A 70,028-nucleotide genomic window follows, 5' to 3' on the forward strand; every position below is an offset into this window, starting at 1 on the left:
GCTGTAGCTGACGACAGGGGTACTGCTGGTGAGTGCCAGTGTGCTCTGCCCGGCGATCAGTACCGGTATGTTGTCAGGAAGTTCATGCTCGATCATCTCGAGCCTGAGTTTCCTGAATCCCACCAGACCGTGTACGATGCCCCCCGTGGCAAGATCGGGGTTATGCTGCATTTTTTGTCTATGGGAATCTTAGATTCCCATTGACAAAATTTGTTTACCGTGTCCTTGAGAGGCACGGTGTCCATTTGACCGAGCTGCACCCCATGGCGATCGCCAAGATTCGCCATTTTGAGTGGGTGTGTCGGATTTTGGGCATCGAGCCCCATGTGGACCACCTGATGACCTTCTATACCTGGAGGTGCATCCAAGGGTGGTACACCCTGACGACCCGTATTAAGGGTCTGAAGATTTGCGACACCGAGCGCAGTCTTCGCGCGTGGAAGCAGGAATTCTTCTACATTTCTGCCCGCGCCATCCCCCTTGCCATGAAGTTTAAAAATGGCCAAGCGATACCGAGCCTTCACGCACCCAACTACCAGGAGGCGGAATGGTTTTCGAAGATATCCCGGATCCAATCTCCGGTTTACCGGTTTGCGGAGTCCGGGATGGTCATGTTAGGGATGAGCCGGGTGTGGAAAGATGCGTCTCTGGTTCCCATCCTCCTCGAATACGGTTTGAACTCTATTCCCTATGGTATGTCTTGTTTTTCTTTTTTGATACAAGTTTGTCTTCTAACTGTTTCTTTTCTTTCAGAGGGAAATGATTTGGAGTCGCTTCTGTTTCCGCGGGAAGCCGACGGTCCCGCGCGGATGGGTACTCGTGCTTTGGACGAGGGCGAGTTGCCCATCCTGGAGCAAACAGCGGATCGGTTTGTGGAGGTCTATCCGCTGGGCCACGAGATCCTGAGCCACCGGCGGCCAGGTAAGGCGATATTCTTTCCTCAACCCCTTAATGCTGTACCCGCTGTTGGAATTCTTGACCTGTCTTCTTCTGAGGAATCCTCAGATGCTCCTCCATTGGTGCGGAAGAAGAAAGCTGCTGCCGGCGGGAAAGGGAAGGAGAAGGCCTCCACGGCTGGTCCGGTGGTTCTATCTGACTCGGAGTCAGATAGTGAAGAGGTGGCGGGGAAGCCCGGTGGTGAGAAGACCACTGTTCCGGAGGCTACGACCGTTACCTCCGGAGAACCAACGAAGACGACGGTGACCGGTACCAAGAGGCCGGCTCCATCGGGTTCCTCCCCGCCCGTCCGTACGTTCAGGGTCAAGAAAACCCGTAAGTACAATCATAATGTCTTTGCAGATTTATTACTTCTTTAATTTATCTAACACTTTCTTCTTTGTGCAGGCGTGAATGTTGACGCATTCCGGGGTGAAGCGCAGGGGAGTACCTCCCCGCCAATGACGGTAGGCTCGGTCAGCCTTCCTGAGGCGTCGACCCAGGCGCCTGCGCCTGCATCCGCTGGTCCAGTCGCTCGTTCCTTTGAGCCAACTGTTCCGGCCGAGATGACATCACCGCCGGCCGTGAGTGCGATTTTTACAGCATCCTTCACGGAGCCGGCGGTTACTGCTGCTGCTGAGGAGGCGGCGACCGCAGCGGCGACCACAACGGCGACCACGGCGGCTGCCACCATGCCCGCGCCACCGGCACCTAAGGCCGGACCATCAGGTACGCGCAGGGCTTCCCGCCGATCTTTGCCCCCTTCCCGTCTGCCTGACCTGTTGGATGGATTTCCTTTAGGTTCAGGTGATGGGTTTGGCGGCTATCGGCCTGTCATTGACCCTACAGGTGCGTAGGGTTCCTTTCTTTTTCCCTTATGTTTTTTATCATCTTTTCCTTACTGCCTTTGTTTCTTTTGCAGTGTCGGATTCCAATGAAGTGTATGTTCCGCGATGGAACATACGCCGAGGAACAACCCTTCGTACCCCTGTGGAGTGCGTGGACTGGGCTCGCCACGCTGCTCCTCATGGTGCGTTGGGGGAAGCCATGGCTAGCTACCAGGAGGGTAGGCTAACCAATGAGCTTCGGGTTCTCCAAGCCCGGATGCAGCCGCGCGTCGAGCTGCTTTGTCGTGAAAACGACAAGTTGAAAGCAGCTCGCGCCAAGGACGTATCTGAGGCGCGTGCTCTCCGGGAGGAGAACCAACAGCTGGCGGCAGCTGCCGCCGACAAGGAGAAGGCCTTCAAGGCCCTCGAGGTTGAAGTTCAGGCGCGACTCGAGGCCCGCTCCAAGGCTGCCCAAGCTGTGAATGAACAGCTTCGGCTGGCCAGGGAGAATGCGCGAAACGCAACCGAGAGGGCTGCCAAGGCTGAAGCCATTGCTGAGCCTTTGCGTGTGGAGAATGAGGAGCTCAAGGCCAAATTAGAGGCTCTCCAACGCGCTCATGATGCCTTGGCAATGGAAGATGCCAAGAAACTCCAGGAAATCTTGGACCAAAGAGGGGTGCTTGACCACACCGAGCGGAAGCTTAAGGGCGTCGAAGAGGCTGCCGCAAAGGAAGTTTTACTTGCCAACCTTAACAAGAGCGAAGCCGAACGCGCCCATAACGAAGCTCAAGCTGCCCTCCAATGGCTTCTTCGAGAAGCGTTGCCTCAGGTATGTTTAGCTTTATCTTCTCGCTTTTCTTTTGTAAGAAAAGGTTCTAATACTTGTATTTTTTCTTTGTAGGTTGTGCGTCGGGTCTTTTCAGAGACCTCTTACGATGATGCTATGACCGCAGCCCTCAACGCTTCTCATGAGGATGGGGAAAAGGCAAGCTTCCTGCTTGGTCTAGGGTTTGTTGAGAAAGGCGTCCCGCCTTCCAACTTCCCTTTGTTCGATGTGGATACCGAAGCCATTTATGACCAAGCATTGAACCAATACGCCGCCTTCCCGCATCCAGTGGTGGAAAAGGTGGACGAAGTAGCTGCTGCTGATGATGGGTTAGCTGTCCTCAAAGCGTTCCTCGAACCACCCCGTTCTTCTGACGGAGCGGGTCCAAGTGGAAGCGGCCCTGAAGCTTGATCCTGAAGATCCCTTTCCATTGCTAAGATAGACTTGTATAGATTTACTCTTTCAGGCGGGTAGTAACCCGGCCATTCTTGTAATATATCATTGAAATATAAATCTTTTTGCGGATAAGATTGTTATTTCCTTTGGATTCCTTGCTTTATAAGCTCATGACTTAGTTTAAGTTAGCAATTTTCCAAGTTTTTTAGAATAAGTTAACCTGTTGAACGTGGTTGATGATGGATTAAAGTTTCGCTTCCTCCTTCGTGATTGTGCGGGTAGAACCGTCACTTGCACTTGGTAGGATGGCTAAACTTTAACCGTCATCTGACCTGCGTGTAGGTTTTCCTCATTTTTCCTTGAAATTTCTAAGTATTCAGGATAAGTTAACCTTTGAACGTGGTTGATAGTGGGTTAAAGTTTTGCTTCCTCTTTCGTGATTGTGCGGGTTGAACCGTCACTTGCACTTGGTAGGATGGCTAAACTTTACCCATACCTGACCTGCGTGTAGGTTTTCTTTATCCTTATTTCTAAGTATTTTTTTTTTTTTTTTTTTTTTTTTTTTTTTAGGATAACCTTTGAACGTGGTAGATGATAGTTTGAAGTTTTGCTTCCTTATTTGTGATTGTGCGGATAAGACCGTCACTTGCACTTACAAAGATGGCTAAACTTTACTTACATCATACCTGCGTGTAGGTTTCCCTTATTTTTAACGTTGTGTTTATGCGGGTTTTGCCGCCTTCCACACGCAACGACTTACTTCTCCTCATTTATGCGGTAAATACCGGCACCAGTGGGGAGTTCATAAGGATAAAGGTAAACACATTATGAAAGGAGAATCATTTCCATTAGAAGTGGCTCTTGGCCTTTTCTTTACAAGTTTTGGAATTGATCTACATATAACATTTGCGTAATTGAGCTCCATTCCATGTTCTTGGGATGGGAGTGCCATCGAGCCTTTCGAGCCGGTATGCGCCCTTTTCCCAGAACCTGTTTGATAACGTATGGCCCTTCCCAGATCGGGGCCAACTTTCCTGGGCGTTCTTGGTTCGAAGCCTCGTTGTTACGCAGTATGTAGTCTCCTTCCTTGAAGTTGCAGAGTTTTACCCGCGTGTTGTAGTACTTTTGCATTTGTCGTTTGTAGTTCTCTTCACGCACTGCGGCTAAGTCTCTGCGTTCCTCGGTTAGCATAAGATCCAACCGTCTTTCCGCATCATTGTCTTCTGGCTGACTCATGACCCTTGGTGAGGGTAGACCAATTTCGACCGGGACCATGGCTTCAGTGCCATAAGTGAGGCTGAACGGGGTTTCTCCCGTGCTGGCCTTCTTCAACGTTCTGTTTGCCCAAAGGACGTGCGGAAGCTCGTCCACCCAGCCGGATCTGTGTTTCAAGAGTCTTTTCTTTATGCCTTCGACGATGCTTTTATTTGCTCTTTCCACCTCACCATTTCCTTGCGGGTGTGCTACTGAGGTAAAGGTGTGGGTGATTTGAAGTTCTTTTAGCCACTGTTGTAGCTTTTTGTCAGCAAAGTTGGTGCCGTTATCGCTCACCAAATTCTGTGGAAGTCCAAAACGACAAATTATAAATTCCCAAATAAATTTTTTGATATGCTTTGCGGTTGTTTGGGCTAAAGGTTTTGCTTCTATCCACTTGGTGAAGTAGTCGATGGCTACCACTAGGAACTGAACATTTCCTGCTGCTGTAGGAAATGGGCCTGTCACATCGATGGCCCACTTCTGAAATGGCCACGAAGAAGTGACTGGAACCAGTTCGTTTTTCGGGCGATGCGTGTTAGGTGCGTAAAGCTGGCAAGACCTGCATTTTCTGATGTATGCCAGTGCATCCGTATGCATCCCTGGCCAAAAGTATCCCGCGTTGTTTAGCTTGGCTACAACAGCGCGGGGACCTGCGTGTACCCCACAGATGCCTTCGTGTACTTCCCTTAGGAGGTAGTTGGCATCTTGGTTGTCCACGCATCTCAAGAGTGGGCCAAGAAAGTTACGTCTGTAAAGGATGTTATTGACGAGTTGATAATTCAGTGCTTTACAGCGTAGTTTTCTTGCCTGTGTTTTTGACTCTGGTAGTATTCCTGCTGCAAGGTAATTTATTATTGGTGTCATCCACGTTTCTGTACTTGTTTGGATGACACAAATTTCCTTGTGCGGGACTGATGGCGCTTCGAGGAGTTCAATGCGGATGTCCTTTCCCAGGTTGGTGAAGGCTAGTGATCCAAGCTTGCTTAACGCATCCGCAGATTTGTTTTCGCTGCGCTTGACATGTATGACTTTACAATCACTAAAATCACGCATAAGGGTTTTTGCCTGGGCGAGGTACAGGGCCATGGTGTCGTTCACAGCCGTGTATGTTCCATTTATTTGGTTGGCCACCAGCATGGAATCCACGTGGGCTTCCAAGTTTTTCACTCCCATCTTACGCGCAATTCTCAAACCGGCCAAGAATGCTTCATATTCGGCTTCGTTATTCGTACTTGGAAAGTCCAGCCGAATAGCGTAAGTATATTCTTGGCCCGCTGGGTTGGTTAATTTTAACCCTGCGCCCGAACCATCGTTACTGGCTGCTCCATCAGTATAGAGTCGCCAGACATCATTGACGTCCTGTGCTGGGGAGGGTTGAGCCTCCTCCTGGCACTCTTTCTCCCGCGAAGCGGGGACTTCTGCAATAAAATCGGCCAGGACCTGGCCTTTTATGGCTGGTCTTGGCTTGTACTTAATTGCATATTCTCCCAATTCAATTGCCCATTTGGCTAGACGTCCCGATAATTCGGGTTTGCCTAGAACGTTTGAGAGTTTGAAGTTGGTGAGAATGGTGATTGGGTGGCCCTGGAAATATCGTCTTAACCTGCGTGAAGCATGTATAAGTGCTAAGACTAATTTTTCGAGGGTAGAGTACCGGGTTTCTACGTCTGTTAGTACACGGCTAACCTAATAGATTGGCATCTGGATGCCCTTTCGTTCTACTAGCAGGACTGCCCCGGTTGCTCTATCTGTTGCGGAAAGGTATAGGATTAACTCCTCTCCCGCTTGTGCTGCTGTAAGTGTTGGGAGTTCGATCAGGCGTGACCGAATCTCCTGAAAAGCTGCTTCCGCTTCTGGTGTCCAGCGGAAGTGCGTTTTCTTCAAGCAGTTTCTCAATGTTGACACGAAAGGAAACGACTTATCTGCATGGTTTGCCAAGAAGCGATTAAGTGCGACTAGTCGTCCATTCAGTGTCTGAGCCTGTTTGATGGTGGTAGGTGATTCCATTTTAACAATGGCTTCGACCTTTTCAGGGTTCGCTCTAAAGCCGTCTTTAGTGACGATGACTCCCAAGAACTTCCCTTCTTCCATCCCAAATGAACACTTGCTCGGGTTGAGCTTCATGTTTATCTTTCGGAGCGTGTTGAAAGTTTCTTCAATGTCTTTCAACATCGCCTCAGGCTCGAGGCTTTTGATGACCAAATCATCCATATAGACTTCCAAGTTTCTCCCGATTTGGGCATGAAACTCTTTGTCCATTAGTCGTTGGTACGTGGACCCTGCATTCTTAAGTCCGAATGGCATCATTTTATAACAAAATGTACCATCGGGCGTCCGAAATGCGGTTTTGTCCTGGTCATCAATGGCCATGTGGATTTGGTGGTACCCCTTTATACGCATCCAAGAAGCATTTAAGGCGGAATGGTGCCAACGAATCCACTTTGAGATCAATTTCTGGTAACGGATAACAATCTTTGGGGCATGCTTTGTTCAAATCTTTGAAATCTATGCACATGCGCCATTGTTTGTCATTCTTCGGTACCATTACGGGATTTGCAACCCATGTTTGATATCTACTAACGCGTACGATGCCTGCGTCAAGGAGTTCCTTGACTTGGGTTCTACACGCGTTAGTTTGTTCAGGCCCCATTACTCTGCGCTTTTGTACGATTGGCGTAACAGCCGGATCGCATTTGAGCTTATGCTCCGCCTTACTTCGGGGTACACCAGTCATGTCAGCTGGTGCCCACGCAAAGATGTCAGTGTTTTTCTGCAGTAAGCGTTTGAGTAAGGTGCGGGTGGGATCAACGATTGTTGGTCCAATGGTAACGGCCTGGTCGGGGTATTTGCCATTGAAGGCCCATTTTTCTGGTTCAGTGATGGTTGGTTTAGCCTTTTTCGGTTTGGGTTTAGATGAAACAGATGCAATGCATACCTGGGGAATGCCAGAGATCATTGCTACACCCTCAGCTGTTGGCCATCCCATCATGCCATGGACTGAAGATACCACGGCGTTGAATCTTGCCATCCCGTCTCTTCCGAATAGGATGTCGTACGTATGATGTGGCTTTTTCATTACGACAAAATCCACGTCTTCTGTGCGTGAATGATTCCCATCAGTAAGAGTAACGGGGAAAGATAGGATACCCAGGGGTGTTTCTGTTCTTCCGTCAAACCCTTCCATTGAAGCGTAGACCGTTTCCAAGCGTTCTTTGTCTTCATCATCCAGCTTATCAAAGAACTGTCTGTACATCACTGTCGACGAAGCGCCGTTGTCAGCAAGAGTGCGTGAAGTGATGTAGTGCCCCAGCTGGCTTCTGATGACGATGGGGCCTTCTTTGCTGGGGCCTCCTGGCACTCGCGGGAAGCGCACCTCAGCTTCTTTCCACGCGCATGGTTCTGCCACCCGTCTTTTTCTTCCTCTGACCTTGCCATGAACCATGTTGATGCTGATATCGACGGGCTTTCGTCCGTTACCTCTGTACCGGTTGTCATTCCTTCCTCCCTTCCTGATCGATGCCACAAGATGTGCAAGCCTTCCGTCCTTGACAAATGTCTCAATAATATCCTTCAAGGATGTGCACTCTTCAGTACCATGATCCTTTGTCCCTTGGAAATCACAGGATTTGCTTTGATCCGCATTAGGTTTCTGCCGGATCAATGGGGCTTTAGGCCATGGCAATTTTTCCGTGGCAAATATCTCCGTGACGCTCTTCGTGAGTGGCGTCCACCGGTGTTTTCGGTTTGAAGGGTGTGTGTTGTCCCTTCCGCCAACAAGAGGGCGAGAGCTGGATGAGGTGTCAAAGTTTACCCTTGACTGCCAAATACCTAGCCTCCTCTTTTTGTTCTGCCGGGTGATCCGGACATTGTTCTCTCTGGTCCTCTGCGTGTAGAGGTGTGTACTCTGGGGAAGATCTCTTCCCAGTTGCTTTTCCGTCTCGGCAAAGCGCTTTGCCGCCGTCATGATGGCATCCCAAGTTGATGGCATGCCATCCTTACCCGTCAATGTGCGGATAAGTTCTGGGTATTCGGCGCCTTGGATGAAGGCGGCGCGGACCAGATCTTCACTTATGTTGCCGAGACTAAGCTTTTTGGAGTTGAAGCGAGTGATGAAGTCTAGTAGAGATTCATCCTCCTCTCTCACGCAGTTAAGGATCGTCCACTGCTCTTCAGTGTACTTCCTCTGTTGGCTGAAATGCTGGCTGAACTTGTTCTGAAAGTCCGCCCAGTCATATATGTGGTGGATCGGTAAACGATCGAACCATGCCCTGGCCGCATCCGACCAGAGTCATCTGGAACATGTAGCACCACGTGGGTTCCGTCCAGTTGCTGACGGTAGCCCCCGCAATGAACCTGTTCAAATGGTCGTCTGGGTCGGATAGACCATCGTAAGTGCCAATGTTGGACATTTGTTTGGCACTTCTCGGGGCGATTGCTTCCGCAATGTCCCTTGCGAACTTTGACTTCCCTGCATTTGTAGCAGTTGGTCTAAAGGTTTTGGAAAAGTCACGCGGGTTTCTTTCCACGATTGGTTTTAAAGGCTTCCCCAAAATTCCTTTTTGGTTGGACGTCCGTTTCCTTACGCTTCCCTTTCGCCTTATGGCGAGGGTTCGCGTCGGTGTCGGATTCCAATTCGTCGTCTGAGTACTCGCAGTCACTGCTCATATTGAGGTGTTGGCGAGTACTGGCGAATTCGTCAGCCTGTTGGACTGAACGCAAGCGTTCGTCCAATTCGGCTCGGAATTCTCTTTGCCGTGCTTCGGCCCACGCCTTCACTTGATCTAGTGTTTGGCGAGGAACCTTCGTTCGTTTTTCCAGTTGGGTATCGGAGAACCCCAATGGAATATTTACTCCACTTGCCCCGGCTTGGGTAGACGGGGTAGTGTTCGTAAGTATTGTATAACCGCCGGTGTTCCCCCCAGTTGCTGGGGTTGTTACCGGGGTTTCTTGGTCGGTTACTGGCTTTTGAACCGGAGTAACGTTAACCATTTCTTTAGAAATTGTGAAAAAACTAAAGTAGTTCTAGCTTTTATACACGGATGGCGCCAATGAAGAAACACTAAGTGACCCTGTACAGATTATAGATAATCTGGGGGTTAAGTAATGTTTCCCACGGATGAGGTCTAGCTGAGAAGGCTGTTCTTCAGGAGACCTGCAAAACAAACACCGTAAGCTCGTCACTGAGAAGGGGGGGGTTCCTCCTTGTGACCACCCTCCGGCGTGAGAATCAGACTAGGTTGCTCTGAATATAAGGGTATATTAAGAGATTGCTAGATAACTGGATAGCAGATGATCTTACCATTCCAAGATATTGGAGTATTTATAGCCGAAGGTAGGTTTCCTAGAAGGTACAGCCGGCTGAATAGTATTCCTGTTCAACCAACAGTGGACTATGCACAGGCCATACTGGTTGGTGGGTAGGTTACGGCCAACAGTAACAAAGTCGGCTGCACTATTCCACCAACTGTAGATTATGCACGTCCCACTTACTGTGGATTGTACGCAGGCCATGCTGGTTGGTGAATAGGTTACGGCCAACAGTAACACTATTCCACCAACTGTAGGCCGCGCATGCTCCTCAGTAAGGGTTGGTGAGTAGGCAGCGGCTAATAGTGACAAACAGTACTAGAGGGTGCTCCTCCTCGCCCTGTTGTCGATGAGCTGTCACCCTGTGATTGGCTCATGGGCTGTTCTGGTCAGATCGTCTGTCCTATCCATACCTTGGTAGGTATGGTACAAAAGATCTTTCAGAATCAGACTGGCTCATTTAGGCGGGATTGTTCCCGCCTTGCTCATTCCTTCATGTGACTACTGAAGTAGCTAGTGTCTTGTGCGTGTAGCCCTGCTGTCTGCGGGTAGCCTTCCCTGATGGCTTGTATCCGCAACTGCGGGAACAGGCGGGGTACTTCACCATTGGGAGGCTTTCCCTGCGTGTTCAGCTTGTGTACTGCGCGTAAGATCCTATGAGCATGGTGGGTCCTGCGGGAGCAGATGGCCTTTGCGCAGACGTCCCTGTTCAAGGTGAGTCTTGCGGGACCAACTGGTCTCTGCTGGGACCTACCTCTTCAAAGACCCTGAGGAGCCTAAGAATTTTCGAAAGACGATACAGGTCAGGATCATTCAAAATATTAGTCTTCTTTTGCAATTTTTATGGTATTTTAACAAGGTCACAAGCACTCATACGTCCCGTTTGCAATTATTTGACTCAAATTGATTAGCTTATTTTTGCAGAGGATTCTCAATGTTCAGTACTCGATTCCGTCCTATGTTCATATATCCACCGGGTGCCGCCAATTGATGGCCAAAATCTTTGTAGCCGATCCCGCAAAGGTCTGTATACTATATGTGTTACATTTTCATATATTTATGCATACTCGATGAGGTGTCAATAGCCTGTAAACAAACCAAACTTTCAATGTACCGTTTGGCGGGAAGGTCATTTATTTAATAAACAAACGGACACGAACCAAAATTTTGGTTTATTTAGTTAAACGAATGAACATGAACACATCTTGTTCGTGCGTTTGCAGTCATTTATGTTTGTTATTTTACGTTTGTTTTGGTTCGTTCGTTTATGTTCGTTAATATATTCATTTGAAAATTTTAGGCCCATTACAATTTTTCTAGCTTTAATAACTTTTTTGGCCCAAATTTGTTGTTAACATTTACTTTTAATTGGTTTTAGCTCAGTTATGTTCGTATGTTTTCGTTCATGAACAGTTTGTTTATATTGTGAATGAATGAGCATAGGCGAACACGAACACAAACGCTTGCATTTTTGTTAATATATTCATTGAAATTTTTAGGCCATTACATTTTATTCTAGTTTAAATAACTTTTTAGGCCCAATAGGTGTTTACATTTACTTTAATTGGTTTTAGATCAGTTATGTTCATTCATTTACGTCCGTGAACAGTTCATTTACATGAATGAACAAATATATAACACAAATACAAGCGCGTTCATTTTCTTAACGAACGAAGACAAACAGCAAAACCCTGTTTGTTTAGTTGTTCGTGTATATGGTCGTTTTTTTTGCTTAAAGTTAACGAATGAACATGCTCCGTTCGTGTTCGGTCGGTTAGTTTACAAGCCTAGGTCCGTTTACTTATAAAAAGACAAAAAAGAAACGGGTTAATTGATAGAAATAGTCAAATTGGTCAAAACTCACCTAAAGTGTATTTTCAACTAATTAAAAAGTTAGATTATATAACTTTTGTTGTCATATTTGCCCAAAGCCCGTTTTGACCCGTAACCCAACCCACATGTTCGTGGCTGACTTTGTAAATGCCATTACTTTTTGTTTGTTTAAACATCATCACTTTGTAACTAACTGATATTATGGGGTATAATTCCCTGCAACGTGGAACAGCGGATTACCATGGAAGAGATTAGGAACCACGAGTGGTTTATGAGGAACCTTCCCGGAGGCCTAGTTAATGAGAATGCAATGGATCAGTTTGGGGGACCTGACCTACCGGCCTAAAGTGTTGATGAGATCATGCAGATAATTGCTGAAGCAACTATCCCTGCGGCCGGGGCCAACAACCTCAACCAGTACCTCACGGGCAGCCTGGACATTGATGATGACATGGACGAGGATCTGGAAAGTGATCCAGACCTCGATATTGACAGCAGTGGGGAGATTATATACGCGATGTGAGTTTTACATACACGTCTTTGTAACTGATCATCATATGCCACGAAACGCCAACTTGTGTTTATACTTGTATTGTACTCATAAGTCATAAAATGATAGTTAGTTGTTGTATAAGTGACTGAGGTGTTATGGTTCTATGAACTCTAGCTCTTTGCTTCTTTGTTTTTCTGCCTTTCGTTTTGCCATTGCAAGCGGCCCGACTCGACCCTGCTCATTAGGCTTATGGAAGTGTTGTGTTAAAGCTTATGGATTTATAAAAAAATGTTATTGCTCCAAAATGTATTTTTAAGTTTTCCTTTTATGAAGTTTATGGTATTCTGCTTATAGAAAAAATGCTATTTTGTAAAGAACAAAAAATATATATATAAATAATATTTTACTAAATTCTGTTAAAGTGCTAATTGACAAATTAGAAAGGTATAAAACTAATATTTCCAAATGACAAATAATAAAATTTAAATATCTCATTGTGTTATATTTGTATGATTATGCTATGATTTCATGCCTTGACAATATGGTCGTGTTCGTGTATTAACTTGTAATCATGTCATCATCATCATCATCATCATCATCATCATCATCGTACTCAGTATATACCACCAATAGCAAAGCTATGGTAGGGTCTGAGGAGGGTAAGATGTAACTTGTAATCATGTATAATCTCATATGTGAATACCATCTTGTATCTATTTTGTAGCTCGTATATTGTCATTAACGCCAGTTATAGCCGCAACTGTATCTTTTGAAGCCAATCATTTTGAATGTTAACATTTATACCGCTTAAATCCATCACGTTGATTTAGAGAGACAATACAAATGAAATGATACACACGATTCATGTCATTGGTTGTTCGACTGTGTCAAGTTATTACAATCTATGAAAGATAACTCAGACTAGTTAATTTTGACATTGGGTTATTTATTTTGATAAATTGACGATCCCATGAAGGGGCGGATCTATATAAGGCTTAGGGGTAGCTCGGGTTACCCCTTAACTTTGTCGGTGAAGTGTAAAATTAGTGTAATTTTTTTCCTTTTTTATCTTATTTATGTATAGGTTACCCCTGAGTAACTATTAGGATACCCTTAGAGACAAAGCAGACCTAAAACGAACTTGGGCTCAGAAAACTTCCGATGTATTTCCGGTGAATTTGAGAAGATGATGGGAGCTTAAAGTGGAGGACTAGAGGTTGAAGAAGATGTTTAAAAAGTGTGAATTAAATATAGAAAATGGGTAAATGATAAGTTTAGTGAGTGTAGGTGTAAAAGTAAAGTCAGATATAGGCTAGTATTATCAATAGTCAACTTTTTGCCTTTTTTTATTATTTAATATTTTCTTTTTCAGTACTAGTTAAACTATTTCCTTTCAACAAGTAATTTTAATCACTACCCCCACTACTAGATTGTTTTCATTCTAATTTTAAGAGGAAACTCACCTATAGCCTATAGGTGAAAAATCGAAGTATTTGGATGACTCATCATAATCATTTGGACTAGAAATAATTAACTAGTCAAATAAGATACATATTGATAAACCAAATTTTGGCTTCTTTTTGGGTTGAATATATATATATATATATTTTACTTTACTGATTATCGTTTTTTAGTTGATGTTTTTAGTTGATGATTTATGAATATTCAATGATGTTTTCCTAATGCTTACTATGTATAGAAATAATGTTTATAATATATAAACATATTCTTTCTATGAAATAAAAAGCTAGATGAATAGATGATTATATGAGATACAAATATGATTCGACCCATTCACGGTCGGTCAATGATCCAAATAGCCATTTGAAAGATAAAATATGATAGGTCAATGATCCAAATAGTCATTCAAAAAATAAAATATGAGCAGGTGGTTTATGGGCCCTCAATGATACAAATGAAAATATGATTCGACCCGAACCAATTAGTTTATTAGGCATGCATCTGGTGTTAAAATCTAATCCCTATGAAAAAATTTATGGATCCGCTATCGCCCCTCCGTTCAAGACAAAATTCTAGGTTACCCCTGAGATTTTTTTCTAGATCCGCCACTTATTCCCATGAGACCTATTTTGAAAATTATACCTAAATTCTTAACGTAATAAAAGCCATATTTGAAGTTATTAGAAAACATAAGAAACGTGGTGTGTCACTGCTATATGGTTGCTTAAAACATATCACACCGTCTAGTGTTTCTTGGCAAACTAACGAGACGACTGTGAGTGTTACATATTAATTTGGTTATAGTTAAGAGTTTAGTTAACTATGTCTTAAGATTATATGAGTATAAATTGTAAAATTTTAATAGTCAGAGTACGTCCATAAGATGTCTATAATCAGGGTAACATAATTACATTTTGTTAAATAACTATACATTCAAATCAAATGTAAGATATGGCGTCAATTGTGATGGCCTAAATTGCTCTTTAGTTTGACATCATTTAGACACCAATGATTGTTTAATATGAGAGCACGGCATTTTATGTCGAGTGTATCCCCTTTCATTCACCTTGTGACACTTGACAGGGGCGGAATCGCGGGGGGGAGGGGGGGAAGGGGTGTTGGTAATTTTCATGTTAGGGTTTCCCTATATATACATAGCCATGTTGGGGTTATTGTATAAGTGAGAGGGATTATTGTATTCAAGTTTTGTGTTGGTTTCTTGATTATAATAATACGGGAGTTTACCCTAAATATTGTGTGCTCGTTTGTGTTTCCGTTATCAATTTGTTCTTGAAGGGGGTCTATAAGCACTCCGACCATTAGAATTGGTTAGAACTTTATGCATCAAACTGAGACTTTTCTATATAAAAACATAATTTGGACCCTCTAGTTGTAGCCATTAAAGAAGAGAGCCTTATGATGAGTTGATGACCCCCGATAAAGAAGTCATGGTTTCACCACTGCCTTGTGATAGTATATTATCATCATCTATTGTGTATGTGATGTTGTCGTCTCTCCATTAGTTGTAAGACCATGCGTGGTCAAAACTAGGCACACCCGGACATTTTACGTCATATGGCGCTTAGTCAGCGTTTGGACATTTTGCAAAAAGTGGGTGTAGTGGGAAAAAGACCCCAAAACGCTTCTCTCTCTCTCTCTCTCTCTCTCTCTCTCACACACAAAACCCTCAAAATTTATGCCATGTATGTGTTTTGTAGGAAACGCTTGGCCCAATACGCCAAGCCAAAAAGTCGGGGGGGGGGGGGGGGAGGTTGCCCCTGCGTTTTGGAAGGAAGACGCCACAAAATGCCATGAGTGCGCATAGTCTAATAAGACGAATATTTGGATGCATTTGTAGCCTTAACATGTGTGCATATCTTTGAAAGTCCAACTTGAACTATCTCAATGTTTTGAAGTTTCATGAACATATACGCTATTTGTAATCTTTAGAAACACATTGTACCTCAAACCGAGTATTAATGATTTATTTAATTTGTATTCAAAACAATTTTCTATACATTTCACCTCTAACTTCACTTGCAACTCAACCTTGTCAATAATGTACAGACCTAGAACAACATAAATATGTGAAGAACACTAGTAAGGTTTGGTTTTAAGGTTGAGGTCTCCAAAATAAACATTAAGCAAAACTTGTTGATGTCATGTTCCATTAACTTCCAATACCACACAATATTATTATCAACCACAATCAAATGGTTCAAAATTCAACTTGACAACTTTTGTTTTTGAGAACAGCCAAATTTAGAAACATTTTTGGAAACAAGCATAAAGTCAGAAAAGTTTTAAAACTTAAAAACATGAAGGAACATTGCTATAAACATGTAGAAAGATGAAAATAGTCTCAGGAATTTCTAGAATGACACGAGCATTCTGAAAAACATGAAGAAATATGTAAGCATGATAATTATTTCATACCATGGGGTGTTTGTAAACCGTGTTATATGAATTCGTCAATCCTTAAATTTACATCAATTTTTAGTACACAAGTATGGTTTACATCAGCGTGTCGAACAACAAAGTAAACCAAAGAAAAATCAGTCATCATCAAGTATATTTATCTAGGTAGTTAACTAGACACTAGTTATACTTGGTAATTTTGTAAGATAACCAGGTCTTCAAATTTGGATCTACACACCTTTGTGAAACAAATTTTTAACTATCAGCATGGTTTTTTTTATTCAAATGAAAGTACAAAATCGCTACAAATGAATAGACGTATACTCAAAAGTCAAAACACTCAGTTATTTAACTATCAATCAATGACTTCGAGAAAGCCTATGATAATGGGAGTTCTTGTTGTCGGTTCTTTCTCAGATGGGTTTTCCTTCGGTCTGGTGCGATTGGATTAGTGGTATTTTGTTGGCGACCAGATCATCTGTTCTTGTTAATGGATCTCCTACATTCGAATTTGGGTGTCATAAAGGCATTCGTCAAGGTGACCCGCTATCGCCTTTTCTTTTTATTATTCTGATGGAGGCTTTTTCAGGTATGTTGAAACAAGCCTGTGATATAGGTGCGTTTCATGGTATTACTCTTCCTAATGAAGATCCTACTTTATCCCATCTTTTTTATGCGGATAATTATGATTATGGGAGAGTGGTCTTCTTTTAATTTTGATAACTTGAAACGTATTCTTCGCATATTTTACTTGTGTTCGGGGCTAAAGTTAATCTCCATAAATCAGTGTTATTTGGAGTAGGTGTAGAAAATGGTGAGATCGATATCCAAGCTGGTTTCATGGGTTGTAAGCCGGGTAGAATCCCGTTTTCTTATCTAGGGATTATGGTTGGCGCTAACATGAATAGGGTGGTTAATTGGGAACCGGTTGTGTCCAAGTTCAAGAAGAGGCTTTCTAAATGGAAAGTTAATTCGTTATCTATTGCCGGTCGGTTAACCCTTATTAAATCGGTGCTGGATAGTCTTCCCACTTTTTATTTTTCGCTTTTTAAGGCACCCAAGAAGGTTACCAATGATTTAGAAGCTTTGATGAGAAGGTTCTTATGGGGTGGTTCGGATGAAGTGAGGAAGATGTCATGGGTGGCTTGGGAGGTAGTCACCAAACCTATAAAAGAAGGGGGTTTAGGTATCGCTCGTTTAGAGGTTAATAATCAAGCGCTGATTACTAAATGGCTTGGGAGATTTCTTAATGATCATCACGCGATGTGGAGAAGAGTAGTGTTGTCTATTCACGGGTCCTCGCGCTGTTGGGGGCTTGCTCCAGTTAATAATGGGGTTTCTGGGGTTTGGAAGAATTGTGTTATGTTTTAGAACAAATTTAAGGTTGATGGTGTGGGTTTTAATAGAGTGATCCGGGCCACAGTTGGGAATGGTCGCCAAGTTCGGTTTTGGATGGATTTGTGGTTGGGTTCGGCGCCGATTATGGACAAGTATCCGTCCTTATATGCGGTAGAAAAACATAAAAATGTCTTGTTAGCAGATCGGTTGGTGGTCACTGGATCCTCTCGTCGCATTGTGTGGGATTGGCTTAGAGCTCCTTGCTCCCAACAGGAGGTGATCGAGAAGCAAGAGTTGGAAGATCTCCTTCAAGGGGTGGTGATGGTTGACCGTGAAGATTCATGGTCTTGGGCGGTTGGTAGCTGCAAAGAGTTCGATGTTTCGTCGATTAAAAGATGGATGGTGCGGTCCGTTGTGGATGCTGGGAGTTTCGGTTTTCAATGGAGCGATTGGGTTCCGAAAAAATGTAATATTTTTATGTGGAGGGCCGTTCTGGATAGTCTTCCAACCAAGGAGGCTTTAGCTAGACGTCATTTGCATTGTGATGATCATAGTTGCGCTTTATGTGAGAGTAATGAGGAATCGCTCGAGCACTTGTTAACCGGGTGTTTCATTTCTATGGCCGTTTGGAATGCGATTGGTTCATGGTGCAACATCCCTAGATCTTTTGTTTTCCATGTCAATGATTTGGTGGAAGTGCATAAGGTTTATGGTGCGACGGGGAACAAGAGATTGATTATTCATGGCATTGTCATCATTACTTGTTGGAGGATTTGGCGGGCTAGGAATGAAAAGATTTTTTCGGGCAAGAACACTAAGGTGGTAGAAATGGTTGCGGATATAAAATCTTTGGGTTTTCTTTGGTACAAAAATAGATCTAAGATAGGGGTAGTGGATCGGAAAAGATGGTGTTTATTTGATGTAACGTGATTGTTGTTTTTGGTTTTTGGATTTCGGCGTCTTTCTCCGTCTTGGGGAGAGTCGTTGGTTGTGTTTGTTTTTAATGAAAGTCAATTTTCAAAAAAAAAAATTTAACTATCAATCTAACTTATTACCTTATGCACTTTATTCACGTTCTCAATTCAATTTTTTACCATACTAATATTAATAATTAATAATGTAAGATTTATGAGGCTTTCCACTATTTTTTTAGGGTGGGGTGGTCAAGTCCTTCCACAATGTTACATTATCATCATATTAGCACTAAAGGTTTTAATGTCCCCAAGAGGCATTAAAGCTTTTATTTATTTAACAAGTACAATAGAATATAAACTAAATAATAATACTAAAAAATATTTAAATAAAAATAAAAAACACACAAATAAAAAACATAAATAAAAACTTAGTATCAGTCAATAAAAAAATAAAACATGAAATATATATAAATATTTTTTTTATAATTTACCTTGAACAGTCTCTCCAGATGAGTGAATCCATGCACGTGCCAACGTCATCTCCTCATTCGTACCCCGCTTTAATCTTTCACCCTTTTCCCTAGTTGTTTGACCGTCAGGTTTCTTTTTATGATTTTGTTTACGACGAACTTGCGGTTCGGATACTTCGATTTGTGGTATTTGGGTTTCAGGTGTTTAGGTTTCGCGTACTTGAGAAGACATATTCGGCATTGGCATTTGAAATAACATATCGGTGAACGGTTGCATAGGTGGAGACATTATGGTTCGATGACCTTGTTGATTGGCAAAGAAAGAGTTATTAGGGTCATTGTTATTTGAGAGCAAACTAGCCCACCACAATTGAGCTGGATCCCATGGGTTCGGGTTTGAGCTCAAATTCATGGTTGTAGAAAGTTGAGAATTTGTTTAAGTAAAATGATGGTGTTGTTTGTTTGAGAATTTGTAGAAAGTTGTTCATTAAATAGGTTAATTTTTTTTAGATTATATATTCAAACGGTAATATTATCGTTGGACAGAGGAGGCCCACAAAAACTCACAATATCGCCGGTCTTCGTGACCCCCCCCCCCCCCGAATGCCCCTTCAATACCGCCCATCGACAGTGTTCCTTTCTAACGTCGCCCCAACACAGCTCCCCAAAGCCGCCATAGCGTGAAACTTAAATAGTACAAGACTGAGTGTTGTGAGTAATGGATGGGATCACCCACTTGACACCTCAGCCTTCAATCCCACCCTTCTTCTTGCCAACCAAGTAACACCATCGACAGTGTTCCTTTCTAACGTCGCCCCAACACAGCTCCCCAAAGCCGCCATAGCGTGAAACTTAGTTAGTACAAGACTGAGTGTTGTGAGTAATGGATGGGGTCACCCACTTGACACCTCAGCCTTCATCTCCTCATTCGTACCCCGCTTTAATCTTTCACCCTTTTCCCTAGTTGTTTGACCGTCAGGTTTCTTTTTATGATTTTGTTTACGACGAACTTGCGGTTCGGATACTTCGATTTGTGGTATTTGGGTTTCAGGTGTTTAGGTTTCGCGTACTTGAGAAGACATATTCGGCATTGGCAGTCGAAATAACATATCGGTGAACGGTTGCATAGGTGGAGACATTATGGTTCGATGACCTTGTTGATTGGCAAAGAAAGAGTTATTAGGGTCATTGTTATTTGAGAGCAAACTAGCCCACCACAATTGAGCTGGATCCCATGGGTTCGGGTTTGAGCTCAAATTCATGGTTGTAGAAAGTTGAGAATTTGTTTAAGTAAAATGATGGTGTTGTTTGTTTGAGAATTTGTAGAAAGTTGTTCGTTAAATAGGTTAATTTTTTTAGATTATATATTCAAACGGTAATATTATCGTTGGACAGAGGAGGCCCACAAAAACTCACAATATCGCCGGTCTTCGTGACCCCCCCCCCCCCCCCGAATGCCCCTTCAATACCGCCCATCGACAGTGTTCCTTTCTAACGTCGCCCCAACACAGCTCCCCAAAGCCGCCATAGCGTGAAACTTAAATAGTACAAGACTGAGTGTTGTGAGTAATGGATGGGATCACCCGCTTGACACCTCAGCCTTCAATCCCACCCTTCTTCTTGCCAACCAAGTAACACCATTTAGCCCACGGTCCACCTCATTTAAGACAAATCACTTTAAAAAAACATCTTGATTAAGTAACCCCTCTCCATAACACTTGTTTTTCTGAATTAATTAGTTAATGTCTCTTTACCTACATCGCGATGACGTCAATGTATTTTTTTTGTTAACCAGCTTCCTTCAGCAGTACATGGCTAATAAAGAATTTGATTTAATTACAAATTTTGTTCTTCATGATTTGCATCAGTATGCCCTTTACGTTTAAAATTGACTTGCGAGAAATATTAAAAAAAAAGGCAAACCAAGTGTGTGGATCTTTGAAAGGCAACTTGAACTATTTCAATGTTTTGAAGTTTCATGAATTATATACGTCATTTGTAATATTTAGAAACAAACGGTACCTCAAACCGAGTATTGAATGATTTATATACTTCGTATTTAAAACAATTTTCTATACAATTTCACCTCTAACTTCACTTGCAACTAAACCTTGTCAATAAAGTACAAACCTAGAACAATATGTGAAGAACACAAGTAAGGTTTTGGTTCTAAGGTTGGGGTCCAAAAATATACATTAACCAAAACTTGTAGATGTCATGTTCCATTCACTTACAATACCACACAATATTCTCAAATCTCAACCATTATCAAATAGTTCAATATTCAACTTGACAACTCTTGTTCTTGAGAACAGCCAAATCTAGAAACATTTTTGGAAACAATGTACATCAATTTCTAGTACATACACATACACTAGTATAATTTACATTGGTTTGTTGAACAACAAACAAATTCTCATCATAGTAAATTACAAGGGCATCTAAAAATATAGATTGAAAATAGTCATCGAGTGTGTGTATCAAGATGACCTAATCTTCAAATTGGGATCTACACATCTTTGTGAAACAAATGTTTAAAGCTCAAAACATTGTTTATAATTTAATTTAATTATCATCATAATTGAAGGCTAATCAAGTGATGAATGTACAAAATTGCTATATATAAAAGATCATTTTAACCATTTTTTTTTTTTCATATTCTCACAGTAAAATTCTCTTTCTTAAAACAATAATAATATAGAATTTGCGAAGAGTATAATAATACTAACAACAGTGAGAGACACGGTGATAACGAAGTAGATCTAAAGTATAGAGAGAGAAAGTAACGTGTGTATAGTAGTGTACTAGATGGGTGCCCGCGCGATGCAGTGGGAAACACTGACCTTGATAATCACGTAGATTTATAGGTGCTTGTTGTTTTGTTTGTAACCGTGAAACCATTTATTGTTATAGGTAGATTCAAAGTTCTTATTTTAAACTCAATTTAATATCGAAGTACAAATGAAAACGGAACCTAAACCGTTGTTAATGGTTTGGTTTTGTTTGTTTTCAATTTTCAACAGTCTAGTGTCAGTTTTCGGTGACAAAAAACCGTTGGCTTGACTCATAGTGTAACCATCAAAATCGAACGACAAATGTCCATACGTAAAATTATATATTTTTTTAATTGAAAAGAAACTATTACAATATCATACTCAAATTAAAGAGAATTAAATACTCGTTTTTATGGTGCAATTTTTTAAAAAAAATATTAACGTACGAAAAAGTTATGACCGTTCAAAAATTGTGAAGGTATTTGGGTTAAAAATGAAATTATAAAGAATAGAGGGTTAAAAGATGAAGGACCAAATTTATAACTATTATTTATATTTATAGAAATTTATTAAAGTTGAGGGGGAAGGTTGTAAGTATTTAAAAGAGAATTATAATTACCACTTTACCCTCATTTTAGGTTGTACCTTGTGTTTAAACAATTGTAAATTCCTTAAAAATTAGTGTCAATATAGATAAAAGAAGAGAGACGGTGAAAATACATGTATGAAAGTTGTCATGAAACAAATAGGCAACATGACTTAAGCAATGTACAAATAATAATAGAATCTCAAGTTACAAAACGTGGAGTTGTAGAAAAAAGACGTGGTAAAAAGTAAAAAAAAACGGTGTGAATTTTTACGTACATAGAAAACGTAAAATCGTTTGTTTGTTTAACCAAGCTAAAAATTGGCTCTTTGTGAAACTTGCGAGTTGCCACCGGTCAATTTCACCGGCCGCCGTATTCCGCCACCGCGATACGGCGGTATAATAATACTCTCATCCATCCCGTACTAATAGTTGTGGTTGTTAAATTCTGTTTGGTCCTAGCAATTGGAATATTATTAAAAGTGGATGATTATGGAGGATAAGTACAGTGTTGAATCTGCAGAAGCACTTGCCAACGAAGCATCGGTGAGATTTTATGCAAATTTAACCTCAATTTTATTTTATTTATTTATGTGAAGAATTTTGTTGTTTGTGATTTGATAGCGGTTACCGATATCGGAGGCGGTGCCTGTGTATGAGCAGCTTTTGGCCACTTTTCCTACTGCTGTAAGTTCATTATTATTATTATTATTATTATTGGGGAGAAAAACAACCACCTTTATTTAGGGTTACTTGTTAGATTTATGTGTTAGGGTTTAGTTAAAACTATTAATTGTTGGAAGGTGATTAGAGTTAACCGAAAACAAAGTCATCAGTTAATCTGTTTTATTAACAAATTGCTTTTCAGTTAGTCGGTTCCGTTATTTATCACAACCAAACTTGGCCTAAAATTTTGTTTAGAATTAAAAGAAATGGAGGTATAAACTAAATACATGAAATGGAGGTATAAAAGCTAGAAGTAGTTGAATGGTTCGGTTCAGTTCAGTTAATCGAGTGTACAAAAAAACCTATAACCGATTGGTTAATACGGTTTTCGGTTAAAACGGTTAAGTTATTGCTGACCCCTGCTTTTGGTATTGTATTTGGTTTTTAGGCAAAATATTGGAAACAATATGTAGAAGCACATATGGCTGTCAATAATGATGATGCAACAAAACAAATATTTAGCAGATGCCTATTGAATTGCCTGCAAATACCTCTATGGTATGAATATGACATCCCTCTGTAATTATTACAACTGTATTGCTCTTGATTTTATCTTGAGTTTTTCTAGTTGATAAACAATGTGCATATGCACTTTTTGATTAAGGTTTTGGGATTCTTTGTTGCTAATATGAGATTGTTTTGGTTCATTATGTGTTATGTAGGCGGTGCTATATTAATTTTATTAGAAAAGTCAATGAAAAGAAGGGGTTAGAAGGTCAGGAGGAAACTAGGAAAGCTTTTGATTTTATGCTCGGTTATGTTGGTTGGTTTCTTTCCTTGTTATCTGAAACGACACTGATATTGTTTTGTTTTTTGCTACTAAGCATCATTGATTTGTTTTCTTGTCTTTATGAGCAGGATCCGACATTGGTTCTGGACCTGTGTGGACTGATTATATTAACTTTTTAAAATCTTTACCGGTTAGTAAGCTATTTTTGGTTTTCTACACATTAACAAATTGTAACTTTTTTATCATTATTTCTGTCAAGTATATAAAAAAATGTGATGTTGCAGGCTCAAAATCCACAAGAAGAGTCACAGAGAATGATTGCTGTAAGAAAAGTATACCAAAAAGCTATTGTTACACCTACTCATCATATTGAGCAACACTGGAGAGACTATGAGAATTTTGAAAATTCAGTCAGCCGTGCTCTGGTAATTTTCTGATTTTTAGATTTTATGATAAATATGTATCATGATTGGTGATATTGTGTATTATACAGGCCAAAGGACTGGTATCTGAGTATCAGCCAAAATATAACAGTGCAAGGGCTGTTTATAGAGAGCGAAAGAAATACTTCGATGAAATTGATTGGAACATGCTTGCGGTCCCACCATCTGGTTCTGTTAAGGTATTTTATCGTTTATATTATATATTGTTTGTTTTTTCATGTTTGTTGTTTATATGATTTTTATAATAGTTTCCTTGCTTTGATAGGAAGAGTCGCAATGGACTGCATGGAAGAGATTCTTAGCCTTTGAAAAGTAAGAAAAGAAGCATGCTTGTGTTTTATTCTTATTATAGTTATAAAATTTCCATAATTTATTAAATTTAACATGAAATATGTTAACTTTAAGGCTATGTAGTTCATCTCTTTAATACCAATATTTAATTTCTCAGGGAAAATCCTCAAAGGATAGATACCGTGTCTGCTAACAAACGCATCTCATTTACATATGAGCAGGTATATTAACTTAGGTATAATTTTAATCTTAATAGTACTTTACTGTAATTAAAAGTCACATGTGTGCATAATTTACAAGGGTGTTAGTGACATCTCTCCAAACTATGCCAGTTGTACTTGTTCTTATTCATCTTTTTTTTTTCTTTCCTTCTTAACATATAACTTTTTTTAATTTCTCTTATTCTAGTGCCTCATGTATTTATACCATTACCCGGATATATGGTTTGACTATGCCACGTGGCATGCAAAAAGTGGTTCAATAGATTCTGCAATCAAAGTATATCAACGGTCTTTGAAGGCTCTTCCTGGTAATTCTGTTAAACTTTTATTATTAAAAGTAGAACCGTATATCTGTATTGTTTTTCAAACTATTTATACCAACTGAGTTGACTTCATGTGTAGATTGTGCAATGCTAAGGTATGCTTATGCTGAACTTGAGGAATCCCGAGGGGCAATTCAGGTATTATATTAATAATGGCGCGTATGTCATATGTGATCATCCATTTTCTAACTTTCTTGTCTTTCAGGCTGCAAAAAAAGTATATGAAAGCCTTTTAGGCGATGGTGCTAATACAACTGCATTATCACATATACAGGTAATTTGTAATGGTGGCATGTGAATGTCCTATATTTAAAGAAAAACTTACTTTGTTTATAATTTTTTTGCTTTATAATCCCTGCAGTTTATTAGATTCTTGAGAAGAACAGAAGGCGTTGAAGCAGCTAAAAAGTATTTTTTGGATGCACGCAAATCTCCTAATTGTACTTACCATGTTTATGTTGCTTATGCAACAATGACATTTTGTATGGATAAGGATGCGAAGGTAAAGTATTTCTTTTTTACTTTGACTTTGGCCACCATGTTTTATAATATAAGCATTTTCTTTTATAAACAGATTGCACATAATGTGTTTGAAGTAGGGTCGAAAAGATTTATGCATGAGCCTGGATACATTCTTGAGTAAGTATCTGGTTTTTTTAAAGATTGCATTTTTTAGGTCAAATTGTGATTTATGCATAATAATCTTTTACTTTATTCCAGGTATGCAGATTTATTGTCGCGTTTGAACGATGATAGGAATATTAGGGCTTTATTTGAACGGGCTTTAAGCTCACTTCCACCTGAAGAGTCTGTTGAGGTGCATTCTCCATCACTATAATTGCATCTAGTATGACAATAATTTAATATTAAATTATTAATTGATTGCATTGTAGGTTTGGAAGAGATTCTCAAGTTTGAGCAGACATATGGAGATCTTGCTAGCATGTTAAAGGTAATTTCACATACTTTAAATCTATTTTATATTTCCGATATAATTTTTTTTTGTACTACAGGTGGAACAAAGAAGGAAAGAAGCACTTGCAAGAACAAGTGAAGAAGGATCGTCAGCTTTAGAGAATTCATTACAAGATGTTGTTTCAAGATATAGTTTTATGGATTTATGGCCGTGCTCTTCAAATGAACTCGAACATTTATCTCGTCAAGATGTACCCTATTTTCTTATTAAAATTTTAATATCAATAGAGTACACGTGCGTGTGTGAAATTTTTACCAGATTATTTGCTTTGTTTCAGTGGCTTTCAAGTAACATGAAAAAGAAAGTTGAGAAATCAATTTCGGTAAACGAAGCAGGTGTTGTAATTATTAACTTAATATTATACCCTTTTTTAAAATGTTATTTATTTAATTTTTACTGATTATACCTGAATTAAGATAAAACATCAGGACCGCTTTTGAATTCAAATGTATCGTCCAAACTTATTTATCCAGACAACTCGAGGATGTTGGTCTATGACCCGAGGCAAAAGCCCGGTATGCTACAATGTCAATTTGTATATATTTAATTATTTTTTTTGTTTTTTATTTATATTTATTATCTTTCCTCAGGTTTAACTACACCTGGTCTTCCATCTACTGCTACTCCATTGCCTAGTTCTACTGCACCAGTATTGTTAACCACTAGTGGAGTGCCAGCCGTCCCAAATGTTATTCCAAAAGCTTTACCGCCTGCTCTGGCAGCATTTATAGCAAGTTTGCCCCCTGCAGATGGTAATGTCATTTATTAATGTTGACTATGACTTGAAAGTTGACTTTTGTTTTTTGACCATTTGTGTTGCGTCTTTCAGGTCCATTGCCTGATGTTGATTATGTTCTATCAATATGTTTGCAAAGCACTTTACCCGTCGTGGAACCCGGGAAATTAGCGACTCAACCACAAGTGGGGCCGGCTTCAAGTGACGTGTCGGAATCAAGCAAATCCCATTTGTTCAAACCGAGAGACCGACAAAAAGGGAAAAAACGAGATGCAGACAGTATGTTATAAACCTTTTCTTTCTGTCTATTTCTGTTAGAAAAGGTAGCAGTAGTGACCCTGCTTATATACAAATGGGCAATTATGACCCGTTTGTATACAAGTGGGTCGATCTGGATTATGTTGGCATTTTATTTAGTCTTTTTGGCTTGACCCGTTTATATACTCAATGATGTATAGGACATCCCATTTATATACAAATGGGCAATAATGACCCGTTTATATACAAATGGGCAACTATGCCTGTTGTATACAAATGGGTCAATCTGGATTATGTTGACCTTTATATTTACTTTGTTTAACCTGACCCGTTTATATACTCTGATGTATTTGACGTCTCGTTTATGTACAAATGGGCAATAATGACAATTTTTGTAAACAAATGGGTCGATCTGGATTGTGTTGACTTTTTTTTATTTGATCTGTTTAGGGCAAGATGATGACGACACAAGCACCGTTCAAAGTCAACCGCTGCCTAAAGATGCTTTCAAGATAAGACAGCTGAGAAAAGCAAGAGTTGCTGCTGGAAGTGTACAAACGGGAGCTGCATCATATGGTAGTGTACAAACGGGATCTGCTTCGTATGGCAGTGGATTTTCAGGGGAGCAGTCTGGTAGCTATGGTTGATTATGAGAGTTGACCGGTGACCAACTAGTGAATTGGGTAAACAAGTTACAAACTGTAGGCCTGTGGGTATCTATTGTAGCTGAGGGAGCCAAGTTGTTGTAAAAGTGTAGTACTAGATTATGTTCTTTCAAGAAACATGAACATAAAGATCTTTGTCGACTTTGAAACAACTCATATGACTTTTCTAATCTTTTACTGACTCTAGAGTTAATTGCACGAATGGTACTGTCGTTTGATCATATTATACGTTCATTAGTTACATAAAGACCTTCGTAACAACACTGCCATATCTTGATTAACCCAAAAATATCCCCCTCTCTTTCTCCATCTCCTGCGACTGCTCATCTTTTGGTCCTTCATACTCTTGTTGATTTTGTGACTAGTCAAGAACATAGTGGTGGGGCAATAATCGAATTAACTTAACCGAACAATTAACTTATGGTTTGGCCAAGCAATAACCGATTAATTGAAAATAAATGGGTTGGCTTTGATTATGGTGTGTCATAACAGAATTAACCTGAGTGCTGTCAGTTTGAAGTAAATTCTACAATGCACTTGCAATCAATTTTAAAGCAAACATTATTTTATTATGTTCCTGTTATTTGATGTGGGACAAGTATGCACTAGTGCTATATATGTTTTGAGAATAATGCATAATACAAGTTGGGCTTTTGTAGTAGCAGAAATGAACATTGGTAGCTCTGTTTTCTGTGATTCAAAGCTTGAAAAACATCTAGAGATGGTAATAGGACGGGTATTAAGAATTCAAGCTCCATACCTAATTGTAAAATCATATTCATACACGGCTCAAAACTCATCGGGTATCAAGTATAACCGTGGGTGTTAGGTATACCCATTAGTTTGTTAAAGTATACCCACCATTTTTTTCTTTCTATTTTAATGTCAATATAGTTTTATGTTTTGATAAATGACATGTATATGATCGTCACAATAAAATACTTGAATATAAAAATTTGCCGTCGGGCATAATGCATTGGCAATGTTTTTCTTCTTTTATGCCAGTGACAAAAGTCACTTTTTAGCATATAACGCCGTTATCAACGACGGCATTTTTTTTACCTTCTATGCACGTCTTATACACCTCCGACACCAAGTCGCCAATATCAATAAAAAAAAATAAAAAGCTTAGTTGTGTGATCAATCCTTAAAGATAACACTACTTGTGCTCACATGTTTGAAAAAAGCATTAGTTTAAAAAAATCTGTATTATTTGCCGGGATTCAAGTATCGTCATGACTAGGTTAGAGATGTGTTATGGGATGTGCTTAGACGTGCCGGGATCTCAGCCAAGAAAGAGGCACCTGTTAACCTTTTGACTGATCCGCGTGAGGGAAGATCTACCCTGCGTCCTACGGATGTTCTTGTGTTTGGCTGGGCAGGGGGTAAGCATGTGTGTGTTGACCTCACTGGGGTGTCCCCGTTGGTGGGGCTGAGAGACAGTGGCTTCGTACCGGGACAGGCGGTTTTGAGAGCGGAGTCTAGGAAGGTTGCTAAGCATGAGACATTGTGTTTGGAGAATCAGCACGTGTTCATTCCATTTGCCTTCGACACTTTTGGATCCCTAGCTCCCGAGGCGGTTCGCTTCTTGGAGCGGGTGCAGAAGGTGGTCCACAGTGACTCGCAGAGCCCGAGGAACCAAGGATTTATATTTAGTAGAATAGGCTTTGCGATTCAAAAGGGGATAGCGGCGCAGCTTGTTGCTCGCTTACCCATTATCCAGATGTAGTTCGGTTTGTGTTATATATAAAAGGATCAATGCTGTGTAGGCCGATTACCTTGGGCTTTGCATAAGATCTGTAAGGCCCAGTTGTTTAACTAAAAATAAAATAAAACAAATGAACCTGACGTGAATCGAACACGCAACCTTCTGATCTGGAGTCAGACGCGCTACCATTGCGCCACAGATCCAACTTGGAGTATTCATAGATATGTAATCTTTTATATTTTGTTACTTATTGTGAAAAGAAAAAAAAAAGAAAAGTATCAATTGTAATGTATGTTATTACGGTAAATGACATTTTTACATTAACACTAATATAGGGAAATCAACCCACGAGTTGGAAATGCCAAACAATAACAAGTAGATTTAGAAATGCCAATTTTAAAAGATCAAAACAAGTCTAAGAAAAATTGACTTGACGCAAATAGATTGATCAAGGTTAAGTGGGTCAAAAGTTGCTTCAAATTGGCTTGATAGCTAGAATTACAACAAATGACTTCAAAATATATAGAAGATCAATGTTGTTTTTAGCGTGTCCAAAAAAGAATTCTCGTTTGTTGCTTTTATGTTGTATGGCCCAAGAAACGGGTCCAACCTGTGAGTTAACAAAGTTGGTATAAATGTGACTTATACAACAAGTTAGTTGGTATAACGATTTTCTTTTTGAATGACACTTGAAATAAGGATTAGGATGGTTTATCTCATGTTAGCTAGCTTTCCGTTTGGTGTTTTAATAGGTTTGCTTGGCTAGCAAGTTTTATTAGTATATATAGATTATTCGAGTCATGAATTCATCAAGAGAATTGTAATCAGTTTTGAGATATTATATGACTAACGTACACGAGTTATTCGGTTTGGTTATCATTGGGACTTGATTTTTATTTCTTAGCAAGTACTTAATAATAGTGGTCACTGGGACTTGGTTCTCATTTGGTTCTACTTATTGTAACTTATATTCATACAACAGGCATGGCCATATAGTACACAAAACTTTTCATACATAAAACCTTTATAACTCATTAAAATTTTGAAATTGAAAACATACAAAACCGAATTCGGATTTTACATATGTTCTATATACAAAATACAAACATACATGATGAGAGAGCTTTCCTATTTCACAGTAACTATACAACATAAACCTTTTCAAGAAACCTTGAATTTTACAGTTCAACTTATCTTATGATCTTTACCGATCTAAAGAAGAAAGAAACGGACTACGAGTGGAAGATCTGCTGCTTTCATCTGATATTTGTGGCATGAGTTCAGACAATCTTGCTCGTTCATTACTGATCCGACTCTGATAAACCCATTCACAACTGTATTAGTTTCTCATAGACTTGAAGTTGACTAATGATTGTTAGTCAACCCAAAAGAGCAGTGATTATATATTTATTATACCTTGTATTGCAGATCATGTAATTCCCTTTCAAGGGTGGCCACGTGACTCTCAAATTGCTCCAACGCTTCTTCGGCCATGCTAACACTAACATCGGATGTCGGCCCGTTTACTCCAGCTGCCTGTTGAATTTATGTATTTTTTTTCTTTAATATACGTTGACTATCAAAACAAATAATACAAGAAAATAGCTTAAAAGGAAACAGGTCAAAAGGGTCTGCATCACTCAAAATTCGCCCCGAGGTAGTTAAATGTTGTAGAGTTTTTCCAACACAAGTGTTTTTTGAAAAGATACTATTACTAAAACACGGATACTATAAAGAACAAGTTCTTTGAATATTTTAGTGGTCTTTCATTAGTTTATCTAACAACATTTTATATTTATGTATTTTTAAAAGATATTCAAATACTTGTCAAAAGTAAAAAGTAAAACAAAATGTAAATTATATTTTTAAAATAGTTTTTCAATTAAAAATTATATGCTAATAACTATATAATTAATATATACTAGACTAACCTTTAAAATGCTGGTGCATAAGGCTGCCAACTTCCCAGCTAACTGGTCCCTCTCTTCTTCAGTTGCCTTTAACGATTAAGGAAAATATAAGTTAATATTTATTAACAAAGTCTAAACTTTTTAAAATCATGATCTGGATAAAGACCTTAAGATTTTCAGCAAGTTGTAGCTCAGTTTCCACGTAATATGCTTTCTTCCCGTGGGCTGCACGTAGGTTAGCAAGTTCTTCCTTAACACGGTTTAGGATAACATCACTTCTTTTCAGCTTACGACTTAGTTCTTCATTCTGAGCTTTTAATGCATTGTTCTCCTCCTGTAATTATTATTAGAAACAAAAATAAAAAAGCTTATCTGACCAAACTGATATTAAGAAATGGGATTTTACCTTTATTTTGGTATGATGGTGAATTCTTTGTTGAAGATTTTGTTGGCCTGATAGCTTGGTTACTTCGGTTTCAAGTTCAATCACCTTCTTCTTGTGGTTACTAATTTCAGTCTGGAAATATGAAGACCAAGTTATCAAAAATATGTTTGAAAGAATTAAAGTGCACCCCAAGAGTATTTATTTAGGATTTCAAACCTTGAACATGCTGTTTTCAGTTGAAAGTAACCGATCTCTTTGACGGAGTTGTTCTAACGCCACCTGTGCTGCAATCATCTCACCTTGTTTTCTCTCAATTTCCTCCAGCCACCTAGTTATACAAAGTAAATATGTTAATGTTACTGGCCTCATATCAAAACACTTTTACTAAAATGCCTAATTTACCCTTTTCGTTCAATGACTAATTCATTCAATTGTTTCTTTAGCTTGATAACCTCCTCTTCCTGTAATAATAAAGAAATGTCAATGATGTACAGAAACTGAATTTCAGGAATATAACTTTTGATTAACCTCATTATATCCAAGGATATGCTAAATAAAGGACTAATACAGCTAACACTAAGATACCATCAATCAAGGTCTATAAACGATGAACGCTTAACAAACTGGAAGTTGATTTACGTTTGTTCATTTAATAAATTATATCCAAGGATTCGCCCTGCTTGCGGCGCGCGCATGTAATGTATATATGTGTGAACCCTCGAGTGGGCAAAAGTGAAATTGCACTAATTTTGACGTTATTTTACTAATCTCGTGAAAATAATGTTAAAAGTGACGGAAGGTTAATCAAGCATCATGTGGTGGCGTTGATAGCCGAAAGACAAGGGTACATGCACAAATCGGCCAATGTCCCGATGGTTGAGTGTTATGTGCCTTATGTCCAAGGCTTGATGCAAAATTACTATCGAGCCGGGGGTCTCACCGGAAGCAGCCTCTCTATTCCTACGGGGTAGAGGTAAGGCTGTCTACATCTTACCATCCTCAGACCCTACCATAGCTTTGCTATTGGTGGGATATGCTGAGTACGATGATGATGATTTAAGAAATGAACGGACATAAACAAGAAATTCCATTCGGTTATATAAAAGAACAAACATGAATAGAGTGACACTTGGTTTTATTGTGTTCGTTCATTTACGCTCGTTTACGTTCGTTCATGTTCATTTGTTTATATTCGGTAATTAAAGGTTTTATATATGTTTTTTAATTTTTATATTTTTATTACTTTATCATGTTAACTTTTATACTAAATTTAAATATAATTTGGGTGATAATGTCTAATTCTTGAGTTTTAAGAGTGTTGATTTTAATTTACCAAATTAATATATGTTAGTCTGTGTTCGTTTGCTTGTTTATGTTCGTTTAAGAAATTAGCGAACGAACACGAACAAAATCTTAATGAATCACACAAACAGCAAACTCCGTTAAGCCTGTGTTCATGAACCGTCCGTTTGTCCGATAAATGCTTAACGAACGAACGTGAACAAGATCCATTCGGTTCTTTAATGCCCTGCATCAAACATTAAATAGATATCTCTAACAACTCATATATACCATTTTCTCGGGTCATATACCCACGGGATAAAAACATTAAGCATTTTGTAAGAAGAAGAGTATACCTTGAATTGTACCTCAGTATTATGAACCTGAACCTTTACGTTTATTTCCTCAATTTGGTGGTCGTTTACCAAAGACTGTCATTCAACACAAACATACCACGAGGGATTAAGGTTAACCTTAAAAACCTAAAATACATTTTGCATTGGAGTATGAAAAGAAACAAGTTTATAGCTTTATACCGAATAAGTAGTCATATCCTTCTTTATGCCCAATAAATCGCGCAACACATCATGAGTCATGCTCCCAGACATAGCCAACTTTGCATTCAATGTGAATATCTGAAGATAAATATGCATATAAGACATGATACCAGCAAAAAAAAATGGAATTTTTCACATTAATGTTAAAAAACTATGCCTCTTTTTGCCGATCAGCAGCCAACGTTTCAAGTTCTTCAATTTTACGTTTTGCAGCTGCAAGCTCTTCGTCTCTCTCAGACTTCATTTGCTGTACTAAACCTATACCAATGCATTTAAAAGGAGAACCAGAACCCCTTGTTCTTGATGCATTCTTTTCTAGCTTCTTTGATGGTGAATTTAAGATTAATGGAGCAGAATTATCAGATTTAACTTGATCAGCCATTGCCTCCAGTGTCTTAAACTGTTTTCCAAAATCAAGATAACACAAAATATTAAAAAAATGAGAAAATTATCTTCTAATTCCCAAAATAATATTACTTTTAAAAATCTTTCATTTACCGTTTGTTTATACTCTCTAGCTTGAGCTTCAGCATGCAGATTGAGCTCACTGATGTGAGCTTTATGTTGGAGAATCTACAAAAATGGAAAACATGAAAGCAGTTATGACATAAATCTATACAAATCAAAAGGTTTAAAAAGAAACATGGAAGAACATGCACCTCTGTATCCTTGGAAGCGATCTCCTTCTCCAGAACTTGGACACGTTGAAGGGCCTCTTGAAGACACTTCTCTTTTTCATCTAGAAGTCTGTAAGACTCGAAATCCATGTCAGAAAAAGTAAGCAATTAATATACTTTTTGCTCATATCATAATATCACTTCAGTTTTATGTTATCGAACCTTTTTATGTCCGAGTCATTACTTTGGACCGTGTGGATCTGCTGTTTAAAAGCTTGAAACTCAACTTCTAGTTCCTCTCGTTGCAATCGTTGCCTTTCAGCCTCTCCATTGACCATGTCAACCTAAGCATACAACAAATCAGTACCATCATGATAACACCGAAAGAGGTTATGTAAACCGTAAAGTTTCCAAAAAGGAAACGTTGAAATAATAATGAGATAGAATAACAGTCTTTTAATTCTCACCTGGCTCTCGAGGGCATTCACAATAAACTCAAGTTCTTCAACAGATTTCTCATATAACTTCACCTCTTCATCCTTCTCTTCAGCGTGCAGTCTACTCGTCTCAGCCATCTAAACGGTTTAAATGGTATAAATCATGAATGAGATTTTTTCAAGTAAAAAGCCTGTCAGATTTGAATAATACTAAAATAAACTACCTGTTTGGCTTCTGTAGCAATTGCTTCATTTTCTTCAGCAAGGGCCTGTGCCATCTCTAACTCCTTTCTTACTTCAAGAAGTTGGTTGTGGAGATCATCCCTCTTACAACCAATACTTTTAAGATCAACAGTTCTTAATTCAACCAGCTTATTCATTTCAGAGAGATCAGATTCCAATTGAACCAACTCCATTTCCAAGCTCTCATTAACTTTCTTTGCTTCAAGCAACTCCATTTCACACGTCTCTTTTGCTTTCAAAGCATCTTTAACACTTTCTGTCAGTTTTTCAATCTCAGAAAACAGTGATTTTACCAAATCACTCTCTCTTGAAACATCTGCTTCAAGCATGGTAATTGTTGCAGCTTTCACCTTTAGTTGAGATTCAAGCACCTTGCTTTTTACATCGCTCTTATTTAGCTCATCCTTTAAAACTTCAAAAGAAGCTTTAAGTTCTTCAATTTCATCTTTCTGATCCTGTTTATTAGATGAGAATTCCTTCAACAACCGTAGCTCATCCTCTAAAACCTCCAAAGAAGCTTTCAAACTTTCAAGAACTTCCTCCTTCATGTCCATCTCACTTTGAAGATTCAAGTTTTCAGAAATCAAATATTTAGCATGACTTTCTAAACACTTGAGTTCTTCTATACACATACTCGTATGTTCAGTACTCCCACTAATTTCTTCAAATTTTTGCTCAAGTAATGTAATTTTCTCACTTAATAAACTGAAAACTTTGTTAGTCTTCTTATCCGTAGTACTCATCAAATTAACACACTCTTTTGCGTGCAAATCATTAGACGCTTCACGTTGTCTGAGGGCAGATATTAAATCCTCCTCATGTAGCCTCATGTTCCTCAGCTCCTTATCTTTAATTTCCAACTCCTCTTTGAATTTGCATGACAACACTTCAAGACTTTGACTTTTTTCAAGCATTTGCCTTTCTTTTTCCTTAATTTCTGTGTGCAAAAAGGCAACCTCATCCTCTTTGTCTAACAAGATGGAATCTTTCGATTGGATATCCATATTGGATGTAATCATGTCCTCCTTAAACTTCTCGATAACCATACACAGGTTTTTATTCTTTTTCTCAAGATCCTTTGTTTGTGAATCTTCTTCTTTCAGTTTTGCTGACAGAATAATGAGCCTGATGTCTTTCTCTAACGAATCCACCATGAACTTTTCTTCAAGAAATCTAAGCTCTTCATCTTTATCCATAGTATCTAATTCCTTCACTAAAGCAGAAAGCTCAGATCCCATGCATTTTGATCTTTCCACCATTGCTTCTTCTTGAACCTGTAAATTTAGTATCTTTTCCTCAAAAGTTGCTAGCTTGACAGAAAGAATATCAGTTTCTTCTGTACCCTTTGACACACGATCGAAACTATTCTTGATGTCAGCCAATAACTTCCCTTGAACTTTTCTGCACATTTCTAGCTCATGTCTTGACTTGGAATTGTGTTCCCTTAATTGTGATACTAGAGAACTTGACTCGCATAACCCGTGGTTAAGGAGCCCGTTCTCCGCATTTAATCCAGCTACCATTTCCAGAAGTATTTCCATGTGACAGACACGTAAAACAGAGACAACGCAGTCTTTTGCAATTATCTCAGACCATATGTCTTCAATCCATGACTGAATTAACTTGCTAGAGTCTTGAATTTGAGACTTGATGCACAGAAAATCAGAGGCTACTGGAATCAGATCTTGATCTACAACACAATGAGTCTGAAAAATCATACCCTCGAGCTCCTCTATTTCTTTCTTCATTCCCATAGTATCAGCTTCAAACTGTTGCAAAATCATATCCCTCTCATTCATTAAAATAACCTCTTTTTTCTTCAGAGATTCAATGTCTAGCTTCATGGATTCATTTGCAATCAGTAGCTCGTTGATCATAACGTCTGCTTCTTTGATGGTGTATTGGGCCTCTGCAAATTTGGCATAGACACAAGATGATTCTGCTGCTTGTTGTGCTGCATTCACCTTGGCATCCATAAGTTCATGCTCGTAAAGCTGTGTGCATTAAAAATATCAGTCACTTTGAAAAAAATGCCACAATGGAGAAAATGGATAGAAATAAAAGGAGAAAATGAATAGAAATAAAAAACATGTATCATTGAGACCACAACATAAGAACATCCTTAAGTTCATGCTCGTAAAGCTGTGTGCATTAAAAATATCAGTCACTTTGAAAAAAAATGTCACAATGGAGAAAATGGATAGAAATAAAAGGAGAAAATGAATAGAAATAAAACACATGTATCATTGAGACCACAACATAAGAACAATGGTTTGGACATGTTCTGCTACTTTATACATCTAGAGGTTACGCTCAATGAATTATTTTGGTTTTATTTGATCACTAAGTAGTCCAAGGTGCTTTAATAAAAGTTATAGATTACAAATGATATTATAGAACTTTTTATAATCGTATCTGATACATTAGACATTTATAGAAAAAGAAAATAAATGGGACAAAAAGATATTCTGGATCAGCCCAACTCAATTTGATTCATTTCCAAACTCAAGTTACCTGCCTATTTTGAAACCTCAACATAAAGATGGACAAAACCGGTTTTGGGCCCAAACCGGATCGGGTCGAGTCAAGGCTAGTCAAAGCCGGTTTGGCCCCAACCAGTTTATAAGGGGAAAAGATCAGATCTGTTTGAAATCGGTTTTTAAACCGAATTGGATCGGTTTTAACTGTTTCAAACTGCTTTCAACGGAGGAGTTCTCAAACATATTACAAACCGAGACATGACCAGTTTCAATCCGATCTCTGGGTTGGGTCAGTTTTGGTTTAGGAAATGGTTTCGGATCCCAAATTGTTTCGATGTGCACTTCTACCTTACATTCTACGTTCCTACTAAAAATAACTAGCAACAAACGTTACAATTTCTTGGTGTGAATAAATTTCAGCATTATATGTAAAGGAGATGTACCTTTCGTTTCTGGTGGCAGGATTTGCATGATTCCTGTAAAATTCCTTCAACAGTTTGAATCTTGTGATCCAAAGAAACCATTGCTACTTCAGTTTGTTTTTCAAAACTGTCTACAGTAGTTTGTAATGCAAGAACAAGTGGCACAAGGACTTCAATACTTTGGCGACTCTGTTTCTCAGAAAGCCTGATAACTTCTTTCTCAGAACGTAATCTAGCCATCTCGACTTTCACTCCATCAAGACTCTTGAGTGCAGTCTCAAGCTCCTTCTTCAAAAGATTAATGGTGTCATCCCTGCGACTCACATCTCTTGAACTCCTGCAAGTCTGAACCTATAAATGTTTCATAAGCACAATACTAAAACTTGAAACTTAAAGCATATATCTAATCAGTTTGTTAAAAATATTACCATGTGAGCTTTTTTTAATTCTTCAAGCTCCGCTTCTTTCTGTGTCAATGCCGTTTGAAAGTCGTCTTTAATCTCAGAAAACCTGTCCACGATCACAAACGCACCCGTTGCACAATCTGATATCTTCTTGATTTGCTGTTCTTTTTCTTTAATTGCATGATTTAACTGCTCTATCATACAACTTTTTTCACTCAACCGTGATGACAGCTGACAGATTACTTTATCTTTTTCATTGCAATCTTGTTGGTGTGCTTCTGACATAACTAAAGTTGCCCCTTTTAATGACCTCAGCATGCCCTCCATTTCGGTACCTCTGTTTTTCGCGTCTTCCAAACACGAATTTAGTTCCTTTATTCTTGAATCTTTTTCAAAGATGTTTTTTGTGATCATTTGTAATTGCTCACTGATAGTAACATCATCAAGATCATTCAAGGCATCTTCAAGTGCCTCGTGACCCACAGTAAGAACCTCCTGGATCTCATTAGTCAACAGGTTTAGTTCTCTTTCTTTTTCTTCATAGCTTTCCCTTAAAGCTTCATTGCATTCAGTGATGGTAGTCAACTTCGCTTGCAAAATGTTCAACTCTTGTTTGAGCTCGGTTTCTTTCGTGCTACTGTCAAGCAGTTGCTCCTGAAGACTGCTTATTTCTTCTTGCAGACAAACGATGACCTCAGCAGTTTCAGCCTCGACTTGTTTCCTCACTTCATCCATTTCTTCCTCATTAACAGCATTACATTCACGTTCAGTTTTGTACCATTTATTTGTTCTTCTAGCTTTTTCAAGAGAATCCTGCATCTTGATCATCTTTTCTTGAACACAGTCTGCTTCATTTGATGATAGTGGTAAGTGCATTGACTCTTGAATAAGAATCTTATCATTCAAAGACTTGATGTGAAGTTCTTTTTCATGCAGTTCTTGAGAAAATATGTTATTATTGTTTCTAAGATCTTCAAGCTCGTTGATAGACATTAGTTGTTGAGTCTCAAGAGCCTCGATTACAGATTTTGCTTCCTCGAGCTCATCCTTCAAATCTTTATATTGTTTCGTTACTAAGACATATTTTTCCTCAATTTCCTTACAAGACGAGCTCTCTTCCTTTAAACTCGTCTCTAGAATGTCTACTTTCAGTTGAAGATTAATGACTTCTTCAATGTACTTTGCAGGATCCTCATTGTGCTTTACAAGTGTATGAGACAACTGTATGGACCCCTGAAACAATATCATATATAAATGACTATGGAGGGTCTCGATTCAACCAATATGTAATAATCCAATCAAATCAAATATGCTACTTAACCTCTATGGATTCTTTTCTGTAGAGTTACATATTTTGATTATGCTATAGTTATTGCCTTTTTTATTTTGAATATGGAAATACCATTGCTGCCTGTTTTTACTAATATCTGACATAAGTTCATTACAATTTACAATACACTTCTCTTAACAACTTTCAACTAAATAATGAAAATTCAGTTAATAATAAATAGAAAACTTACGTCCAATTGCATATCCATATCTTCTTCAGGATGCTCCGCATGAGTTTCAGATGTCTTTTGGGTTGTATGCAATGACCGATTATCTACAGAAGAAGCTTCCAAAATGGGCTCCTGAAAAAAACATCAAATACTGCTTAGTACTTACCAAAAGAACCTATATGTCAAGACAGATCAAAACTGCGTATAATATATTTCACAACAATCGTTTCTTATGATAACTAAATGTTACCTTTATGACCTCAATACCATCATCATGCTCATGCACTGCAGATTTCTGGTTTCCCAGTAAAGCATTTAGATCTTCAATTTCCCTGCGGAGTTTCGCATTTTGCTGTAAGCAAGAATTTAGGTTGTTCCTGCATTTCTCTAGCTCTTCATGGCTCCTTTCCAACTGAAATCAGATAGAAAATGCAACATTAAACAGATGATAAGCTTTCATAACTTATCAAGAAAAGATAGTGCAACCTCCAATTGAAGAGAGATGTTTTCTTTAGTGTCATCTGCAGCTTCCTGTATCCATTATCAAATAATATATGAGTGTCTAAAGTCTAAAGATGATAAATAAGTTAAAAATCATAATTTTTATATCTTACCTTTTGTGTATGATCATCTTGCTTGGAGTTTTCATCAAGAGCAAGAACCAACTGCCAAAACAATTTTAGTTACTAAGATACAATACAGCAGAATCAAAAGTTTTGAAATAAAATACACATGTACAAGCACCTGATTCCTCAGTTCAGATATTTCAGTTAACAACATTTCTCTCTCCCCTTCTTCGTAAAAATCTTGCAATCTAAAAATGAAACACAATGCATGAGTGATGAGTACAACAACATATTTTTATTCTTTTATTGTAAAAGTTTTGTTCTTTGTTTAATTTACCTTCTAACTTGTTCAAGAAGCCTAATGTTTTCCAAAGCAAATCGTGTAACTTCTGGATTCCTATCAACTTTTGCACGAAGCATCTGAATTTCTTCAATAAGCATCTTATTTTCTTCTAGCAAGTATGAGTCAGCAGGTATTGCTCCAGAAACAACAGACTCCATCCTTTGAATTTTAACTTCTCTAAACTTCAGCATCATCTTGGTGCACTTATTGTCCTCTTCCCTTTGACGAACCTACACCCGAAATTTCATTTTAAATACCAAAACCCATACGCACCAAATATAAATTCTGAATCTATAGGAGAAACAACACTTACAAGACGGTTTAACTGTTCTATTTCTGCTTCAAGCTGTTTAATAGCAGTTTCTGACATTTGCTCTCTCCTCAGTGCTCCAGTCAAAGAGGTCTCTAAAGATTTTAGCTGAGGAACATAATGAATAAAAGTAAATTAAAAGCACTACTCAGGTATACAAAAATATATAACAGAATGCAATCTGCTTGCAAGTTTTTTAATCACTCTACATGTATACCAATTACCGAATTCACTTTTTTTCATATCGACACAAAGTCACTCTTTTTTATGTCTTTGAATCAAAACATACATTCACTAAAATTATAATTTTTAGTTGAGAAACAAAATAATGCAAATTAATATACCTGTTTAGAGGAAACTGTAACGCCCTGGAATTTGACTGGTAGACAAAAATCAAGGAATCATCGGAAACTATACACTTTGGGGTTCTGGACGATAAGTTCGGAACCCATATCATTGGAGAAATCTGCTTTTATCATTTGAAATGTTTATTTTATAAAACGACATTTACGTCTGGAAAATATTAATTTTTATGCTTTTGAAAAATAAAATGTTCTTATTTAAAAAAAAAAAAAAAAGATTTTAAATAATTATTCGGAAAATGGTTTATAAAAGTTTTGCTGAAAAAGTTTTAGTTTGTTTAAAAACTTATGAACTCGACTAGTCTTGACCCGTCGGTAGTCTAAACCCGAACCCGAGTCACCCGAGTATTTAAGCGGAAAATCAAGTATTCTTACACCATCTCTTTCATTTCCACCAACACTTCCCACCCAAACACTCCCACTTCTAGAGAGAGAGTAGTGAGAGAAAGTCATCCAATCTAAGATTCGAGTCCACCAATCTGTTTATCGTTGTTGTCGGTAAGATCTTCTTGAAAATCATACGTTTTTACAACCAAAACCCGCCCCGAATCGAGCAAAAACTCCGACTTTTGTGTCAAGTGTGTTCTTGGTCAAAAAACCGTCATTTTTGGTGTCAAAATGCAAGCTTTTGTGTTTAAAAGTACTAGGAATCGATACCCCTTTCAATCCCGAGCATTTCCATGTCAAAAACTTCGATTTTGGGTCAAAAATCTGGAAAATCTGGAAAACCCGTGGGTATCTCCGTCGCCCAGCTTGAAGGAGTCGAATCAGACTCATTCGATCGAACCAGTCGATCGAATCAGTCCAGTCGATCGAACCAGTCGATCGAATCAGTTCATTCGATCGAATGTGTCGATCGAACCAGTCCAGTCGACCGAATAGGAAAGCAACCGAATGGTCTCCAACTCATTCGACCGAATGAGCTTCGTATTCGATCGAACGTCTGTCTATTCGATCGAATGAGTGTCTATTCGATCGAATGTGTTTCTATTCGATCGAATGTGTGTCTATTCGATCGAATGTGTTTCGATTCGATCGAATGTGTTCCTATTCGATCGAATCAGGTCAGAACCAAGCTGTTTCGTCTTTAAAACCTAGTTTTTGCTCGAGATCGTGTAAGGCTTACACTCTTAGACTTAAACTGCGTTGTTAACTTATTATGTCCTTGTCTAGACTTAGAGGATCGACGTTTGACAGCACCCGACCGCCCTAGCAACCACACCTAGTCAACAAGGTGAGTTCATAGCCCCCATTTTTCTTTTAAAGCCTTTCAAATCATTGGGGGTGAAAACATGGTAAATGTACACGTTTTGACAAAACACATTTATTCAAACATTACTTATCATAAACACTTGACAAATCTTTTGCAAACAATGAACATTGGGAAAACAAGTAATCATGGCAGGTTACGCGTACCTTAACTTTCTCGGAAGTTGTGTATGCATAATCAAATATTCAGGAGTAAATATGGGAATCACTCAGCGTTTAGGGAACATTGGACGTTTGGAAATCAAAGTCATGTACCCGTTATACTTTATCATGAAAACACATTATTCATTGGTCAGTCTTGTGATCGTGTGAACAGTGGCAATATAGGTCACAATAGTGCATAGGTTTGATCTCCAAGTGGACGATTGGTAGACAGGCCGTCACTAGATGTGGGATTCTAAAGTGATCGATTTAGAATACACGTGACCTATGGGGTTCTTAAGTGTTCGATTAAGAATCCGAAGGATCTCTTAAGTGTTCGATTAAGGATCCGAAGGATCTCCTAAGTGATCGATTAGGAATCCAAGAGATACTAAAGTACGCTTTAGAATTCTCTCATGGTACCCAAAGTGATCGATTTGGGTTACCATCAAGGAAATCAAGTAACATAGTGTGGTCTTGTGTGGGGTCGATGTCAGGTCTTGTGTGATCATTATGCATCATTATCATTTTTCATCATGGCATGGTTACATATGATTCTTGGGTATCTTATACATATATCCTTGATACCGTTCCTCCTGCATGCATGGAAACAATAATTGGAATCTTTATACGAAACTCTTGCAGATTCAGTTGAGATGATAAGCATACCAAGCATAGTAGGATAAGTTGTAGGAGTGGTGGGTTAGCCGATGGTACACCCTATATATAAACCCCTACAACTTAGCCTAGTATGCTTGTGTAGGGCTTATCACTACAGTATTAGTTAACCTATGAATTCACTCATCTACTTTTTGTAGTTGACGTTTTATTACATGTTTTCAGGAAATGAAGCAGGAAGTAGCTAATAGCTGATAGAGGCCTTAGAGAGATGAAGGCTAGGCTAGGAGTTGTTTGGAAACTTGATATTTTGTATTAAAACAATTTGTTTCATGTTACCTGGATGATGTAATATTTGACAGTTTGGTTATGTTTATGCATTTAGACTTTTATACTATTGTGCTCAATCAATCACGACCTAGTCGCCACGCCTCGGTTTTCCGCCATTACGACCGGGGTGTGACAGATTGGTATCAGAGCCAATGGTTATAGGGAATTAGGAAACCGACCTAGACTATAACCTAGGACCCTTAACTCTAGATAATTCATGCATCACTATCACACGCCCACACTTATGTGCTTGCTATGTGCTTATGTGCTGCATCTTTAATTGTGTCTATCGTAGCGATGTATTCTTTGGCTATTCCTTATCCTGTTATTCTTATTCCCGGTATCATTCTTGCGCGTTCTTTTTCTTTTTCAGAATGCCTCCTCGTCGCTCGTCCGTTAATGCTGACCCTGCTGACCTCGCTGCCATCATAGCGCAGCAAATTGCAGCAGTTCTTCCGGGTCTGGTTAACAACCTAAGGCAAGAAGGAACCTCGGGTGCGCCACAAGCCCCAGAACCGAATCCTACTCTTCAGGCCGACAGGCTCTATAAGGCTTTTACTAACACTGGGCCTACGAGCTTTAATGGATCCGAGGGAGCTGCTGGTCTTCTCCAGTGGTTCGAGAAAGTCGAAGCTTCATTCAACATGTGCTCTTGCCCGGATGAACTCAGGGTCAAATTCGCGGCGAGTATGTTCCACAAACGGGCTCTCACGTGGTGGAATATCGAGATTAGAACCAGGGGGCGAGACGCGGTCTTAGCCTTGCCCTGGGCCGAGTTTGTTGAGCTAGTCACGCAGGAGTTCGTTCCGAGAACCGAACTCCAGAAATTGGAGGCTGAGTTTAGGGCGCACACGATGAAGGGCGCCGATCACATGAAGTACACGGAGAGATTTCATGAACTCTCCCTATTGGTGCCCCACATGGTTACCCCAGCTTCACGCGCTGTCGAGCAATACATCAGCGGTCTTCCGGACTCTATGAGGGGCATTGCGGTTGCAGTTGACCCCACTACACTTAAGGCAGTGATCGATCTCACTGCCCGTTTGACCAGGGAACAGCTCAGGTCCGGTGTTTTGCATCAGGATAAGGGCAAATCTTCCGATGGGAAAGCGAAAAAGGGGAACAATAGGAAGCGGAAAGCGACCTACTTAACTGCGATCACTGGTGCTACGCCTATCAACTCCATGGCCCCCGTTTCAGCCGCAACAGTTCAGGGAAGACCGAGAAAGGAATATACTGGGCCGCATCCCAAGTGCAACTTATGTTCTTATCATCACCCAACAAGTGAGTTGTGCCGCAAGTGCACAAATTGTGGACGATTCGGACACCTGGTGGAGCGCTGCAGGAGTCCTGGCAACCAACTGGCTGTGGGGAATGCTAACCCTCAGCCTAACCCTGCTCGAGGCTGCTTCGAGTGTGGCGCGATGGACCATTACAGAAATCGATGCCCTCGCGTCACCAACGTTCCTCCGGCTCGCGGGAGGGCCTTCACCATTGGAGCTGCCGAAGCACGCCAAAACCCCGATGTTATTACTGGTACGTTTACTCTTAACAACAATTGGGTGTCTGTCCTATTTGATACAGGAGCTGATAGGAGTTTTGTCTCTTGCGAATTGGTTCCTTTGCTGAAATTAAAAATTTCCGAGTTGGAACCTGCCTTGGTTGTTGAACTTGCTAGTGGAGAGTCCACACAAGTGAGGTCTGTCATTCGATATTGCACCCTTACTCTTGTCACCACATCGTTCAGTATTGACCTTATACCTTTTCGTCTTGGAAGCTTCGATCTAGTTGTGGGAATGGACTGGCTGTCTAGCAATCGCGCGGAAGTAATCTGCGCCGAGAAACTTATTCGTATCCCTCTGTCTTCTGGTGAAATTCTAACCATTCAAGGGGATAGGTCGGGTGGATGCCTAAGAATCGTTTCTTGCTTAAAAGCCAGTCGGTACCTTCAAAAGAAGTATCCCGCATTTCTAGCCCGTGTTACTCTCAAGGAATCCAAAGTCAAGAGACTGCAGGACTTCCCTGTCGTGCGTGAATTTTCTGATGTTTTTCCCGATGAGCTGCCTGGACTTCCTCCTAGCAGGCAGGTGGAATTTCGTATCGATCTTATTCCTGGTGCTCTCCCTGTTGCTAAGTCTCCTTATCGTCTAGCTCCGCTGGAACTTCAAGAATTATCGAATCAGCTTCAAGAACTTCTTGGCAAGGGATTCATTCGCCCTAGCTCGTCTCCATGGGGAGCCCCAGTACTCTTCGTCAAAAAGAAGGATGGGACTTTCCGTATGTGCATTGACTATCGGGAGCTTAATAAACTGACCATCAAAAACCGGTACCCGTTACCGAGAATTGATGATCTCTTTGATCAGCTTCAGGGTGCTACGTTTTTCTCTAAGATCGATCTGCGTTCTGGTTACCATCAATTGCGTGTTCTGGAGGAGGATATCCCGAAAACTGCGTTCCGAACTCGTTACGGTCATTACGAGTTCATGGTTATGCCTTTTGGAATGACCAATGCCCCCGCCATTTTCATGGATCTGATGAATCGCGTTTGCCGTCCATATCTCGACCAGTTTGTCATTGTTTTCATAGACGATATTCTCATTTATTCTCGTTCGAGGACCGATCATGAGCTTCATCTCAGGCTTATTTTGGAGCTTCTCAGGAAGGAACAACTATATGCCAAGTTCTCCAAGTGCGAATTTTGGCTAAAGGAAGTTCAATTCTTGGGACATGTTATCAATGTCGACGGCATACACGTCGACCCTGCCAAGGTAGAAGCCATCAGAAATTGGGTAGCGCCTAAAACACCTACCGAAATCCGTTCATTTCTTGGATTGGCTGGTTACTACCGCCGATTTATCTCAAACTTCTCCAGGATTGCCTTGCCTTTGACCACTCTGACTCAGAAGGGAGAACCCTTCGTGTGGGGACGAGATCAAGAGGAAGCCTTCCAAACTCTGAAGAATAAACTTTGCCGTGCACCGATTCTATCGCTTCCGGAAGGTGACGATGACTTTACCGTTTATTGCGATGCTTCAAATCAAGGCCTCGGTTGCGTTTTAATGCAACGAGGGAAGGTCATCGCTTACGCTTCTCGACAACTCAAGGTGCACGAAAAGAACTACGCCACGCATGACCTCGAGTTGGGTGCTGTGGTGTTTGCCTTAAAAATCTGGAGACACTACCTGTACGGCACGAAGTGTGTCATCTATACCGACCACAAGAGCTTACAGCACATCCTCCATCAGAAAGAGTTGAACATGAGGCAGCGACGCTGGGTCGAACTTCTCAGCGATTACGATTGTGAAATCCGCTACCACCCGGGAAAGGCTAATGTGGTGGCTGACGCATTGAGTCGTAAAGAAAGGACCCAGCTGCACTCTATTCGAATTCAATCCAATCTTCCCTCCTTAATTCGCGAAGCTCAGAATCAGGCGCTTGTGAATGGAGATCTCAAGGGCGTTTTGTCGTGTGGAGCCGAACAGAAATTCGAAACCAAGTTGGACGGCATCCTCTATTTTCTTGATCGAGCATGGATCCCAAACTCTGAGCCTCTTCGAACGCTTATTCTAAGTGAAGCCCACAAGTCCAGATACTCGATTCATCCCGGCAGCAGCAAAATGTATCAAGATCTTAAACCTCATTATTGGTGGCCCGGGATGAAGAAAGACATCGCTTTATACGTGATGAGATGTTTGACTTGTTCGCGAGTCAAGACAGAGCATCGAAGGCCGTCTGGGCTGCTTCAGCAACCTATTATTCCTCAGTGGAAGTGGGAAGAGTTAGCTATGGATTTCATCACCAAGCTACCGCGGACGCCTAGCGGTCATGACTCAATTTGGGTTATTGTGGACATTCTAACTAAATCCGCTCACTTTATCCCGGTTCGGGAGGACTACACTACGGAAAAGTTGGCGCGGATATACATTCGTGAGATCGTTTCCCGTCATGGTGTGCCTAAGGGCATTACGTCTGATCGCGACAGCAGTTTTTCTTCCAGGTTCTGGAAATCTTTGCAAAAGGCCTTTGGGACAAGTGTGAAGCTTAGCTCTTCCTATCATCCAGAAACTGATGGGCAGAGCGAGAGGACCATACAAACCCTAGAGGACATGTTGAGAGCTTGTATCCTTGAATTCGGTAATAGTTGGGAAGCTCATCTGCCGCTGGCAGAATTTTCTTACAACAATAGTTACCACTCTTCTATTAAATGCGCGCCGTTTGAAGCTCTTTACGGTCGCAAGTGTCGCTCACCCTTGTGTTGGTCCGAGACCGGGGATTCACAGATCATCGGCCCGGAACTAATACAGGAAACAACCGATCAAATCGCTATCATTCAACAGCGACTCAAAGACGCCCGTTGTCGGCATAAGTACTACGCAGACAAACGACGCAAGCCACTCGAGTTTCAAGTTGGTGACCGTGTTCTGCTGAAAGTTTCCCCCTGGAAGGGCGTAGTCCGTTTCGGGAAGAAGGGAAAGTTCGCTCCTAGGTATGTTGGACCATTCAAAATCCTTGAAAGGATCGGACCAGTTGCCTATCGTCTTGAGCTGCCGCCGGAACTCGGTAGAGTTCACAATGTTTTTCATGTTTCGCAGTTAAAGAAGTGTCTTGTTGACGAGGCCCTTCTCATTCCCGTCGACGAGGTTCGAATTAACGACAATCTGCTTTTTGTTGAAGAACCCGTCGAAATCTTGGATCGCGAGGTCAAGAAGACCAAGCGTAGCCGCATACCGCTTGTGAATGTTCGATGGAATAACAAACGCGGACCCGAGTTTACATGGGAACGCGAAGATCAAATGAAGGAGAAATACCCTCATCTGTTCTCTTAGTCTCTATTCTTGTAATCTATTGTCTAGAAGTCAATATAACATTTGCAGCATGTATCAAATAATTGTGTTATTCAATGAATATCGTGTTGCCTTATTATGCTTATAAGTATTCTTTTATTTGCATCCACAAATTTGGCTACTCAGGGCTCATGCTGGGAGCACAAGTCATATCTACTCAATCATATGAATTTTGGGGAAATTTATACATTATTTAAGCCAAAAATTTGTCATTCATTCTTGCATTCATGGAGCATGGTTGTGTGTATGTGTGTGGTGTCGTGTCAAATTTTCTAGCCGCACACGATAGAGCTTATACATTGATACAAGGTGAGCTCGTAATTATAGTCCGGAATATAATTACATCAAGGTCACAGGTGTATACGTGTATAAGCAATATGCTATTGTGTAACTAGAAGTCGTGAACTCAAGGTTCGTGTAGAGAAATATTCGACAAAGGTTGAAGAAGTGGTGGGTTAGCCGCTGGTACACCCTATATATAAACCTCTTCGGCACGAGTTGAATATGTCTGAAGCGAAACCTGGAATTAGGGACTTATAGTTAGCGTGGCAGCTGTGAGACATTGAATTCAAGAATTACCGAGGGTAATATTCGCGGAAGATTGAAGGAGTGGTGGGTTAGCCGCTGGTACACCCTATATATAAACCCCTTCAATCCGAAATGAATATGTCTGATGTAAAGCTTGAGGATGATGCCTTGTAGTGGAAAATAGTGTGTCGTCCTGTGTGTCATTGATCTAATAGGAGTCGAAGGAAACACCCAAGTAAGGTTGAAGGAGTGGTGGGTTAGCCGCTGGTACACCCTATATATAAGCCCCTTCGGCTTGATTTGGGTGGTGCCTGAGACGAATATTAGAAGTGGTGGCGCATAGTGGTCATCATGGGATCATGTAATCTTAATCATCGATGCATCAAGTATACTAAAAAGCTAAATTTCGGGACGAAATTCCCCTAAGTTGGGGAGGATGTAACGCCCTGGAATTTGACTGGTAGACAAAAATCAAGGAATCATCGGAAACTATACACTTTGGGGTTCTGGACGATAAGTTCGGAACCCATATCATTGGAGAAATCTGCTTTTATCATTTGAAATGTTTATTTTATAAAACGACATTTACGTCTGGAAAATATTAATTTTTATGCTTTTGAAAAATAAAATGTTCTTATTTAAAAAAAAAAAAAAAAGATTTTAAATAATTATTCGGAAAATGGTTTATAAAAGTTTTGCTGAAAAAGTTTTAGTTTGTTTAAAAACTTATGAACTCGACTAGTCTTGACCCGTCGGTAGTCTAAACCCGAACCCGAGTCACCCGAGTATTTAAGCGGAAAATCAAGTATTCTTACGCCATCTCTTTCATTTCCACCAACACTTCCCACCCAAACACTCCCACTTCTAGAGAGAGAGTAGTGAGAGAAAGTCATCCAATCTAAGATTCGAGTCCACCAATCTGTTTATCGTTGTTGTCGGTAAGATCTTCTTGAAAATCATACGTTTTTACAACCAAAACCCGCCCCGAATCGAGCAAAAACTCCGACTTTTGTGTCAAGTGTGTTCTTGGTCAAAAAACCGTCATTTTTGGTGTCAAAATGCAAGCTTTTGTGTTTAAAAGTACTAGGAATCGATACCCCTTTCAATCCCGAGCATTTCCATGTCAAAAACTTCGATTTTGGGTCAAAAATCTGGAAAATCTGGAAAACCCGTGGGTATCTCCGTCGCCCAGCTTGAAGGAGTCGAATCAGACTCATTCGATCGAACCAGTCGATCGAATCAGTCCAGTCGATCGAACCAGTCGATCGAATCAGTTCATTCGATCGAATGTGTCGATCGAACCAGTCCAGTCGACCGAATAGGAAAGCAACCGAATGGTCTCCAACTCATTCGACCGAATGAGCTTCGTATTCGATCGAACGTCTGTCTATTCGATCGAATGAGTGTCTATTCGATCGAATGTGTTTCTATTCGATCGAATGTGTGTCTATTCGATCGAATGTGTTTCGATTCGATCGAATGTGTTCCTATTCGATCGAATCAGGTCAGAACCAAGCTGTTTCGTCTTTAAAACCTAGTTTTTGCTCGAGATCGTGTAAGGCTTACACTCTTAGACTTAAACTGCGTTGTTAACTTATTATGTCCTTGTCTAGACTTAGAGGATCGACGTTTGACAGCACCCGACCGCCCTAGCAACCACACCTAGTCAACAAGGTGAGTTCATAGCCCCCATTTTTCTTTTAAAGCCTTTCAAATCATTGGGGGTGAAAACATGGTAAATGTACACGTTTTGACAAAACACATTTATTCAAACATTACTTATCATAAACACTTGACAAATCTTTTGCAAACAATGAACATTGGGAAAACAAGTAATCATGGCAGGTTACGCGTACCTTAACTTTCTCGGAAGTTGTGTATGCATAATCAAATATTCAGGAGTAAATATGGGAATCACTCAGCGTTTAGGGAACATTGGACGTTTGGAAATCAAAGTCATGTACCCGTTATACTTTATCATGAAAACACATTATTCATTGGTCAGTCTTGTGATCGTGTGAACAGTGGCAATATAGGTCACAATAGTGCATAGGTTTGATCTCCAAGTGGACGATTGGTAGACAGGCCGTCACTAGATGTGGGATTCTAAAGTGATCGATTTAGAATACACGTGACCTATGGGGTTCTTAAGTGTTCGATTAAGAATCCGAAGGATCTCTTAAGTGTTCGATTAACGATCCGAAGGATCTCCTAAGTGATCGATTAGGAATCCAAGAGATACTAAAGTACGCTTTAGAATTCTCTCATGGTACCCAAAGTGATCGATTTGGGTTACCATCAAGGAAATCAAGTAACATAGTGTGGTCTTGTGTGGGGTCGATGTCAGGTCTTGTGTGATCATTATGCATCATTATCATTTTTCATCATGGCATGGTTACATATGATTCTTGGGTATCTTATACATATATCCTTGATACCGTTCCTCCTGCATGCATGGAAACAATAATTGGAATCTTTATACGAAACTCTTGCAGATTCAGTTGAGATGATAAGCATACCAAGCATAGTAGGATAAGTTGTAGGAGTGGTGGGTTAGCCGATGGTACACCCTATATATAAACCCCTACAACTTAGCCTAGTATGCTTGTGTAGGGCTTATCACTACAGTATTAGTTAACCTATGAATTCACTCATCTACTTTTTGTAGTTGACGTTTTATTACATGTTTTCAGGAAATGAAGCAGGAAGTAGCTAATAGCTGATAGAGGCCTTAGAGAGATGAAGGCTAGGCTAGGAGTTGTTTGGAAACTTGATATTTTGTATTAAAACAATTTGTTTCATGTTACCTGGATGATGTAATATTTGACAGTTTGGTTATGTTTATGCATTTAGACTTTTATACTATTGTGCTCAATCAATCACGACCTAGTCGCCACGCCTCGGTTTTCCGCCATTACGACCGGGGTGTGACAGAAACCCTCATGGTTTTGTTCTCGTGACCAATCGTATTATCGAAATCACCTCCGTGTTCTTGTCTGGTCTCTTCAATGAGTTTTGGACCAAATGTTAAAGATCTGGATACATTCTGCCTCTTAAGGACAGAAAGCTCTTCCTGTTAAAACAAAAAACAGTTTATTTGCTATAGAATTGTCTAATCTTATTGAATTCAGTCACAACAAAAAAAGATTTGCCTTTAGAAGTTGTATCTGGTGTTGAAGTGCCATGACATCTCCTGAGGCATCTTCATTTACCACAGCCTATGAGATGACAAAACACAATGAAAATATTCAAACAAAGATTAATAAATGTGCAAATATAATCGATCTTTACAAAATATTATAACGCTTACATTGTTCTGAATAAGTTTTGCACGCTGCGCAAACTTTAGAGTGTTTAACGTTTCGGTGGCGGAACTGACAAATCCAAATAAAAAAAAAAGTTAGTTAAATCTCAACACAAGTAAAAAAAATAAGACATACAAAGTACAAACATACCATATGGAGGGACTGACATTAGCAATTATCATTGTTTTCGAATTTCCGCCTAATGAGTCCTGCAGAATGTATTTCATAAGCATTAGCGAATTAAAAAAACGTCCAAATTTCACCATAAATAGAAAAAGTAGGTCTTATGTATTCACCTGTAAAAGAAATGTCAGTCTTGAGTCTCTGTAAGGAATATGTCGTGTCCTTGCATGAGCACCGTCTACTAGAACCATTATTACATGCCTAGACAAGTGAAATTGTGATTACAAAACAAAACACAAACAGTAGAGATGAACTTTTGACCATTTTTTTATAAATGGTTCGATTTGGCTTATCCTATATCTCTAATGGGTCATCAGACGAATAAAAAAAAGCTAGTAAAATTGCAAACATGTCGAAAAGTCTCTTAACCTCTAACATGGGTTTGCTCAAAATAAATTACTAACTCAATTTATAATCCTATTTAACACACTAGCCATCTATTATCAAATAAAAAACTATATACAAATAAGAGTTGTTGCTCTCCCTGACACGAAAGTTACTAGATTTGACTCGTTACCCGACATGTCCATCTAGCCACCTCAACATAATAAGAAGAAAACACAATGTAAGATTTTCATACCCTAGAGTGGATAATGATTTGTTTATGTTTGCAGCCTCCTTTAAACGCTCACCTTCAGCACCCGAGGTTTTTTGCCTGTTAGGAGAAGATAAGCCAGATCACAAAAAGGCATAATAAAAACAATAAGTAAAAATAATACTGGTCAAATTCATATGCAACACCTTTCTGAGCCAGCTAGATCAACGAGGTTCAGCCTTGCAAATCGTAGGTTGGAAGTTGAATCTTTCTCCCACCTACTTTCAATTACACATGTAAAAACACAATGAGAACGACTGCTTTCTCTGTTCATATTTGTTGCAGCAACTCTCCTATTTGCAGAACCCTGTAAAATAAAACAGTCATCAGAAAAAAAGTAAAGATAATAAAGTAATTCACTTAGATAGGAGATCATAGAGTACCCGACTTAGAAGCCTCAGGATATCACCCACAGTGTGAACTTCAACTTCAGTCAAATTTTCAACATAAACACCCTTCTTAACATCTTCCCGTAGCTGAAAACAATTTAAGTTAGCACAAGAAACAACAGCATATTGTAGAATACTTGTAAGGTCACTGAAGGATTAAACTTACTTGCAAATTTGTAGATGAAGGGTCAAGGAGATCAGTAATTTGCTCGTTGTATATCTCTAGAAATGAGCACTTGCAATTATATGTTAATCTTTCATCTACACGACTTTCCTCTTCCTGTACATATGTGGAAAAATGAATTTTTAAGGTAAAACTGCTTACGAAGTGTGTGACCAAAAATCTACTTTTATCAATAGTATGGAAAAATTACCGCAATTATTCTAGAAAACAAGAACTCAAACATTCGTGGAGTCATTCCCCGATATGGACTAGGCTTAACTTCAAGCTCATTTATTTCACCAAGCATGGTGTGTGTTTTTCCACTTCCTGTCTACATGAGTAAACAAGTAATTCAGTACGCATGTACAGAGTTATATCGTTTCCAGACTGTTAAGTTTTATGATATATTATTATCTAATTATAACATATTGCATATCATATTACCTGCCCATACGCAAAGATACAACTATTATAACCTGACAAGCAATTCTCTACCATTGGTAGGCCTGCCATCCTGAAAAGTGTTTCCTGCACAAATTTACAATTCATGACTTAATGTGAGCATATTTCAACCGTTCCAATGTACAATAAAAACTAGACATTGTTCCTTCATAGTACCTGGTCGATAGTTTCGCATGCAACATGGTCGAAGGTAAATCTTGTTTCCGGATGCCCTACAAAGGTCACGCTTTGTGCACTTTCTTGTTTTAAGCACCGGTTATAACCATGAGTACTAAGCTCCATGTTGTTAAGTGGACGAATTCGTATCAAAACCTAAGAAAAAAAGGCAAATCACATAAGCTAAATCTTATTTACATCAAATTATTTGAAATCATTACAAATGTAATCATATTGAAAATGGAACTCACTTGTACATTATGATCCATCCAGAATGATGGATCTTCTTTGAGGTCAAAATGCGGTACCTCAACTGTATTTACAGTAGTGTAAGTACTCGGAGAACCTCTAGATAAAGCTGCAACGCTTCCATAACCGCGAGCACTTCCACCAACAGGCGGCTTCAAACTACCGCCATGAAGCAGCCCGGGATTCGGAGGCTTATTGACACTCTTTGTAGGCGTATTCTGTGTAGAATTAACCTCCGAATAACCCGAACTCAAAGCTCTCCCAACCGTTCTACACGTCCTAGGCGTATTCATATTCGCATTCACATTCACATTCCTTGAATCCGAACCCCACCCATACCTCCTTCCCAAACCCCCTTGTTTCTCCGGAGTTCTCATCGGCATGACGGACTCCGAATGCCTACCGCCATCGACCTTAATCGGTGTCCTATCAACTTTGCTAGGGTTTTGCACAGCTTCTTGAATTGCATTCAACGGCAGCCTAGACGACGAATCCGAACTCGTCTGCGGTACCGATACTTCAGGAACCTTCACATTTACCGGTACATTTTCCGGTTCGTCTAAATTAGGGCTTTTACCCGAACTTCGCCGCGAAAACTTGTAATCTCGCAACATTCTGATTCAAACTGAAACTAAATGAGCAACCGAAACAAGTGATAAGTAATCAAAAGTAACCAAAGACGCATACTTGACCGATGAAGTGAGAAATATTATTCCGAATCTAGCACCAACTCCTGAAATCGCTATCAAATGAAAGTGTTGTATTTCATAGATTTGAGCTCAAATTGTTATCGAAACCGGTCGAATCAAACGGATGTTGATCCAGAACTCACTCACTCAAATTAGGGCTCGAATTATTATTATTATTATTGTATTGATGGCAAATGCAGACAGTAATAATAATCCATGTTTTGTGGTGCAGTGTTTGACTTTGTGAAAGGAAATGGAATTTGAAAAGGGTGTGGTGTAAGTAACGTTATGGCGGTTTTAAGTATTTGAATTTGGGTTAGGGTTTGTTGGTGAATAATACGAATAAAGTAAAAGGGTGGAATGAAACAAATAAAGGGTGTGTTGATATTTAACGGCTATAGGCTATATTCAAATACTGGGCCACGTTAAATTTGAATTCGTGTCCTTTTGCGTTTGTTTCCAAAGAAGCACTTACTATATTCATTTAATGCAGCACGTCGCCGCTAAAAATATATATAATATATATATTTTTTTTAAAGTTGTTAGTTTTAAAGTTTAATAATTTGTATAAGACCCATGAGACAAGACCCAGTTATTTATATAGGATCGGTTCCTGGGTCCTAGCTAGGTCATAAGAATATCATTAAACGAGTTTGGCCGCGTCTGGGTCGGTCCTCACAGGTCTAATCATTTTCTCTTTATATAAATCGGGTTTTACCAATGAGACCCGAACTGATCAGACCTGATATTTACAATAGGGTCAGGTCTTAGTACCTAAGATACCACTAAGCAGGTTGGGTCTCGCAGGTCTGACTCGTTTGCCCCTAACTTTTATTATAATCATGTTAAACTATAATGGTATATTAATGTGTTTAGTTTGATTTCGATTTGCATATCATGTGACATCGGCTCTTTTTAAAGTGAGGTCTACGAGAAAATGGAACTTCATAACTTAATAGGTGAATCTGATCTACGTGATTATGAGATATATGACAAGTATCCTACTAGGAACACCCCACTATACGTCTCGTATAGGGTTATACGGGGGTTTATGATAGGGATGAGCGAAATTAGTACTGGTACCGTCGGTACCGAATCGGTACCAAAGTTTTAATTTTCGATACCGGTACGGGACCGGTACAGTACGGGGACGTGACCGGTATTTCCCGAATTTTTACCTTCAATCCCGGTCCCGTCCCGGTCCCGTACCGGTACCGAACCGAATATTTTGGTACCGGTACTAAGAATTCGCAAATTTCGAGACCGGGATTTTCGGGACCGGGACCTGTCGGTACCAGTATGGTCCCGATCTCATCCCTAGCTTATACACCTTATATAGGGCTATAATCAACAAAGTAATCCCTAGCTTATACACCTTAAAAGAATTCGCAAATTTCTTTTAAGACATGTGATGATCATAATATTGATTAACATGCCAATAGTCGGATATTTAGTACAATTAGGATTATAATCAACAAAGTAATACCCCAGTTTAAAAGTGTATTATTTTAAGGGGAAATTCTCAAATAGACTATTTTTACAATTTTTTTTCTAGAAATAGCCTAAGTTTTCAAAAATCCCCAAAATAGCCTTCTTCCTTTTTTTTACCGGATACAACGGAAACATGAACTGATCCAACAGAGTAGTATAGCCTAATAGATGTTGACACGTATTCAAGCGAAGCCGACGTCTTTTTAAGCTATCTGACATATTCATGTTCTCGGCGACGTAATAATAAAGAGTTGGATCTAACAGTTCAGTTCATGCTTCCGTCAGATCCGACTGTTTTATTTGTTCGTCAAACCCTAGATTTTCAATTCGGGGGTGTTTAATTTTGAGTTCTAGAGTGAAAATGAACATTATGGTTGTGTTCTCCTCGAAAAACTAAGTGATTTACGCTATTGATTTGCTTGATTTTGTGAAGAAATAAGAAAGATGGAGATAGAAGTTGGTTATGGAGATTTAGGGGTTGGAGCATGCTACTTTTGATAATAATAAATAAAAGAATTACGTTTACTTATGGTATGTTATTATTTAGTTAAATTAGACAAAAATAATTGAGTATGGGTTTGAACAATAAAAGATGGAATAAGGGATGGTGATGCGCCTTAGAGCATTCCCATCCAACCCCTTTATCCCTAAATCTAAAATTACACTAAAACACACTACATTTTATCTTTCCTTTTCAATTAAATAATATTTTTATACCGTTATCATTATCATTTCTCTTTTATTCACTCACAACCACTTTCAAAATATATTAAAAAAAATATAGGGGGTGAACAGTAACTTTTCAAATATACAGAAAAATCACTACGTTTTTTAAAATATAAAAACTCTTCACTCACAACACCTTAAATCATCTCTATATTATGTTTTTAAAATATAAAAACTCTTCACTCACAACACCTTAGGTCCAAAGACTTGAAGGTATATAAACACCCTTAAACCTCTCTAAAACTCTCATTTCCATCTTCCAGACTCCATAACACACAAACAAACACTCTCATCATTTCGGACCTAGATCCGAGATGAAGAAGGGTTGGGTTTCGTGTTCAACATCATCAAACAACAAGAGAAACACGTTCAGATTCACGTGTTGAATCCAAGCCGAAGCAAAACCAAACCTAAAAGGTACGTTTTAGATGTAAATGTTAAGTGTATGAGGTCGGTTTGCCATAGGATTTGATACTAAGGCAAACTGGGCCTTATTATGTAAGAAAAATGTAAACTTGAGTATAAACAAGTTGTTTGGAATGAAACGGGACAAACGGGTGACATTTAGACCATGCTAGAGTGAGAAAATGAAGTTTTTATGGCCCAGAACTCAATTCTTCGGCAAAACGGGCATAACGGGACGTAAGAAAGTGATTTAGAATGGAAAGGCATGAAACGGATCGAATTGAACCAAACGAATCGAATCAAATGGAAAACGAATAGAATGGGAAACAAATCAAATCAAGAAACGAATTGAATCGAATGAAAACGAATCGAATGGAAACGAATCAAATCGAATTGAGACTCGATTCGATTAGAAATTCAGACTCGATTCGATTAGAATTTCATACTCGAATGGATTAAAATTTCATACTCGACTCGATTAGAATTTAGACTCGATTCGATTGGTTTAGACCTGACCCCCAGAATCAGGAAAAGTCAGTTTTCTGATGAAATTTTAGCAAAGGACTATTAATGAAAATATATTTTTTTCCATGCTGACCTGACAACTTAACCCTAGCCAGAGGCTCTGCGCCTTGAACCCCGCTAGGGGCTGCCGCCCCTAGAACTCCGATACCAGGGGCGCTGCCCCCAGACCCCCGTTAGTTAGAGGTTTCACAACATAGAAGTATGATATAGTTAAAGATAATTAATCTCAGCAACAGTCGGACAAGTGGGGAATGTTGGGGTGAACCATAAAAGTTTGTGTAGAGCCGGATCTAAGCGTTGGCTAGGTAAGCGCCCTGTAGTAAGAGGAATAGTTATGAACCCTGTAAAGCCGAATAGATACATTTAAATATCTTCTACCTATCCTACCTCCTCTACGTTCTTGACAACCCATCTTTATCTCAGTAGAGTCTTTCAGCGGCATGTTTCGGTCCTCTTCCTCATTGCTTAGAAAAAGTGAGTCCCTGGTTCAGGTACAAGATACTAGCATTACCGCCTGGATAATTAGACATCCAACCCGTAATAGCAACGACCCAATTTCTAAGATTATCAAAAGCCTTTTTTATATTAATAGTCGAATTAAAGTCCATTTTTTTCTTTTCTTGATTTGTATCGTTATTGACAATGTATTTCTTAATAACTTTTTTGTTGATTATATAAAAAGTTGTAGAGCGATTATGCGCATATTAATGATACATAGAAAGGTGCATACATTTAAATAATGAATTATATATCTATATTTATAATTATTACATTCTAATTATGATTTACTTATAATTATTACACAGTTAGCCCTGCACAGCTAAGGATGGGTATAACAGTTAACTCAGATAGGAACATGACACAATTGAGTTTCTAGCCTCATTTCCTTGTTATGTTTTCGGGGCTGTGTGCATACCCGATGTGATTAGTTAATACACTCACCTTAAGTGGTAAGTGTATGATATGTGAATGTTTTATGAATGATGCATGAATGATATATGAATAATATAGAAAAGATTAAGAGTATGTATGAAGGTATATAAATATAAATATGGTAAGAGGGTGGTAGACCCAAATAATATATGTGAAAGGAGGGTGACAGACCCTAATAATATATGTGAAAGGACGGTGGCAGACCCTAATAAAATCTGAGGTTATACGGTGAAAGACTATTTAAAACATATAAGTATGTCTGTAAAGTAAGATAAAATAAGAAAATATGAAAGAACGAAAGTATGAAAGTAAGAATGAAGGTACATGCTTATATATGTATAAAAGAAAATAAAACAGGTTAAGTATGTAATATGTGAATGTAATGCATGTTGCATGATTAACTAGAACTCACTCAGCGTAGCTGACTTTTAGTATGTATGCAGGTAAAGAGGTTAAAGGAGCTAGTTTGAGGATGGCACATGGTATGGATTGAATGATTGGCATCTAAGGAAGGAAGACGTGATGTTTTGTTTTTACGTTTTATGTTGAGACAATTTGTGATGTTTTAAGTCAAGTATTTAATGGTTTATAAGAAATAGTTAACCTTTAGTATTCCGTGAAAAGTTTTAATTCACTCTGATATTTAGGACTATGTTTATGAGTAAATCCAACCTAAAGTAGCGCATCGGGGCAGGGGCCTTACAGGGGTTCAGAGGTAGAAGATGATGAATTCCGTCGAATGTAACATCCCGAAATTTCTAAAAATAATATTAACTATATTATTTAATTATGGTGGGAAAGTTTACTCGAGTTAGTAGAGAAATAATAAAATAGTATAGATGAAAGGTTAAGTAGGATAATTAAAGGAGAATAAGTATGGACCAAAAAGGAAAGATGGGCCTTAGTTTCATGGGCTTAAGGGAGTATAAATACCCCTTAAACCCTAATCCTTTTCATTTTATCTCGACACCATAGCCTACACCTTGAAAATCACACACAAACACTATCCTATAACCCGAAGCCAAGATCCGAAGGCGAAAACCCGAGATTATTGGTGCTAGAACGTTGAGATGAACCAAGACAACGTCAAGACTAGACCGTGTTCGTAGACCGACTCGTTTAAGGTAACTTTATAATGGGATCTTGTTCATTTAGGTTCGTATTCGTCTAATAATCCTATATCTGAGTTTATGAGGTAAAAACGAGTCCAACAAAACAAACCTAACTGAAATTGATTAACGTTTGATGGTTTAATTGTTGGATTAACAAGCCGTACGTACAAATGGGTAAATCGCACCATATAAACACGAATGTTTGGATGATTAATGGATTGGGGTTTGTAGGCGAGGTGAATACAAGTTGATTGGTACCAAATTCGTGTTATTTACGTTTAGATTTGAGGTTCGATTGAAGAATCCGTTGCTGTTGACTATTCTGTGTTCTTGGCAATTTTGACTTTGACCTCTGAGTCAAAGCCTGGATAAGATTGATGCAATTCGTTATGATCAGGTAACGAATTAGCTAACAATTCATCATGGCAAAATAACGAATTAGCTCGCCCAGTTCGTTATGTTAAGATAACGATTCAAGTGATTCGTTACTCATCCAATTCGTTATGATAAGATAACGAATTAGACAACGAAGCAGATAACGAATTAGGCTGTGATCTGATAACGTATTAGGCTTAATTCGTTATAGCAAATGAGATGGCGAATTAGATAATAATTTAAAATTAATGAAAATTGTGTTGAGACAATTAAAGTAAATAAAATTTTTTAGACAATTAAAATTCTAATGGCGAATTAGATAATAATTTAAAATTCTAATAAAATTTTTCTAATAAAAATTTTTTCAGCTCGACCCCAGCCAGGGGCTCTGCCCCTTGGACCATGCTAGGGGTTGCCGCCCCTAGAACCCCGCTGTCCCCGGACCCCCGTTCGTTGAGGGTTATAATTAAACCAAAAACGCGATATGGGTAGTGATAGTTAATTGATACGTAAAGATAGGGATTACCATTAACTCTGAACGTAACCGCATTCAGGTGAGTTTCTAGCCCCATTTCCTTGTTATGTTTTCGGGGTTGTGTGCATACTCGATGTGAAGTGTGAATACACTTACCTTAAGTGGTAAGTGTATGCTATAATGATTGATGTGATTGTAAGTATTATGTTATGAATGAATGTTTGTCGGTGCGTGAACGATCTTTGAATATTGCACATACCGCCAATGGGAATGATCTCTAAGTGGTTATTAGTGTGTGTAAATGTTATTATGTAACTTGGTTATTATGTTAATGATGTAATGATAGAAAGCGTGCTGTAGACAAATAGAGGTAGAGTGTGATGGAAGTGGCAAGGGTCTAGTAAGGGTGTTAGTGGCATGATGATAGTACGTGGTAGGGTAAGCCTATACGTGCCTTCGTTATTAAAGTGGCATAACGTGAGTGCGTGGGAGGGCAAGCCTCTATGTGCTTCCGTAAAACAAGTGGTTATGACGTAGGGAACAGTTAAGTGGTAAGGTGAACAGGTTAGACAGTGGACTATGTGTCTTCGAACACGTATATGATTGCATGTAATGGTTGTATGGTAAGTTGCTTGATGAACTAGAACTCACTCAGCGTAGCTGACTTTTAGTATGCACGCAGGTAAATAGGTCTAAAGAGCTAGCACGAGGATGACACATGGCATGGATTGAATGACTGACATCAAATGATAAAAGAATGATGTATAACATGATGTTTTATGTTATGATATAAAGACAAGTTTGTAATATTTTGTAAAGAATGATCAAAGTTTTATTTATTCCGCAAAAGTTTTAATTAACTCTGATTGTAAGAACTGTGTTTATGAGTAAATCCAACGTTCAAAGTAGGGCACCGGTAACGGGGCCTTACATCGGATCCATAAAAAATTCCGTCGGATACGACGGTTCTTTAACAAAGTCGGATCATTAATACGTTGATACATGACGTAGTTTTAAAGGTCCACAAATTCCATCGGACGGTGTTGAAATTCCGTCAGATCCGACCAAAAAAATGACTATTTTGAGGCTTTTTAGAAAATATAAGCTATTTTTTTAAAAAAAATCAAACTATACTATTTTAGAGAGTTTTCTTTATTTTAAACCATCAACATGTGATCATCCGAGTATCACTTACACTGCATTCTCGGGTTTAAAATATAAGAAAAAAAATGATAAGATTGGATAGAGAAAGAAAGGAAAAGAAATTATACTTAAAATGCATTCTCGAGTTAAAATAAAAGAAAAGAAAAGAAAGTGTTATTACATTCTTGGGTTAGATTAGAAGGAAAAGATAGGAAAAAAATTTATAACTTTACAATTATGTCCTCATAGCAACATGGAAAAGATAATTAAGATAAGGTAAATTGGTAATATGGTAACGTGATATAAACTTTCCTTCACAATCCGGCCATATTTGGCAGGAAAGTTTTGAAGGAAAAAAGGCTTAATTTTTCCTTCGATTCTCTTTCTTTTCTTTTAATGAAAAAGCTCAAGAATGAAAAAAGAAAAATTTTCTTATGTTTTCTTTTCCAATCCCATAAATAAAAAACTCAAGAATATAGTGTTAAGATAGATACAAATGTGGTATATGAAAATACACGTGAGAAGACTCTTTTAGTAGTAGTCATTTTAAAATACGTTTAAAATCATTTGATAGTGATGAAGCAATATAATGCATCACTAGGGTATATACCCGCGTGACACGCGGGTGAAATAACATGTCACTAAACATAATCAACTTAAACATCAATTTAAACAAACATAATATTTATTTAATAATTAAAACTTGATAGATTTACATTGTCACTAAACACATCACTCTACCATCCAAAGAGTAATAAATTTACATTGTCTTAATATTAAAACTTCCAAATTACAGGAAGTTAATTTGAACATAACAACCAAAACACATTAACAAAATAACTAATAATGTTCTTTGCTATTAAACAATCATCAACATCTTGAAAACTTCAACAAAAAATATCCATTTTCCTAACACACTTGAAAATTGTTACAACACAACAGCAGATTATATAAAATATAAACCAAACAAAACAACATGTATAATAATTAGTAACATATAAACATTACTAAAGTTGTTATATGGAACTAATAAAACTTAACTTTCAAATTATAGTTATTAGAAAGTGTAAAGAGGTGTTGACCATATACTACTTATATTAAATCTAACAACAATATCTAAAGAATTTATATTTTACCTTAAAGTTCAACATTAGAAGATTTATATTATGTTTAAAAAACTTTTTAGTTAAAATGGATAAAAAATATAATAAGTGTTTATTATACATTAGTTAAAATGGATAAAAATATAATCACTAAATTATGTTTCGGGTGTGGAATCTCATAATCAATTAAATCTACTATAAATAATAACAATAAGAAATTAATATATGATTAATTTAATTTTTGAAAAACAAAGTGAAATGTATATTAATAATTCATTGAAAGAATTACATGGTTGCAGCGAAAATATTTGGATGTAGTTATGATGGAATATCAATGAGGAATACAATATCAAATGGTAAACTTATAAGTGATCGAAATTTATATTTAAATTTGGTCTTCCATGTAAAGATAGAAATAATTTGAAATATCTTGATTCATGGGAATAATAATATTAATAAATTATGAAAAGTTGTCATGTTTAATAATATTAACTAAATCATATATGCCGAAAAATATTTGTAAATGATGATAAAACGGTTATATAATTTATTATATATTAAGTATTGATTATTAAAAATTATGTCAATTTAAATATTATGTTCTAAAATAACGCGGTTATTATTTTAGTATTAATTAATAATTAATATTCAAGTAAATTAAAGTAAAATTACATTACAATTATGGCAGATATTTTTAGTTTGACAATCAGTTTTTTAAATATTAAAATGATAACTTATTCTAGTTTATTAAATAGGTTAAATATGCGGTAAGTTAAACACACATAATTAAAAATATATATAAACTGAAAAAGTAATTTTTTTTATGAAAACTATACACAATTAAAACAATTAAATTATCATTAAGGTACAAATATAATAATATTAAAAAGATTAAAATCAATATTAACACCAAAATAAATTTGTAACATCTAAACTTGGTTAAAAAATTTGTAATGCCAGTTAATTTAGACATAATATTTAAAACATGAATAATGACCAGAAGTTTATACCTAATATATTTTGGTGATGACTAAAACAACATCATTTTTATAGTAACGAATAGTTTATTGCTCTCAAAAAAATTATATATATATATAGAGAGAGAGAGAGAGATAATTACAAAAGTTAATGCCAAATCACAAATATTAAAATTAAATCGGTTCTAATTTTACTAATATGACTAATTAATTTAGAAGTAATTACAAAAATGAAAATCAAATCGGTTAATTAAAAAACTTCAAAAACTTATAGAAAAATTTTGAAATGAGTTTAAAATTATGGAATGTATTAAAACCTTTAAAACTTTGTTGAAAGATTGGTCAAATTGCAAATTTAAAAGGAGTTTAATATGTTAATTAAATTTTGGAGTTAAATATATTAATAAATACAAAGCAGATCATTTTGTAAATTATGAAACTACGGTTGTTAATAATACAATCAAAGTTTAAATGTTTAAAATGTATTTTTGTAAAGTTATTATTACGCAATTATTTTTGTAAAGTTAAATATTAATATAAAAGGTATTAACATAATTAAAAATGGTAGTAAGAAAGTACTATAAATATGTAAATGTTATTTAATATTTAAAACGATTTACCTTAATGAATGATCAAAAACGATTTAATATAAATAGTCAAATAGTAAATGAGGTGGCAAAATGTAGTTAAATTTTCCAGTTGGTTTCTTTATAAAATAAGGAAATTCAAAGTATACAAAATGTAATAATGAAATAATTAAACTATATAAATTACAATATATATGTAAATGTAATTTAAATTTAAAAACTTATTTTTAGATATGGTCGGAAAACTATTTAAGTTGGAAAGTTAATTAAGTTGTTAATTCGTTATTTAAACAAATAAGGATAGTCAAACTCAATAAATTGTATTAATGAGATACTTAAAGGTGTAATTTATGTATATTAAGGCACGCCGGAAAAAAAATATACATCAAGGTATCTCCGATGTACATCAATATATTATTTTATCTGCAAATAATGAATATAATTGAATATTCAAAAAAGAAATATACATCAATATAAAAAATACATCTTATAAAGTAATGCTCAATCCATGAATATTAGCTTGTATCAGTCGGGATATTAACCTGAAATTATAAAGTAGAATATTAATGTTGATATTATGAAAAACTTGATATTTAATTTATAACCGAAAAAATTAAATGACTTACCAAAAAAAACAATATAATGATAATACCATGGTATCTCAGATTTAGATTTAGAAGGTAAACTGAAATATTTCGTAAATCAATCGGGTAAACAACCTGAAATAATAAAGTTTTGTTATAATATTAATATTATGACATATTAGAATTATAATTTATAACCGGATAATTTAAATGTGTCTTACCGGAAAAACGAAATAATGATATTATCCACGGATAAAGCTGATTTTTTATTTAGAACCTAGAAGAACAACATGTAAAACAAAAAAACAGGAAAAATATAAAATGCCAAAAAATTTAAATGTGCCTTTTAGTCCTCAATTCCTAGCGCATTTAGTCTCGGGCCAATCTCACCTACAGAAAATCAAACCCGATAGAGGTTAACAAAATAAAATGCCAAGTGGATCCAACAACATATCAACATATTATATATGCCACATAGTTATTGGACAACATGTTATTCTTAGAAGTTTATAAACATGGAAGTTGTTATAGATGTAATTAAAATGTAACCATAACATATGTATAAATCAAAGCAATTTAAAAGTCAACATTGAATTGCAATTTTGGCAATGATTTTTTATTTTAGAAATCGGTTGGCAATAGTAAAGTCAATATTATTCCGTGTCTTGCACCATCTTTATTTTATTAGAATTTTGAATTTAAAAGAAGTTTAAATTTGTTAATTAAATTGTATTAAAAGCATTAATCCAGTTTATTGAGTTTGACTATCGTTATTACTTATTTAACAAATAAGGATAGTCAAACTCAATAAATTGTATTAATGAGATACTTAAATGGATAATTTAAATGTGTCTTACCAGAAAAACGAAATAATGAACGTGATTTTTATTTAAAACCTAGAAGAACAACATGTAAAACAAAAAACAGGAAAGAAAAATATAAAACTTCAAATAAATATAAAACAACCATTGTTATAGGTATAACACATAACCGGAAAAACTTACCGGAAAAACGTAAATACGTCAACATATTAGCTTCATCGCCGTTTTTGATTTACAACCTAAACTGATTTTAATAAAATCAGTTAACAATGAAAATAAAGATAAAAATGTTAGAGGAAACAATAATCTGAAGAAAATATAAAGTTGCCGGAAATACATGTATCAACAATCGGAAGTTTATTATAAAATATAAACTTACCGGAAAACGATTAATAAAAATCTAGATCTAGATTAGCCGGAATATATGAGAGGAAAGAAAAATATAAAACTTCAAATAAATATAAAACAACCATTGTTTTAAGTATAACACATAACCGGAAAAACTAAACGAAAAACTTACCGGAGACACTTGCCGGAAAAACGTAAATACGTCAACATATTAGCTTCATCGCAGTTTTTTATTACAACCTAAACTGATTTTAATAAAATCAGTTAACAATGAAAGTAAAGATAAGAAGATTAGAGGAAACAATAACCGGAAGAAAATATAATGTTGCCGGAAATACATATATCAGCAATCAGATGCTTATTATAAAATATAAACTTACCGAAAAACGATTAATACAAATTTGGATCTAGAGGAGCCGGAATATATGAGAGGGTGAAAGGAGTTCCAACTAATAGAGAAAGAAAGAAAAATATGTTTATGGTGAAAAATTATGAATAGTTAAGATTTAAATATAGGGTGATTTGGTGAAGATGACATGTGGCAACATAATAGACAATCTGACAATGGAAAGTTGCTGACTGGATGCATATGTGGACAACATAGAATAATGTCATGTGGGCCAACTGTATTGTTTTAATAGTATTTAAAGATGTTTGGGTTTTTTTTTCACTATTATTTCTAAAAAAAATATATTTATATAGGGTCAGAATTAAATACAAATGAAATTAACGTGTTAAACGTAATAATCAAGGAAAGTAATTATGTAATTATTATGCTTGATTCTCACGTTTAGCATGTTAATTTCATTTGTACGTTAGTTTTCCCTTATTTATATATAACACGGGTTGGATAAAAAAATATTATATAAATTAATTTTTTTTATATTGCGAGTTGTAAATTTATATGTTATGGAATTTAGCTCATAGAATTGTGATACGTGACAACAAATAATTACTTATTTATTAAGTACTAGGGTGAGACTTGATTGTGCCAGATCAAGAAAAAAACCTTTAGGGTATCCAAATAAAAAATGGACCTATGAATATCCTAATATTAAGGGGTATCCAAAGAAAATCAATTGGTAGTGATGAATGCAAAATAATGCATCATGTTTGGTTTTTGTATCACTGCTTATTTCTTATAAAAAGTATATATAATACGGGCTGGATAAAAAATATTAGATAAATTAATTTTTCTTTTAATTTGCGAGTTGTAAAATTATATGTTATAGAATTTAGCTCACAGAATTGTGATACATGACAACAAATGATTACTTATTTATTAAGTACTAAGGTGATACTTGATTGTGCCACATCTAGAAGAAATATTTAAGAGTATTTAAAGAAAAAATGAGCCTAAGAATATCCTAATATTTGCCAAAGGGGATCCAAATATATATAAAAGAGAGAAGAAAAAATTGTATTAATTTTTTACATTTAGGCATTAAAATTGATATTTCAAGCACCCTTGGATAAACCAATGCAAAATACCCATGTTTGGTTTCTTTTTTTTTATCACTCTTTGTTTCTAAAAAAATATGTGTTTACTTTAGAGCATTCTCAGCCCGTCCTCCATCCTCATCTCTATAATTACACTACATTTATCTCTCATGTTTAATTAAATAATATTTTTTATGTCTTTATTATTACAGATTTTTCTCTCCTCTACTCACAACTAATTCAACAAATATTAAAAATAAATAGGGACAAACAAAGTTTCTCCAAATTTATGGGCTGTTTGGCAAGTGCTGAACCAATAAGTGTTGTTTGATTGGACATTTGAATGACTATGCAGATGACTATTTTACCCATGTAAATTATTTCTTAGTAAATGAAATGTATTTGTATAATCAGAGTTCTTAATAATTGTATTGACTACTTAATGACCAAACTTTAACTTTAAATCAACCAAAATACATTTTGAAACAAAACTTTCATTATAACCAACCAAATCCAAATTACACTAAAACCAAACGAAAAATAAAACTTATAACCAACCAAACCATAACTTTTAGTAACAAGCTCAATTCACACAAGTACAACCAAAACTAAACATATCATCCTAACAAAATCTAAACATATCCAAATATCAAACCAAAAACTAAAGGACTTAGTGCACGTTGGTTGGGGTGTGACAGATTGGTATCAAAGCCGAAGGCTATAAGATAGGTGGTTAGACGTAATGACTTAGTAGCATACTTAAGATCCATATACGTGCACCTTACTTGTTTAAATTTTTGTACATATCTTAGCATATTTATATTGTTCATCGTATACAATTGTACACAAAAGCACACACCTAATCCGAGGTTATGCTTCACTCTCAAAATTATTTTCAAAACTTTAGGACGATTTTTAAAAAATGGGAATTCCTTAAGAAATCCCGCATTTTCACTCCCCTCTCCTTGTGGAAGATTCGTGTGACGGATATATAGTAAACTGTAAGAGTGGCACACTTGTTTACCGAACACTTGACACCAAGGCTTGCGAGCCTAAGGAAGTGCAATGCGCATAAATCTCAATCAACCGTGAGACCGGTTGCCTTCCTGGAGTGTTCGGTAAGGGTGTGAAACTTATTAAGCTAAAGCATATCACACCAAACGAAACCGAATCTACTACCCTCATTGTATCAAATGTGGTAACGTGACGATCACACTCTTAAATTATGAACCGAATTCACGGTGATACGTGGCTAAACTCGGTTTTTCCGTATTGTGTTTTGTTGAAGTTGATGGGAGAAGTATGTAAATATGGGGTGGTTCCCAAATTACTTCAACCGTCAACCTCAACACCCCCTTAATTAGATTTTAAATGATTTTATTTAAGTTTTCAATGTTTTTCATTTTGTTGGAAGGACCCATAGTGGTTCATGAAGCCCTAACGAACAAATGAATCAATTTACATTGTAAGATATGTTTTCATAATATTAAAAAAATGACAAGACTTGTATAATCACAACTTTCACTAAGTAATGAAATTCTCAACCTCAAACACAATCCAAATCTCAATGCACGATTACTATATTTCGTCAATTTCTATACTTGCGACGTTTACCCGAGTCTTACGAATTTTACACCTTTTACCCCTGCAGTATGTCTTCTTGCCTCATCAACCGTAACTGTCGCACCGGCAACTCTGTCCGCAGCATGTCGTCCCACATTGCTAAGGGCATCGTGGAAGCCCTCCCAACAATCATTTCTCAATTGAAAAATGTGAATGCTCCTACATCATCCACAAATCTGAACCCAATTGCTTGCTCCATCAAGCAATTCAAGGGTTCTAACCCGTCCCGAATAGTTCGGTATTGATGGTGCTACCATTCTCCTCCAACGGTTCGAAAAATGGACAGCATGTTCCTCCATTGTGAATGTCCTGAGGACAAGAAAACCACGTACGCCTCGAGCGTACTCAAGAAGAATGCCCTCAACTGGTGGAACGGTGAGAAGCGCACGCTTGGCGCCAAGGTTGCCATAGCCTTGCCATGGTATGACCTCAAGAAACTCATGCTCAAGAAGTTTTGCCAGAAACATGAGCTTTGAAAGTTGGAAGAGGAGTTTTGGAATTTGAAACAAGAAAGTGGTAATGACACCATCTACAACAATCGTTTCCATAAACTGAGCCTTCTCATCCCCCACATGGTCACTCCCCATGAACGTGCAATCGACAAGTTCATCTCGGGTTTGCCTAAGCAAATCCAAGATTCCGTTCTAAGTCGTAACCCTCAAACCCTCCATGATGCCATCACCTTAGCCGGTACCATCACCAAGAACCAC

At 37.9% G+C, this 70,028-nt stretch overlaps 3 protein-coding genes, 1 long non-coding RNA gene, 1 other non-coding gene and 1 pseudogene across 6 annotated transcripts; 2 read left to right on the forward strand and 4 right to left on the reverse strand.

Annotated features, from left to right (window-relative positions):
* The first annotated feature begins 10,314 nt into the window (after positions 1–10,314).
* On the forward strand, positions 10,315–12,063 carry LOC143616826 (uncharacterized). The gene is made up of 2 exons (XR_013150727.1): positions 10,315–10,351; positions 10,474–12,063. It is a non-coding gene; the product is annotated as an uncharacterized LOC143616826 (long non-coding RNA).
* Positions 12,064–22,299: 10,236 nt separating this feature from the next.
* On the forward strand, positions 22,300–27,388 carry LOC143616820 (cleavage stimulation factor subunit 77-like; annotated as a pseudogene). The gene is made up of 22 exons (XR_013150726.1): positions 22,300–22,382; positions 22,461–22,523; positions 22,951–23,060; positions 23,225–23,325; positions 23,421–23,482; positions 23,577–23,717; positions 23,786–23,914; positions 24,001–24,047; positions 24,184–24,247; positions 24,435–24,555; positions 24,650–24,708; positions 24,776–24,844; positions 24,932–25,072; positions 25,145–25,209; positions 25,291–25,387; positions 25,464–25,522; positions 25,584–25,736; positions 25,824–25,881; positions 25,963–26,061; positions 26,137–26,298; positions 26,376–26,561; positions 26,991–27,388. The product of XR_013150726.1 is annotated as a cleavage stimulation factor subunit 77-like (transcript).
* Positions 27,389–29,044: 1,656 nt separating this feature from the next.
* TRNAW-CCA (transfer RNA tryptophan (anticodon CCA)) lies at positions 29,045–29,116 on the reverse strand. The gene has a single exon. It is a non-coding gene; the product is annotated as a tRNA-Trp (tRNA).
* Positions 29,117–29,978: 862 nt separating this feature from the next.
* Positions 29,979–33,151, reverse strand: LOC143616830 (kinesin-like protein KIN-12D). Its single transcript, XM_077089549.1, has 9 exons — positions 33,026–33,151; positions 32,846–32,920; positions 31,611–31,669; positions 31,425–31,536; positions 31,230–31,340; positions 30,990–31,157; positions 30,845–30,910; positions 30,330–30,449; positions 29,979–30,228 (listed from the first exon to the last, which is right to left on the reverse strand). The coding sequence occupies exons 1-9, from the start codon at positions 33,149–33,151 to the stop codon at positions 30,118–30,120; spliced, it is 948 nt and encodes a 315-aa protein (XP_076945664.1). The 3' UTR covers positions 29,979–30,117.
* Positions 33,152–33,197: 46 nt separating this feature from the next.
* LOC143616829 (kinesin-like protein KIN-12D) lies at positions 33,198–36,333 on the reverse strand. Its single transcript, XM_077089548.1, has 6 exons — positions 34,325–36,333; positions 34,131–34,238; positions 33,886–34,007; positions 33,706–33,793; positions 33,545–33,619; positions 33,198–33,446 (listed from the first exon to the last, which is right to left on the reverse strand). The coding sequence occupies exons 1-6, from the start codon at positions 36,317–36,319 to the stop codon at positions 33,198–33,200; spliced, it is 2,637 nt and encodes an 878-aa protein (XP_076945663.1). The 5' UTR covers positions 36,320–36,333.
* A 104-nt stretch (positions 36,334–36,437) lies between these two features.
* Positions 36,438–54,900, reverse strand: LOC143616824 (kinesin-like protein KIN-12D). The gene is made up of 24 exons (XM_077089543.1): positions 54,649–54,900; positions 53,964–54,576; positions 53,713–53,868; positions 53,539–53,622; positions 53,306–53,425; positions 53,098–53,211; positions 52,926–53,018; positions 52,689–52,849; positions 52,528–52,602; positions 52,061–52,148; positions 51,915–51,973; positions 51,770–51,833; positions 51,612–51,677; positions 51,398–51,532; positions 40,371–40,475; positions 40,052–40,287; positions 39,893–39,962; positions 39,763–39,813; positions 39,635–39,679; positions 39,399–39,560; positions 39,170–39,280; positions 37,674–38,882; positions 37,267–37,596; positions 36,438–36,485 (listed from the first exon to the last, which is right to left on the reverse strand). Exons 2-24 carry the CDS (start codon positions 54,573–54,575, stop codon positions 36,438–36,440), a joined length of 4,194 nt encoding a protein of 1,397 aa, XP_076945658.1. The 5' UTR covers position 54,576; positions 54,649–54,900.
* Positions 54,901–70,028: the final 15,128 nt, after the last annotated feature.

This window comes from Bidens hawaiensis, unplaced genomic scaffold (genome assembly GCF_021521415.1).
Source record: "Bidens hawaiensis isolate Kalapana, Puna unplaced genomic scaffold, B.hawaiensis_p1.1 tig00049924_1, whole genome shotgun sequence".
NCBI classification, from domain to species: domain Eukaryota; kingdom Viridiplantae; phylum Streptophyta; class Magnoliopsida; order Asterales; family Asteraceae; genus Bidens; species Bidens hawaiensis.

Bases quoted from the DNA above. Each gene is read 5' to 3' on its own strand.
- LOC143616830 (XM_077089549.1), bottom strand. From the start codon at position 33,151: ATGTCTTATATGCATATTTATCTTCAGATATTCACATTGAATGCAAAG. The intron at 32,921-33,025 runs GTATAAAGCTAT...GTTGAATGACAG, and splicing joins AGGATATGACTACTTATTCG to TCTTTGGTAAACGACCACCA. The intron at 31,670-32,845 runs GTATACTCTTCT...TTATTATTACAG, and splicing joins ATACTGAGGTACAATTCAAG to GAAGAGGAGGTTATCAAGCT.
- LOC143616829 (XM_077089548.1), bottom strand. From the start codon at position 36,319: ATGGATGCCAAGGTGAATGCAGCACAACAAGCAGCAGAATCATCTTGT. The intron at 34,008-34,130 runs GTGAGAATTAAA...TTGTATGCTTAG, and splicing joins TGAATGCCCTCGAGAGCCAG to GTTGACATGGTCAATGGAGA. The intron at 33,794-33,885 runs GTTCGATAACAT...CGAGTCTTACAG, and splicing joins AATGACTCGGACATAAAAAG to ACTTCTAGATGAAAAAGAGA.
- LOC143616824 (XM_077089543.1), bottom strand. From the start codon at position 54,575: ATGTTGCGAGATTACAAGTTTTCGCGGCGAAGTTCGGGTAAAAGCCCT. The intron at 51,678-51,769 runs GTAAGCGTTATA...GTCATCTCATAG, and splicing joins CAAAACTTATTCAGAACAAT to GCTGTGGTAAATGAAGATGC. The intron at 39,281-39,398 runs GTAACATTTAGT...TGTTTTTTTCAG, and splicing joins ATGGTATTGAGGTCATAAAG to GAGCCCATTTTGGAAGCTTC.